The sequence below is a fragment of the Lissotriton helveticus genome, chromosome 4_1, assembly GCF_964261635.1.
Source record: "Lissotriton helveticus chromosome 4_1, aLisHel1.1, whole genome shotgun sequence".
In the NCBI taxonomy this organism is placed as follows: domain Eukaryota; kingdom Metazoa; phylum Chordata; class Amphibia; order Caudata; family Salamandridae; genus Lissotriton; species Lissotriton helveticus.
The window spans coordinates 2139680758-2139752846 of record NC_136063.1 but is presented as its reverse complement, the minus strand read 5'-3'; positions in this window follow the sequence as shown (position 1 = coordinate 2139752846).

The window sequence follows — 72089 nt, the reverse complement described above, 5'->3', positions numbered from 1 at the left end:
AACTTCTACTGAATCAAAATGTGTACTCCTGGCTTATAACCAATGTTTCCTGTAATTCTTTCCTCCCCAAGCCATTCTTATCTCCTTCTTGCACCTTTTCTTATCCATGTGTACTGCCTCTCAATCTCCCTCATTTGTCCTTATCTCCTTCCTCCCTTTTTAGGGCTCGCCTGGCGTTGGAGCGCGAGTTCTATAGCCGCCTTGCTCCCTGTCAAGGGAGTAGCAGCTGTGAACGAGCCCGACACAGAGCTGGGAACGAGCCGACCCAGGTCTGTGAACGAGCTTCAAGGTTGAGCAGCTTGTGCACGTTTGTTGGACGTCGGGCGCTGCAAGCCCGCCAGACCAATTATCCCAGCATGAAACTCTACTTCCTGAGGCTATCCCAGCAGGAGTCTCCACTTCCTCAGGCGCTGCAACAATTATCACAGCATGAGACCCACTTATCACAGCATGTCAACAGGCGCCCCAGGCTGCTGGAGCACTCAACTATAATTAATGTGCAGTTGAGTGCTCCAGCAGCGTGGGGCGGCTCTCTGCATGCTGTGATAATTATCACTTTGGGGCCTCATGCTGTGATAATTACGGCGGCATGCTCTATTTGCAGCACTGAACATTTTCAAAGAAGGCGAAGTAGTGACATTCATTGAGACACTCACCCTCACACACCTCCTCACCCTCACACACCTCCTCACCCTCACACCCTCACCTTCACACCCCCTCACACACACCCTCACATACCCTTACCAGCACAGCAAAACACAACACAGCACAGCAAAACACAACACAGCACAGCACAGCAAAACACAACACAGCAAAACACAACACAGCACAGCACAGCAAAACACAACACAGCACAGCACAGCAAAACACAGCACAGCACAGCAAAACACAACACAGCACAGCACAGCAAAACACAACACAGCACAGCAAAACACAGCACAGCACAACAAAACACAACACAGCACAACAGAGCAAAACACAACACAGCACAGCACAGCAACACACAGCACAGCAAAACACAACACAGCACAGCAAAACACAACACAGCACAGCACAACGCAGCACAGCACAGCACAGCAAAACACAGCACAACACAGCACAGCAAAACACAACACAACACAGCACAGCAAAACACAGCACAGGACAGCACAGCAAAGCACAGCACAGCAAAACACAGCACAGCACAACACAACACAGCACAGCAAAACACAACACAACACAGCACAGCACAGCAAAACACAGCACAGGACAGCACAGCAAAGCACAGCAAAACACAGCACAGCAAAACACAGCACAACACAGCACAGCACAACACAACACAGCACAGCACAACACAACACAGCACAGCACAACATAACACAGCACAGCAAAACACAGCACAACACAGCAAAACACAGCACAGCACAGCACAACACAGCACAGCAAAGCACAGCACAGCAAAACACAACACAACACAACACAGCACAGCAAAGCACAGCACAGCAAAACACAACACAACACAGCACAGCAAAACACAACACAGCACAGCAAAGCACAGCACAGCAAAACACAGCACAGCACAACACAGCACAGCAAAACACAACACAACCCTCACGCCCTCACCCCCTCACCCCTCACACACCTCATCACCCTCACACACCTCCTCACCCTCACACCCCCTCACACACACCCTCACATACCCTTACCAGCACAGCAAAACACAACACAGCACAGCACAGCAAAACACAACACAGCACAGTACAGCAAAACACAACACAGCACAGCACAGCAAAACACAACACAACACAGCACAGCAAAACACAGCACAGCACAGGTCAGCACAGCAAAGCACAGCACAGCAAAACACAGCACAACACAGCACAGCAAAACACAACACAACACAGCACAGCACATCAAAACACAGCACAGGACAGCACAGCAAAGCACAGCACAGCAAAACACAGCACAGCAAAACACAGCACAGCAAAACACAGCACAGCACAACACAGCACAGCACAGCACAGCACAGCACAACACAGCACAGCACAACACAGCACAGCAAAACACAGCACAGCACAGCACAACACAGCAAAACACAGCAAAACACAGCACAGCACAGCAAAGCACAGCACAGCAAAACACAACACAGCACAGCAAAACACAACACAGCACAGCAAAGCACAGCACAGCACAGCAAAACACAGCACAGCACAGCAAAACACAGCACAGCAAAACACAACACAACACAACCCTCACGCCCTCACCCCCTCACCCCTCACACACCTAATCACCCTCACACACCTCCTCACCCTCACACCCTCACCTTCACACCCCCTCACACACACCCTCACATACCCTTACCAGCACAGCAAAACACAACACAACACAGCACAGCAAAACACAACACAGCACAGTACAGCAAAACACAACACAGCACATCACAGCAAAACACAACACAACACAGCACAGCACAGCAAAACACAACACAGCACAGCACAGCAAAACACAGCACAGCAAAACACAACACAGCACAACACAGCACAGCACAGCAAAACACAGCACAGCAAAGCACAGCACAACACAACACAGCACAGCAAAACACAACACAGCACAGCAAAACACAACACAACACAACACAGCACAGCACAGCACAGCACAGCACAGCACAGCAAAACACAGCACAGCACAACACAACACAGCACAGCACAACACAGCACAGCACAACACAGCACAGCACAACACAACACAGCACAGCAAAACACAGCACAGCACAGCACAACACAGCAAAACACAGCAAAACAGCACAGCAAAGCACAGCACAGCAAAACACAGCACAGCATAGCAACACACAGCACAGCAACACACAGCACAGCAACACACAGCACAGCAAAACACAGCACAGCAAAACACAGCACAGCAAAACACAGCACAGCACAGCAAAACACCGCACAGCACAGCAAAACACAGCAAAACACAGCAAAACACAGCACAGCAAAACACAGCACAGCAAAACACAGCACAGCAAAGTAAAGCACAGCAAAACACAGCACAGCAAAACACAGCACAGCAAAGCACAGCACAGTAAAACACAGCACAGCAAAACACAGCACAGCACAGCAAAACACAGCACAGCAAAACACAGCACAGCAAAACACAGCACAGCAAAACACAGCACAGCAAAACACAGCACAGCAAAACACAGCACAGCAAAACACAGCACAGCACAGCAAAACACAGCACAGCAAAACACAGCACAGCACAGCAAAACACAGCACAGCACAGCACAACCAAGCACAGCACAACCAAGCACAGCACAACCAAGCCCAGCCCAACCAAGCACAGCCCAACCAAGCACAGCCCAACCAAGCACAGCCCAACCAAGCACAGCCCAACCAAGCACAGCACAACCAAGCACAGCACAACCAAGCACAGCACAACCAAGCACAGCATAACCAAGCACAGCATAACCAAGCATAGCGTAATAAAGCACAACAAAAAATAGCATAACAACACAGCAAAACACAGCAAAACACAGCACAGCAAAGCACAGCACAGCACAGCAAAACACAGCACAGCATAGCAACACACAGCACAGCAAAACACAGCACAGCACAGCAAAACACAGCACAGCAAAACACAGCACAGCACAGCAAAACACCGCACAGCACAGCAAAACACAGCAAAACACAGCACAGCAAAACACAGCAAAACACAGCACAGCAAAGCAAAGCACAGCAAAACACAGCACAGCAAAACACAGCACAGCAAAGCACAGCACAGTAAAACACAGCACAGCAAAACACAGCACCGCAAAACACAGCACAGCAAAACACAGCACAGCAAAACACAGCACAGCAAAACACAGCACAGCAAAACACAGCACAGCATGGCAAAACACAGCACAGCACAGCAAAACACAGCACAGCACAGCAAAACACAGCACAGCACAGCACAACCAAGCACAGCACAACCAAGCACAGCCCAACCAAGCACAGCACAACCAAGCACAGCATAACCAAGCACAGCATAACCAAGCACAGCATAACCAAGCATAGCGTAATAAAGCACAACAAAAAATAGCATAACAAAAAATAGCATAACACAACAAAACATAGCATAGCAAAACAAAGCATAGCAAAACACAACACAACATAGCATAGCATAACAAAGCATAGCATAACAAACACAACAAAACATAGCATAGCATAACAAAACATTGCATAACAAAACACAACATAGCATAGCATAACAAAACACAACATAGCATAGCATAACAAAACACAACATAGCATAGCATAACAAAACACAACATAGCATAGGATAACAAAACAAAGCATAGGATAGCAAAACAAAACATAGCCTAACAAAACATGGCATAACAAAACATGGCATAACAAAACATGGCATAACAAAACATAGCATAGCAAAACATATAATAGCATAGCAAAACATAGCATATCAAACACAACAAAACATAGCATAGCAAAACAAAGCATAGCATAGCAAAAGATAGCATAGCATAACAAAGCATAACAAAGCATAGCATAGCATAACAAAACAGCATAGCATAACATAACAAAACATAGCATAACATAGCATAGCATAGCATAACAAAACACAACATAGCATAGCATAACACAACATAGCATAGGATAGCAAAACTAAACCGAGCATAGCATAACAAAACAAAGCATAGGATAGCAAAACAAAACATAGCCTAACAAAACATGGCATAACACAACATGGCATAACAAAACATAGCATAGCAAAACATATAATAGCATAGCAAAACATAGCATATCAAACACAACAAAACATAGCATAGCAAAACAAAGCATAGCATAGCAAAACAGAGCATAGCATAACAAAGCATAACAAAGCATAGCATAACAAAACATAGCATAACAAAACATAGCATAACAAAACATAGCATAACAAAACATAGCATAGCAAAACAAAGCATAGCATAGCAAAACACAACACAACACAACATAGCATAACAAAGAATAGCATAACAAACACAACAAAGCATTGCATAGCATAACAAAACAAAGCATAGGATAGCAAAAAAACATAGCATAGCATAACAAAGCATAGAATAGCAAAACAAAACATTGCATAGCATAACAAAACATAACATAAGAAAACATAGCATAGCATAACAAAACAAAACATATCATAGCCTAGCAAAACATAGCATACCAAACACAACAAAACATAGCATAACAAAACATAGAAAAACAAAGCATAACACACACAAGCACACACACACAACCACACACACACAACCACGCACACATAACCACAACCACACACACAACCACAACCACACACAACCACACACACAACTATCTATCTATCTATCGCCCTCACTCTATCTGTCTATCGATCTATCGCCCTCACTCTATCTGTCTATCTATCGCCCTCACTCTATCTATCGGCCTCAGTCTATCTATCTAATCGCCCTCACTCTATCTGTCTATCTATCGGCCTCACTCTATCTAATCGCCCTCACTCTATCTATCTATCGCCTTCACTCTATCTTATCGCCCTCACTCTATCACCCTCACGCTATCTATCGCCCTCACTCTATCTATCGCCCTCACTCTATCTATCGCCCTCACGCTATCTATCGCCCTCACTCTATCTATCGCCCTCACTCTATCTATCTATCGCCCTAACTCTATCTATCTATCTATCGCCCTCACTCTATCTATCTATCAATCTATCTATCGCCCTCACTCTATCTATCTATCGCCCTCACGCTATCTATCTATCGCCCTCACTCTATCTATCGCCCTCACTCTATCTATCTTTCTATCGATCTATCGCCCTCATTCTATCTACTTATTTAGATACTGATCGCCATCACTCTATCTATCTGTCTAGCTATCTATCGCCCTCACTCCTATCTATCTATCTACCTATCTATCTCGCTCACTCAATCTCTCTATCGCCCTCCCTCTATCTATCTATCCCACTCACTCTATCTATCTATCCCACTCACTCTATCTATCGCATCACCACAGCATCACTAAGGGGCACAACAACATCACTATGCGCTACCACACCAACATCACTATGCGCTACCACAGGATCATTGAATGCCACAGCATCACTAGTCGCCACCACAACATCTCTCAGCCCCACCACAGCATCAATCTGTGCAACCATTTACCAACAACTGGGTCAAATATGATCTCTCAATGTTTCAAGCTTTATTACAAATGTCACAAAAAGAGGTTAGTATTTCACTTCTGTTCTTGGATTTTCGTCACAATAAAATACACTGAACATATTCTTCAGAAAAGTTATTTACAAAAGTTTAAGCTATTGCCATTATAAATTACAATAACTTTTATTTAAGTATTAACCCCTTCAGTGCTAATGACAAGGGTAACTCGTCATGGAGTTTCCATTGATTTAAATGGAAATTACATTGAAGCGGCGCAAGATGCCTAGCATCCAAGTGGTTAATTATTAAAAAAATTCAAAGCCATTGTTATTTGTAATATCAATACATCTAAGTCACGTGAATACAACACATATTGCATTACAAATGCTATAGGTGTCACAAGGTTCGAGGCATGTGGGCTGCTAAATTCATATCTTAGCATTAGATCGCCGCCTAGTGTTGGGCTCGGATGATCGCACATTGTTGTCCTGGAAGAGTCTTCGAAGTATCCTGAGATAGGTGGCTCCTCCCCTGGACTACAGTGCGCATGGGCATCGGCTCCATCCCCAGATTGTTTTTTTCCGCCATTGGGTTCGGATGTGGTCTCGACGTCTTACTGTCGGAACCAAGAAAAACTAACTTTTAGCGGCCAAAAGGCCTCGATTTTCTTGCGTCGGTATTGTCTGCGCACGGTCTCGAGTCTTCCGTCTCTTGGAGCCGGAATAAGCGGAGTTTTCTTCGCTCTCGGAACTTTGAGGCCTTCTCATCGCGACACGACTGCAAAACTTTTCGGACATGGAGCGGAGCCCGTTTAAGTACTGCCCGCTCTGTGGGTCCAAGTACCCACACATCGATCTACACCCCGTGTGTAACAAATGCCTTTCGCCTGACCACGATGACGGCAAGTGCAAGTTGTGTGCACAGTTCCGCTCAAAGAAGACTCTCAAGCTTCGGCGCGCGGTGCGCATGGAAGCTAAACAAGGGGCCCCGGATCCGGAGAACATCTTCGGCGACCAGGACGAAGAGGACCAGGGTCATCATCTCCAAATCTCCCCACCCGAGACGGAGGTCGAGGCGGATCCGAGAGACGACGACGGAGTCGCGGGTCAAGGCCTTGAATACGTCGACGAGGTAGGAGACGACGATGAGATTTATGGGGCCGCGGCAGACAGCTCGGGGGACGAGCTCTGCCCCGAAGGTTACGAGGATATCGACCGGGACACGGGATCGCCTGTCGGCCTTACCCAAGACCCGTTGCCGCAAGCCACAGCCCCGCCTTCGGGCCCGGCCACGGACTTACTTGCTGAGCAGACTGTTTCGAAACCGAAACCGAAACCATCGGGATCGACAACACCTAAAATGGCCGACCCGAAAACGAAACCGAAACTTAAGGACTCGAGTGTCCCTAAGATGGCTGCCGTGCCGGTGAAAACGACGGTGCCCGCTACCCCATCGACTCCGTCGACCTCCGGTCCGCAGAAGTCGAAGAAGTCCGTCGATTCCGATGCTGCAAAATCGAAACCGACGCCAGAGGAGGGGTCCTCCAAAAAGGATGGTCGGCACGGGTCAGCGGCTACTACGCCGTCCAAGCCCGCCAAAGTCGGCTCCAAGGAGGCTACGCAGGCACACGGAAAGAAGTCTGCGCCCCGAACACAGGAATCGGAGGCGGTAAAGACAGGAGCCGCGCCCAAAGTGCACAAGGCCCACAAGGACGTCGGATCCGAGGGAAAGATCAGACCATCCTCGTCGGCGCCGAAACAAACTGTGAGTGAGCCGTCCCTCATAGCCGAATCACTGCAAAGAATCAGGGAGAAGGCCTTTGCCCCGTCGGCTCCGATACCATCGCCGCAGCCGCAAAAGGACACTCCAGCGAAGCCTTCTGGGAAACTTCTCTTTATTTTGCCGCCGAAGGAGGCGCCGAAAGCATTTTCAACCAAATCGGCACCGAAACAGGTGATTTCTTCACCGACTGGCCCGCTTCCACGTCGGGTACTCGAATCAGAGGACGATTCAGCGCGTTTCATCGACGCTGACACAGGCAAACTGACCCTCTATAAGAGGAAAATCACTTCGGAGCCGGTGGACTCCTATGTCATCCCACTAAAGAAGAAGAGGGTGCCCCTTGACGCCTCAGGCCTCACGGAACCAATCCAGCCTCCTCCGAGACGGAGCCCTACTCCCTCCCCAGAACACTCTGCGGGTGAGGGGTATGATGAAGACGAGCAGTACAATTTCCCTATCAATGAACCTGATGCACAACCGGATTCATATGATGACACGGGTGACCAGAACACCCTGAGTGGGGGGCAGGACCCGCAGCTTTTTAATGCACGTGCATCCCCGACTGAGGATTCAGCAGGTTTTCATGCACTACTCGAAAGGGCGGCAGCCAATCATGATGTGGACATGCATGCCGACCCGGTTGAGGAAGACTTCCTTTTCGACACTTTTTCAGTCTCTGAAAGGACAGTAAAGACACTGCCTATGCTTAAAGGAGTCCTCAAGCATGCTGGGGACATATTTAAGGAGCCTACTAGAGCGAGAGTGGTCAACCCTCGCATTGAAAAAAAGTACAGACCTGCGCCTGCGGACCCCGCATACATCCGGGGACAATTGCCACTGGACTCTCTTGTGGTCGCCAATGCCAGGAAACGTGCCAACTCCCAGACAACGGGTGAAGCTCCTCCCCCGGATAAGGAGTCCAAAGTGCTAGAGGCAGGGGGCAAAAGAGTAGCTGCACAGGCATCAAACTTTTGGCGCATCGCCAATACACAGGCACTCTTGGCGCGTTACGATAGGGCGCACTACGACACCCTAGAACAGATTGTACAACACCTGCCTCCACAGTTCCAAGAAGCCACCCACCTGCTCATTGAGGAAGGAAAGCTAATCTCAAACGCAGCCATCAAGTGTGCACTTGACGCTGCGGACACAGCTGCTAGAGCTATCAACACTAGCGTTATGCTGAGACGACAAGCGTGGCTCCGCATCTCAGGGTTTAAACCGGATATTCAGACAACAATCCTTAATCAGCCAGTCGATCCTGATAGTCTGTTTGGTCCAGATGTTGACACCACCCTAGAGAAAATAAAGAAGGACACAGAAACTGCTAAGTCCATGGGGGCCCTGCAGTCACAACAGTTTCGTGGCAGCAATTTTCGTCGCTCAGGTGCACGTGGAGTCACCAGAGGACAAATGGGTCAACAATCCCAGTTCTCTAAAGGTGGGGCACAATCCTCGTTCACAAAACAGAACAAGGGAGGTTACAGAAATAACAGCAACAGAGGTCGCGGCAGAGGAAACAACAGCTCCCGCTCCTCTGCTCCAGCCAAACAGTGACTCTCTGTCACTGCCCCCCGACCACCTAACACCTGTCGGGGGGAGACTACAGCAGTTCCTGCCCGTCTGGAGAAACATCACCACAGACAGGTGGGTGCGACAACTAGTCCAGTATGGTTATTGCCTAGAGTTGAGGTCCACTCCACCCAACATCCCGCCAAGGCAAAGGCCTATGTCCGCAGAGCACTTGCTCTCATTGCAGCAGGAAGTAGTGGTGATGCTGCAAAAGGGAGCAATCGAGCTCGTGCCGGTGGGAGAGGAAGGCACAGGGGTTTATTCCCTGTACTTCCTTATTCCAAAGAAGGACGGATCTCTCAGACCCATTCTAGATCTACGTCCCCTCAACCTGTACATACTATCAGAACATTTCCACATGCTTACACTGCAACAGATTCTTCCATTGCTAAACCAGGGAGATTTCTTAGCAACCTTAGATCTCAAGGATGCTTATTTCCACATTCCACTACACCCGTCACACAGGAAATACCTCAGGTTCACTATTCAAGGCAGGCACTACCAATTCAAGGTCCTACCCTTCGGAGTCACCACAGCCCCGAGGGTGTTCACCAAGTGTCTGGCGACAGTAGCGGCGCACCTCAGGAGGCAGAACATCCATGTCTACCCCTACCTAGATGACTGGCTCGTGCAAGCCAAGTCAGAGCAACAGTGCGCCGCAGACATGTCGACTACAATTCACCTTCTTCACGATCTGGGTTTCTCCCTGAACTACCCAAAATCGCATCTTCAGCCGGCACATGTCCGGCAGTTCCTAGGTGCGACGATCAACACCCTGACGGCCATGGCTCAGCCAAACCAAGTCAGGATAGACAGCATGCAGGCTCTGATCCAAAGGTTCAGGCCACAACACTCGCTTCCAGCGAGAGTGTTCATGCAGTTGATAGGCATGATGGCCTCCTGCATCTTCATAGTCCCTCACGCACGGCTACATATGCGCCCGCTCCAGGAGTGCTTAGCGAATCAGTGGACACAGGCTCGTGGGCAATTGACAGACCTAGTGTTGGTTACCAGTCGGGCATACGACTCTCTGCATTGGTGGACTCCACACAACCTTTGCAAGGGCCGACTGTTCCAAGAGCCTGTGCCGCAGATTGTCCTGACAACGGACGCATCTCTCCAGGGATGGGGAGCTCATGTGCTCACTTACACAGTGCAGGGACTATGGACGACGCAGCAACAGAAGATGCACATCAACTATCTGGAACTGATGGCAATCTTCATGGCGCTCAAGTCCTTCATTGTACATCTGTGCAACAAAGTCGTGCTAGTCCGGACGGACAACATGACCGCGATGTACTACATTCAAAAGCAGGGAGGCACCCACTCGCCACAGCTGTCTCATCTGGCTCAGAGCATGTGGAAGTGGGCCATTCAGAGGAACATTTTCCTCATGGCAGAACACCTCCCAGGAAAGGACAATCAGATGGCGGATCTGCTCAGCAGGTACAGCCATCAAATGCACGAGTGGGAGTTACACCCATCTGTCCTCCACCCGTACTTCCAGCAGTGGGGTCATCCGGAAATAGACCTGTTTGCCACAAAAGAGAACGCAAAATGCCAACACTTTGCCGCCAGGTTCCCTCACCCACAGTCGCAGGGGAATGCGATATGGATGAACTGGTCAGGCAAATTTGCGTACGCTTTTCCGCCAGCCCCTCTAATACCGCTGGTCGCAAGAAAGCTAAGGCAGCACGAGATGACTCTCATCCTAGTTGCTCCAACGTGGGCGCGCCAGGCCTGGTACACCACGTTCCTCGAACTCTCAGTGGTGCCGCATCAAAGACTGCGCCTCACGCCCAGTCTTTTGACGCAGAACCATGGAGAAATTCAGCATCCAGATCCGCAACAGCTCAACCTGGCGATCTGGCTCCTGAAGTCCTAGAGTTTGGATACCTTAACCTACCTCCGGAATGCATGACCATCATCAAGGAGGCGAGGAAACCAACTACTAGAGCGTGCTATGCTGCAAAGTGGAAGCGTTTTGTCATTTACTGTACAGCCAATGACATCAACCCGCTAGATGCATCTATCCCCAACATCATCTGCTATCTGTTGCATCTTTACAAGTGCAATCTAGCGTACACTTCCATCCGGATACATCTATCCGCCATAGCGGCTTATCTCCAGAATAGGCAGCACCTCTCTGTCTTCAGAGTGCCCGCCATTAAAGCCTTCCTTGAAGGTCTGAAACGAGTCATTCCCCCAAGAACACCGCCAGCTCCGGTGTGGAACCTCAATGTCGTTCTCACCAGACTGATGGGACCACCATTTGAGCCACTGCACTCGTGTGAACTCCAGTTCCTTACGTGGAAAGTAGCTTTCCTTGTAGCTATTACGTCTCTGAGGCGTGTCAGTGAGCTGCAGGCGCTCACAATCCAAGAGCCATTCATTCAAATTCATCCAAATAGGGTAGTGCTACGCACTAACCCCAAATTACTTCCGAAGGTGGTGTCTCAGTTTCATCTAAACCAAACTATTGACTTACCAGCATTCTTTCAAAACCCGCAAACGGTGGCGGAAAGAATGCTCCATACCTTAGATGTACGGAGGGCGTTGATGTACTACATAGACAGAACACAACCCTTTAGAAAAACAAAACAACTCTTTGTTGCCTTCGCACCACATTACAAAGGCAACCCGATTTCCAAAGCAGGGATAGCCAGATGGATTGTTAAGTGCATCCAGATATGTTATCAAAAGGCCAAGCGCACTTTAACAATACCCCCCAGAGCGCACTCCACACGCAAACTGGGGGCGTCCATGGCTTTCCTAGGGAACATTCCTTTAGAGGATATTTGCAGAGCAGCCACGTGGGTTACACCACATACCTTTACAAAACACTACTGTGTTGATGTGCATTCCAAGCAGCAAGCTGCTGTAGGACAGGCTGTTCTGAAGACACTTTTTCAGGTTTCTGCAGCTGGCACGGGCAACCGCCGCTGATGGAGGGACTGCTATGTATTCTATGCTAAGATATGAATTTAGCAGCCCACATGCCTCGAACTGAATATGCTACTTACCAGTATGCATCTGTTCTTGGCATGTAGGGCTGCTAACATTCATATCGCCCGCCCTCCTCCCCGGTGCCTGTCGCAGCTGCAGATATACTATTGTATTTATTCATTAGCATGGACATCCTTTACACTTTTCACTCCATCTTCTGCCACAATGGCGAAAAACAATCTGGGGATGGAGCCGATGTCCATGCGCACTGTAGTCCAGGGGAGGAGCCACCTATCTCAGGATACTTCGAAGACTCTTCCAGGACAACAATGTGCGATCATCCGAGCCCAACACTAGGCGGCGATCTAATGCTAAGATATGAATGTTAGCAGCCCTACATGCCAAGAACAGATGCATACTGGTAAGTAGCATATTCATTATAACTATTGGCATTGTAAATGACAAAGCTATTATTTTTGCTATTTTCAAAACCAACACATATATAACAAATGTGTCATTTACAATACCAATAGCTCAAACTTTCCTAATGCGAGACCTTATGCATTGCAAATGCTTGTTTTAGTTTTTTCTTCTCTCTTTGCTCCTCTTTAGCCTCCTCACTTTTCTTTCTCTTTTTCTGCTCTGCTCCACTTCTCCCTCAGCCTGTCTCCTCTCTTCAATTTAAGTCCTCCCCTTCGCTCTCCCACATATTCTCTCTAACCTCCCTGTTCTCTCTCATTCAATCTTGTGCAATCTATATCTTGAATATGCTTCTCTCTCACCCACCTCATTCTTCTTCCTGTCACCGACCTCCTTGTTTGTCACCTCTTGGTCTACCTATCCCCTTTTAGTTGTGTTGCTGTCCTTGTCATCCTTATTACTGCCCCTACAATTTGCCTTTCCTTTCTACATTTAACTCCCCTTTCTTTCTTTTTGTCTCTGTTCTGCTTATTCACTTGATCCCGTTTCTTTCTCACTTCCATAGCTTATCCTCTCCATATATTCCACACATGCCTCCTTTTCTCTCTACACTCACACTTCCCCTCTCCTTCACACTCCCAAACCTTCTTTCATGTCCATCTTTCTAATATTTTTCTCCTTTTATATCCAGTTACTTTTCTTTCTTTTTAATCCCCATACTTATCTTTTCTCCTTTTCCCTTCGCTCCCATCTTTCTTACCATTCTGTCTTTACTATCTCCTTGTTCCTTTTCTAACGCTATCTCTCCTCTTCCTTTACTCTCTCTACTTCATATTCCAATCTCACCTCTCCATTCTTTCCCTCCTTAATATCTTATCTCCACATTTGACCTCCTTCTTCCAACCTCATTCCATCCACCTCTATTTAATCTCAGCCTTCTGTTTATGTTTATTTCTGCCTCATCCACCAACTTCTACCCTATCTCCTTGTCCTCTTTCCTACCATATGACAAGCTCCTGCACGACCCATTGAATTAATGTTTGGCAACTGCTCCTCTGTTTTGAGTTTTACCCATGCCTGACTAGGACTGGTTTCATTCTTTGTTTGAATGACTTTTCCCCAACCCCTCCCAGAAGCAGAGATCATCTCTGCCTCCTGCTTTTACACAGTACAGCCACATTTGCTCTGCATTTGATCATTTAGTAGCCGTGCATTAGCTTGCAGTAAGAACACAAAGCAGCCTAATAATATTGACAAGATCCCGTTTAGGGATTCTGGTCCTACATTGACTAACACTTTGCACTAAGTTTGCATCACAAAAGTGACACCAACCCAGCACATAGTGTTGTGGTGGGATTTACTTTCCACCGCAAATCATGATTTGTGTGGGAAAGTTGTCCCCATTTAACGCAATGTAACAGTATACCCTACCTTGCACCTCTTTACATAAAGGGAGCGTACCATGGGTGGTACATGGGCATTCGCATGCAACCGCCCATGGGTTTTGTGGTAAATCCCTATCTACTAACATTTACAGACAGTGATATGAGCCAAAAAACTATGTCTCCTCGAAGCAGTCAGTAACAGTGGAGCAAAGTTTGAAACGTCTCCATATTTTTCAAACTTTGTATGTGCGTTGCACTGTACTAGACACATACAGTAGGACAAGTCTTAAAGGATACTTTTAGTACTAGAAGGATCCCCTTCAAGTACAAAGCATATGCTTGACAGAACCCTCACACCCTTGTACTAAGGTAAGGGCCACTGAAATTAGGCAAGGCTGTGGTCTTTACCACGTAACTATGGGTTTGCCACATGTGCCACATAATCCATCATCTACTGTATAATCTGCTGATTTAAAACCCCAAAAAATATTTCTAGCTCAAATGGATCAAAAGTTACAAAAAGTGACTAACTGTATTGCTGCAAAGTGGAAAACCCTCCGTAAAGGTTAACTGGTGACCTTTCTGTTGCTAATTGTTGTATTTGGATGTTAAATTAGAACTAAAGAGGTGCAACATTTGCCCAGACAGTGTTAGCATGTGTGAAAATGCTAAAATAATATAGTAATACTATCACAAAATGTGTATTGAGCTGCATATTTGACCTTTTCTTGCTGCATAATTCTACCCTAATGTATAATTTGGTCCTCTCCTGCCACATAATTCCAGTGGCCCTGACTATAGTGGAAAGTACAGGTGGGCAAGCCAACAATTTAAGTCAGACAATTGAGCCAAGGGCTGGCTCTAGCTCTTAAGAGCCTGTGTGGAAGCTGAGCTTTGAAAATGTGTGGCATGTCAATCATGCAGCACAGATCATGTAAAAATATGGTAAGGGGTTTTCAAAGTTCAAAATGTAAAAAATTGATTAGTTTCACCTTAGTCAGGGCCACTGGAAATATTCGATTATGCAGCCAAGGCTTTTTTCTCATAATTATGGATTTGCCGTACTTGCCAAATAATCCATCATCTGTTGCATAATCTGCTGATTGTGACAAACAAATTGTTTTTAGGGCAAACGGATCAAAACTTGCTACATGTTTTCACACGCAATGGAAGGCCCTTCGCTAATGATAACTAGTCATCGCTCAGTTACTTATTTCTGCATTTGGTTAATTGGTAGTAATGAGGTGAAATCTGTGCACAGAGTTTTATCATGTGTACAAATGACAAAACAATGAAGCAATACAATCAAAAAATGTACTGCATTATGCAACATAATTCGTTTTTTTGCCACATAATGTAGTCAACCCTGCCGCATAATTTGGTGTTCCCTTCCAGTATAATTCCTGTCCCCCTGACCTTGTTACATCAGATTGTATGCAAAGGAATTATTAAAAGTGAGTTTTTAAAATGAACTCTGAAAATTCCTGAAAGTTTATATTATTTGCAGTTTTATGTAGCAAAAACAGAAAATATTGTAGCACTTTACCTGAGCATTGAGACTGGAAACTGTCTTCCCAGGTCCAAAGTCAGCATCTCTGGCAGTGATTCCACATACTCACCCTATCAGTACAAAGTGAAACACCATGTTTATTTCACACTGCCTGCTGTCGGCCTCATAAAACACTCTGAACTTAAATCAAAGAAACAGCCCCCAGTTGTCATTGATGCATGTGTTGGGCCTCCTGGTGCGTCTGCCAGGAAAAGAGAAAAGGGGAGTTTTCACACCTCAATTTTATCTCTATGAAGCCTGGGAACAACAATCGCACTCCCTGAGAGAGTTTGAGCGTTTGAAGTAGCAATTCTGTGTGCGTGCACACATGCAGCCTACAAGGAGCATAGCTCCTAACATGTGGGTGGAGCCAAAGCCCCTCCACTTGTGAATCTCACATAATTGTATGGTGACAGCTGCTCTATCGAGCCAGACTATAAAAAGGTACAATAAGAAGAGCAGAGAGAGAGAGTCAGCTTTTGGTCAGCGGCCTTCAAGTACTATATTTCAGATCTTTGTCAAGGTTTGCCATTGCTTAGCTGGACTTTCTATTAAAGTAAAGACATGTTGCGTATTGTTACACTATCACATTTATGTTCCTCTGCAGTTGGTTATTGATTCAGATAGTCCTTTTGCTAGATCAATGCTCTTTGATGTATTTACTGACACAAGGACGTTTTAATTTCTGTTTTCTGGCTTTTTATTCAGGAAATGCTTGGTGTTTGCAAGCCCTAGCTTATTATGAAGACACAGTGCTATTTAATAATCACCCTTGCACGCTCAATTGTTAATCTTTACTGTCATAATAAAATGTTTTTGGATTTACTATGATTATGGTTCTAAAGTAAACACAAGGAGATGATGGACCGAGTGCTGAAACTTTTCAGACACTCACCCCCAGCCACAGATCAGGGTTAAATCCATCAGCGACCGCTGAGCCTGCTCCAGGCGAGGTCGCCCCCACACACCGCTGCTCCTGCCCGCTGACTGCCTGTGCTCTGCTGCCTTCGTTTTGCCTTCTGTGTTAATCCTTTCCCCCATCTGCTGCCTTCGTTTTGCCTTCTGTGTTAATCCTTTCCCCCATCTGCTGCCTTCGTTTTGCCTTCTGTGTTAATCCTTTCCCCCATCTGCTGCCTTCGTTTTGCCTTCTGTGTTAATCCTTTCCCCCATCTGCTGCCTTCGTTTTGCCTTCTGTGTTAATCCTTTCCCCCCCATTTGCTGCCCTCCCCCTACCTGTGTGCTGTTCTCTTTCAGCCGGACGACCCAGCCACCGCTGAGCCGCCCGCGGACCTCCTTCCCGCCACAGACCTCCGGCGACTCCGCCCCCCTCCTGCCCATTGGCCGCCCCGCTCCCGCCCGCCAGCTGACCCGCCCTCCCGGCTCCTTACTTATGACACCCCCTGAGCGACCGCGCAGCGGACGCGCGCAGCGGGAGCACCGAATGAGCGCCGAAGGTAAGCCCGTCTGCGCCCGTCCGCGCCTGGACCGCGACCAGCGCCAGACCCCCTGGCCCCCGCAGCGGCCACCCCACCCTTTGGACTTACGACGCACCCAAACTCAACGCACTCAACGCCGGCAGGATCCCCGGCTGCTACCGAGCCACTCCGAGACGCACTCACAGACCCTTCAGCTGCCACTCCTGCAAATTCGCCTGCATCCGGACCTTCACTGCACCAGCACCCCCCAAACCGAGCTCCAGCAGCAACCACCTGCAGTGCATCCTGCTCAACACTTGCTCCGTCCACAGACACGCCGTCCAACTCTGGAACCTGATCGACTCTACATCCCCAGACGTCGCCTTCCTCACGGAAACCTGGATGAACGCCTCCTCAGCGCCCGACATCGCCATCGCCATCCCGGACGGATACAAGATCACCCGGAGGGACCGCGTCAACCAGACTGGAGGAGGCATCGCCATCGTCCACAAGAACTCCATCCGCATCACGACCAACACCGACGACATCCTCACTGCCGCCGAACACCTGCACTTCCAGATCCACACCGACCCCAAGACCACCCTCAGAGGCACCCTCATCTACAGACCCCCGGGACCACGCACACAATTCAGCGGAGACATCGCCGACTTCATAAGCCCGCACACCCTCCCCTCCGCTGACTACATCCTCCTCGGGGACCTCAACTTTCACCTGGAGAACAACAACGACCGCAACACCACCACCCTGCTGGACAACCTCGACAACCTCGGTCTCAAGCAGCTGGTGACCTCCCCCACCCACTACGCCAGACACACACTCGACCCCATCTTCTTATCCAGCAAGCACATCACCTTCAGCCACGCCACCAGACTCCACTGGACGGACCACAGCTGCGTACACTTCAGCTTCGAAAAGAACACGATCCACCACCACCAGCAACAGGTCGCACGCAGAAACTGGAACAAGATCACAGCCGACCAGCTCGCCGCAGCCCTGAGCCAAGGCCCCCCCGCCAGCTCTGCGGACCCCAGCCATGCCGCCAACAACCTCACGAAGTGGATCAGCAACTGCGCAGACGACCTAGCCCCACTGAGGACCCCGCCCAGCAATCCCGGCAGTAAGAAAGCACCTTGGTTCACCGACGAACTCAAGAGCTCCAAGAAGAACTGCCGTACCCTCGAGCGAGCCTGGCGCAGAGACCCTACACCAGACAACATGACCACCCTCAACCTCGCAACCCGAAAACACCACCAACTGATCCAGACCACCAAGAAAACCGCATTCAAGGAACGACTGGACAACAACGCACACAATAGCAAGGAACTCTTCAACATCGTCAAAGAGCTCTCCAATCCCAACGCCGGAAACAACGACATCACCCCATCGCAAGATCTCTGCAACTCCCTCGCCTCCTACTTCCACAACAAGATCGCTGACATACACAACAGCTTCAACACACAACCGACGCACCCTATGACCGCACCAATGACCCACACCACCACCCTCCGCGCCTGGACCCCGATCACCACCGAAGACACCATCCGCACTATGAACTCCATCCACTCCGGATCCCCAACCGACCCCTGCCCTCACCACGTCTTCAACAAGGCCGACGCTGTCATCGCACCCCACCTGCGGGACATCATCAACACCTCCTTCAACACCGCTACCTTCCCAGAGAGCTGGAAACACTCCAAACTCAGCGCTCTACTGAAGAAACCATCAGCGGACCCCACCGATCTCAAAAACTACCGCCACATCTCGCTCCTCCCGTTCCCGGCCAAAGTCATCGAGAAGACCGTCAACAAGCAGCTGGTCGCCTTCCTCGAGACGAACGGATCCCTCGACCTCTCGCAGTCCGGCTTTCGGGCCAACCACAGCACCGAGACCGCCCTCATCGCAGCCACCGATGAGATCCGAGCCCTGCTCGACAACGGGGAAACTGCGGCCCTCATCCTCCTGGACCTCTACGCGGCCTTCGACACTGTCTGCCACCGCACCCTAGTGCAGCGCCTCAGCAACGTTGGAATCCAAGAGAAGGCACTTGAATGGATCATCTCCTTCCTCGCCGGAAGGACACAGAGAGTCCGCCTCCCCCCGTTCAGATCAGAAGCCACCGAAGTCATCTGCGGCGTTCCTCAAGGCTCCTCGCTCAGCCCCACCCTCTTCAACGTCTACATGAGCCCCCTCGCGACCATCGCACGCCAACACAACCTCAACATCATCTCATACGCCGACGACACCCAGCTGATCCTCTCCCTCACCAACGACCCCGCCACCGCCAGAGCCAACCTACACGAAGGGATGACGCCTGAAACTGAACTCAGACAAGACAGAAGTCCTCATCCTGGGCTCTTCACCCTCCGCCTGGGACGACTCCTGGTGGCCCACCGCCCTGAGCAGCGCACCCAAACCCACAGACCACGCACGCAACCTGGGCTTTATCCTGGACTCCTCCCTCTCCATGACCAGACAAGTCAACGCCGTCTCCTCGGCGTGCTTCAACATCCTGCGAATGCTACGGAAGATCTTCCGGTGGATCCCCACCAAGACCAGGAAGACGGTCACCCAAGCCCTCGTCACCAGCCGACTGGACTACGGCAACTCCCTCTACGCTGGAACCACCGCCAAACTCCAGAGGAGACTCCAGCGGATCCAGAACGCCTCAGCAAGACTTATCCTCGACATCCCCCAACACAGCCACATCTCCGGACACCTGAGAGACCTGCACTGGCTCCCGGTCAACAAAAGAATCACCTTCCGTCTCCTCACCCACGCACACAAGGCCCTACACAACCAAGGCCCAAGATACCTCAACAGCCGCCTCAACTTTTACACTCCCACACGCCAGCTTCGATCAACCAACCACGCCCTCGCAGCCGTCCCCCGCATCCGAAGAGCCACCACAGGAGGAAGGTCCTTCTCCTACCTGGCCGCCAAGACCTGGAACCCCCTCCCGACCCACCTCCGCCTGACCCAAGACCACCTCGCCTTCAGGAAGCAGCTCAAGACCTGGCTGTTCGAGCAGTAGCGGACCCCCCTTCCCCAAGCGCCTTGAGACCCTCCGGGTGAGTAGTGCGCTATATAAATGCTCGATTGATTGATTGATTGAACCCACTTCGCCACCCCAGTTCAGACACAGATATATGCAAATCAGTCTTGACCCTGTGCCTCATGGGAACAGTCCAGCCCGAACTGCCAAGCCATGTTTTCCCTGGACCGGAAACAAGCATCCTGGGACCAGTTTTGGGTTAACAGCCCTCATCAGCCAAGCTAGCTTGAATCCAGTGTCAAAGTGAGCAAGGAACCCACGTCTCGGCATACCCTGGCAACTTAGGGCAAACAAAGCAAACACAAAGATATGATGGACAGAGCGCTGAAACTTTTCAGACACTCACCCCCAGTCACAGATCTGGGCTGACTCCATCATCGTTCTTTAGCCCGAAATGCCAAGCCATGTCTTCCCTGGACCAGAAACAAGCATCCTGGGACTGGTTCCGGGCTAACAGCCTTCATCAGCCAGGCTAGCTTGAATCCAGTGGCAAAGTGAGCAAGGGACCCACGTCTGGGCATACCCTGCCAACTTAGGGCGAACAAACCAAACACAAAGAGATGATGGACGGAATGCTGAAACTTTTCAGGCACTCGCCCCCAGTCAAAGATCTGGGTTGAATCCATCATCATTCTTTAGCTAACAGTGTCCCGTCCATTATCTCCTTGTGTTTGCTTTGTTCCTAAAGTAGACGTGCATGCACAAGTAGCAATATAAATGTTGTCACTTTGTCAATTGCATCTACTATGCAATATTTTGCAGTGTATTCCATTTATTTTCATAACTAACAACAGAAACCTGGGCTTGACAACTCAGTCTGCCAGTTTGGCATTTGCCTGATAGGCTGGAATCTAAGAAGCTGGATTCAGAGCAGGGAGGGCTGCCAGGAGCCAACTATGCCCCATTCTGGTTGCAGTGTCTTCTAGTATAGGAATGGTTTGAACACCTTGGCTAGGGAGGATTTTGGTTTCCAGTCCAGCCATTCCAAACATCATCTTCTGATGACTTTTTAGATGTTGGCTGCCCTCGCAAAATCTCTTGCATTAGAAAAAAATATTAAAAGGAGCTTAGAAACCACCCATTACTTACCTTTACTAACCATTCACTGGAATCAGTGTAGCTCTAATTTCCATGCTTCTGATTGGCCAGCACACTGTCTGCTTTCACTTTTAATGTCTTCATACCTGCTTTGCCTGTCTATGTTGTGGAGATTAACCCAATTACAGCTTTGGGTCACTGGCCAGTGACCTTCCACTGGCTACCCACTTCAGAAGGTACTTTTTTTAATTAGCTATCTAGCACTCTATACAAGCACATCTGCAGGCCATCTCTCTCCTCCTCGTTCTCTTCCCACACCGTTGCCTAGCACCCTCCCCCACTCTCTCTTTTGTTTGTTTATTTCATTTTGAATGTTCTTTGTGCAAGGTTTTTTTTTACTTTTTGGGAACATTGCCCTTACAAAAATGGTGTACCTACAAGTGTGCGTGTGCACTGTTCGCATTGACCAAAATAGTCCACTTCAGTGTCAAAGGCTGAAATCTCTCATTTACTAGTTGTAATACAGCTACATTTTAATGCCTTTGAAAGCACTGAATTGCTCTCCAAAGAGCTGTCTGCAGCACTCTCCAGCTTGAGTGCCTGCATGCACGTCATATGCTGCTTACTTTCCCAGTCATTCCTTGCTTGCTCTCTACACATAAACAGTGTTCCGATATTATACCAAAAGTAGTCTGCTAGTCTTGAGTACTCTGCGGCTGTCCTCGGCCCCGCAGGGGGCCACCTCAGAGAGCGGCCCCCTTAGATCCATTTAGCAAATTCCCCACCACCACTCACTTCTGCGGGACTCCAGGAGGAGTCCCCTTACAGGGTGTGCCAGACATGTCATGTCCGGAGCGCCGTGGGGTGGGGAGGGTATTTAGGCCTCCCCCCTCCATTTTGGGTCATCTTTGTTGCCTGGCAAGGGTCACAGCTGGTTAGCAGGTATGTGGGTATTTGTGATCGAGCTTTAGTTAAGCAAGCCTGGTAGTTGGCGTAAGTGGTCACTCCATATGGCTGCTGTGACTGCAATAGTGTGCGCCATGCGAACATTCTTGTTCGTCATGGTTTATTAATCGCAAAGGTCTGTGCACATGTCGGGTCAAACCCATCAAAGTAGGTGCACTCTGCTCCCAGGGAAGGTTACAGGCTGCTTCGTCCGCATAGCCAGAGTATATAGGCTGGTTGTGGAAGCGGTCTTCTTAGCAAGTGTGCTGCTGTTCCATAAATTGGTGAAACAGGCGTTAGGAGCACAGAATGCTAGAAGGGATGCAACTACAGGTTACAGGAAGTGGGAGCCACATCAGCTTGCAGTGTTTAAGAGAGAGCTCCCTCCTGGTAAGCCTTCACCGTCTTGCAGGTCATGTGAGGCACTGGTACATTCCCAGAGAAGGATAACCTGCTCCATGCGCAAGTTCGCTGAGCAAGGGGCTTTGGCTTCAGCAGGCATGGGCTATTCCGGGCGAACACCAAATGTTATTTTGACAAAGTTGGGGTGCACCTGGCATAGGTGGGCATGAATCTGTTCTTACTGGACATAAATGAGGCCCGGGTAATTGCAGGGGCAAGCGAGAATACAGCTTATTGGTGGGGGGCTCTTTAGGTGACGGGGGCTGCCTCCAGAGCTGTGGTGGAGTTACAGGGCGATCTGGAAGCAGCTTGGGTACAGAAGGATACCTCTGCAAGAGCACAATAATGGTGCCAGAGCCAATACCCAGGAGCGTCAGGGGAGGGTCCTGGAACAATGACGTCGGCGCCCCGTTAGTCCTTCGGGCGGATGTGGGCCTGAACAACCGGGGCCTTGCCTTGCTACGCTCCGCCCTGAAAGGGGCGTGAGTCATAAGGGACAAATGTGTCACGTGATCCAGTAAGGGGATCACCCCTATAAGGGTAGCGCTGATTGGGTTTTCCACAGTGCTTGGCTCATCAGGCGGGCAGGGCAGCATAGGTTGGTACAGCTGCCTGCCCTTGGATCGCCCGTAAGATAACCCACCGTATTTGCATACTTTTGTATGGAATAAACCTGCCGCAATATTTTCTCCAAACCAAAGTTGTATTGTGTATTTATTTCATGTATGCCTATTCAGCTGTGGTGTGGGTGGGGTCTTGTGCCTACAATGGAACTATGCAGCTGCCCGCGGCCCCCGCAGGGGGCCACCTCAGAGGGCGTCCCCCTTAGATCCATTTGGGCACTTCCCCACCCAAACTCACTACTGCGGGACTGCAGGAGGAGTCCCCTAACAATGCGCGCCCGACATGTCATATCCGGCGCGCCGTGGTGTGTAGGGTATTTAGGCCTTCCCCCTCCATTTTGGGTCCTCTTTGTTGCCTGGCACGCCGTCTACCACCCTACCGCGTACCCGGCATGGGACAGGCAGGCGAACTGCAGAGGACGTTGTATTGTTTTCTTTGTCGTTGCAGGCGGAGTTACAGGGCGATCTGGAAGCAGCTTGGGTACAGAAGGATACCTTTGCAAGAGCACAATTATGGTGCCAGAGCCAAATCCCAGGAGCCTCAGGGGAGGGTCCTGGAACAATGACGTCGGCGCCCCATTAGTCCTTCGGGAGGTTGTGGTCCTAAACAACCGGGGGCTTGCCTTGCTACGCTTCGCCCTGAAAGGGGAGTGAGTAATAAGGGACCAATGTGTCACATGATCCAGTAAGGGAATCACCTCTATAAGGGTAGCACTGATTGGGTTTTCCACAGTGCTTGGCTCATCAGGCGGGCAGGGCAGCATAGGTTGGTACAGCTGCCTGCCCTTGGATTGCCCGTAAGATAACCCACCGTATTTGCATACTTTTGTATGGAACAAACCTGCAGCAATATTTTCTCCAAACAAAAGTTGTATTGTGTATTTATTTCATGTATGCCTATTCGGCTGTGGTGTGTGTGGGGTCTTGTGCCTATAATGGAACTAATGGAATACCACACTGCATTTCGTTTATGTTCTAACATTATGAAGATAATTTCAATAAAGCGCTCGCCAAAATTTTGCAAATACAGTGCAATTAATTATTTTGCATAGTGGAAACAACAGGAATGAATTTAAACAAAACTGTATTTTCTCCAAAGCAGGAAATTTTTTCCTTCAAAGATTGATTATAAAAATGAATACTTCCTTGTGTTAACATTATTTGTCTACCTGTGATCGTGCATCATTGTTTTGCTCTACAATGTTTAAAAGAATTTCAAGATGGCTGCCGCTTATTTTCACAGGAGTGTAGAGCATTGAGGTTGACCCTCCAGGACTTTGTGTCCTCATTTGATTGTTTTGTCCTATTCTTATCTCTAGTATAATGGCCTGTTCGTCAATGGTTGGTTTCTACAGCAATCCTCTTGTGACTAATGGCAGTTGAAAGCAATGTATTATTGCCCCGATTACTTATCGGCAATCTCTTAGTCCTACCCATCCTCACCCCAGTCCTTAATCAAGTGGTTAGTTACCCAATCCCAGGACAGGAAACAAAACAGGAAATGCTACTAAGCCACACACCCCTCCACTTGGGAAGCTATGTAGCAGTAAGGTCTTCAGCCTTCATGTTGTTGTTGGGCAGTAATCGTGCACACTACGCTTCCAAGATTGTGCGGGGCACCATACTTATTGCAAGAGGCACAGTATGCATATTTGTTCTTTGTGTTAATTGACGCTGTTGTCTTGTGTAAAAAGCCTCATTGCAGATCTACCAGGATTCATTGGACAATCCTCAAGTTTAAAAGTGTTAAACCCTGTTCCAATCATTAATACATAATTGTGTCACAGTGCTCTGCTATTTATACTGCAAGTTCAAGTTCAAGTTCGAAAATTTGTATAGCGCACTACTCACCCAGAGGGTCTCAAGGCTCTTGGGGGTAGGAAGGGGGGGTACTTTACTTATCGAATATCCAAGTTTTTAGTTGCTATCTGAAGGAGAGATGGTTCTGTGTAAGGCGGAGGTGGGTGGGGAGAGAATTCCAGGTCTTGGCTGCTAAGTAGGAGAAGGATCTTCCCCCATGGTGGATCTATGGATGCGCGGAATTGCGGCGAAGGCTTGATTGGACGAACGTAGTTGGCGGGTGGGGGTGTAAAAGGACAGTCGTGTGTTGAGGCATTCGGGTCCTAGGTCGTAGAGGGCTTTGTGTGCGTGGGTGAGGAGACGGAATGTTATTCTCTTGTTGACGGGGAGCCAGTGGAGGTCTTTCAGGTGACCGGAAATGTGAGCTTGACGGGGGATGTCAAGTATGAGTCTGGCTGAGGCGTTTTGGATGCGTTGGAGTTTTTTCTGTAGTTTGGCTGTGGTTCCGGCGTAAAGGGTATTTCCGTAATCCAGTCGGCTTGTGACCAGTGGGTGGGTGACCGTCTTTCTTGTTTCGGTGGGGATCCAGCGGAAGATTTTTTTGAGCATACGTAGGATGTTGAAGCATGATGATGAGCAGGCGTTGACTTGTCTGGTCATCGAGAAGGAGGAGTCCAGGATGAAGCCTAGGTTACGTGCGTGGTCCGTATGTATGGGTGTGTTTCCCAGGGCCAGTGGCCACCATGAGTCGTCCCAGGCAGCGGGGATGAACCTAGGATGAGGACTTCCGTTTTGTCCGAGTTCAGTTTTAAACGGCTGTTCTTCATCCACTCAGCTACTTCTTTCATTCCTTCGTGTAAGTTTGTTTTGGCGGTGTTTGGGTCTTTGGTGAGGGAGAGGATCAGCTGATTGTCGTCTGCGTAGGAGATGATGTTGAGGTTGTGTTGGCATGCGATGGCTGCGAGGGGACTCATGTATATGTTGAAGAGGGTGGGACTGAGTGATGATCCTTGTGGTACTCCGCAGATGACTTCGGTGGCCTCTGATCTAAAAGGGGGAGGCGGACTCTCTGGGTTCTTCCGGCGAGGAACGAGATGATACAGTCCAATGCTTTTCCTTGTATTCCGACTTTGCTAAGGCGTTGTATGAGGGTGCTATGACAGAGTCTGTCGAAGGCTGCGGAGAGGTCGAGTAGGATGAGGGCAGCTGTTTCTCCGTTGTCCAGTAGGGTTCGAATGTCGTCTGTTGCTGCGATGAGGGCGGTTTCGGTGCTGTGATTGGCTCGGAAGCCAGACTGTGAGGGGTCAAGGGATTTGTTGGTTTCGAGGAAGGCGGCGAGCTGATTGTTGACGGCTTTCTCAATGACTTTGGCAGGGAATGGGAGGAGCGAGATGGGGCGGTAGTTCTTAAGTTCAGTGGGGTCTGCTGTGGGTTTCTTTAGAAGGGCGCTGAGTTCGGCATGTTTCCAGCTTTCCGGGAAGGTAGCGGAGTTGAAGGAGCAGTTGATGACGTCACGGAGATGGGGTGCGATGATGGAGTCTGCTTTGTTGAAAATGTGGTGGGGGCATGGGTCGGTTGGCGATCCCGAGTGGATGGAGTTCATCAGGCGGATGGCGTCTTCAGTGGTGATTGGGTTCCAGTCGCAAAGGATGTTAGAGGGCGGTTTTGGTTCGGAAGTGGGTGGAGTGGACTCGTCTTCGGATTGGTTTCCAAAGCTGTTATGTATGTCGGCGATTTTGTTGTGGAAGAATGATGCTAGGGAGTCGCAGAGGTCTTGGGAGGGGGTGATGTCGTTGGTGCCGGCGGTGGGGTTGGTAAATTCTTTGACGATGTTGAATAGTTCCTTGCTGTTTTGGGCGTCGTTGTCAAGACGATCCTTGAATGCTGATTTCTTGGTGGATTGGATCAGTTGGTGGTGTTTGCGGGTGGCGTTCTTGGAGGTGGTCAGGTTGTCAGTGGTTGGGTTTTTTCTCCAGGCTTTTTCGAGGGTGCGACAGAACTTTTTGGATTTCTTAAGGTCATCGTTGAACCAGGGGGCTTTTTTGCTACCTTGCTTGGTTTGATGGTTTTTCAAGGGTGCTAGTTCGTCGGCGCTGTGGGTGATCCATTGTGTGAGGTTGGTGGCAGCTTGGTTTAGGTCCGATGATTTGGTGGGAGGGTTTTGGTGAAGCGATGTGAAGAGCTGGTCGGTGGTAATTTTGTTCCAGTTTCTTCAGGAAATAGGTTGTGGGGGGTTGTGGGTCGTGGTCTTTTTGTAGTTGAAGTGAACACAGCTGTGGTCAGTCCAGTGGAGAGCTGTGGTGTGGTTGAAGGAGATGTGCTTGCTGGAGGTAAAGATTGGGTCGAGCGTGTGTCCGGCATGGTGGGTGGGGGTATTGACAAGTTGTTCGAGTCCGAGGTTGGCCAGGTTGGCCAGAAGGGTGGTGGTATTACTGTAGTTTTTCTTTTCCAGGTGGAAGTTGAGGTCTCCCAGTAGAATGTAGTCCTCGGAGGGGAGGGTGTGTGGGCTGATGAAGTCGGTGATGTCTTCGCTGAATTGTGTGCGGGGTCCTGGTGGTCTGTAGATGAGGGTGCCTCTGAGTGTGGTCTTGGGGTCGGTGTGGATCTGGAAGTGAAGGTGTTAGACGGTTGCGAGGTAATCATCGGAACTGGTCGTGATGCGGATGGTGTTCTTATGGACGATGGCGATGCCTCCTCCTGTTTGGTTGGTGCGGTCCTTTCGGATGATCTTGTAGCCGTCCGGGATGGCTATGGCGATGTCGGGCACTGATGAGGCGTTCATCCAGGTTTCTGTAAGGAAGGCGACATCCGGCGATGTAGTGTCGAGAAGGTTCCAGAGTTCAATGGCATGTCTGTGGACCGAGCGGGTGTTGAGCAGGATGCACTTTAGGTGGTTAGTGTCGGTGCTCTGTTTGGAGTTTGTGGGTTTGGTGTGGGTCTTGATGCAGTCGAACTTGCAGGAGTGGCAGGTGAAGGGTCCATGGGTGTGTCCTGGGGCGGCTTGGTGGCAGTTTGGTGGGCGGCTGGGGTTAAGGGCTGAGAGGGTTGCTGCGTCGTACGTTATGCGGGCGGAGTGGATTTTGCGGGGGACAGGGGGTCTGGCGCGGGGCGTGGTCCAGGCACGGACAGGCGTAGACGGGCTTACCTTTGGCCACCTTCGGCGCGCATAGGGCGCGATCGCTGCGCGCAAAAACATCTGTCATAAGTGGAGAGTGGAGGGGGGTGGGGCGAGGGAGGAGCAGCTGGGAGGCGGGAGCAAGTGGAGAGCCGGGCTGGGAGGCACAATAACAAACAACAAAATGGCAGCAAGCCATAAACAAAACAGGACGAGATTGAGGCACGTTCTTAATTAAGCGCTATGAAATGGGCAGCACAGTAAGGCAACAATTCTCAGAGCAGGCAAAGCGAGTGGCACAGCAAATAACGATGGTACAGTAAATAACAAATCACGGTCTGATACTAAAGCGCTACGATGATTTAATATTCAGCAGTGCGAGCAAGTCTGGCAATAAGCGCTACTATGACACAAACAAATTATAGCAGTGTGAGCAATGCGTGCAATGCGTGGCAATCAGAGCGCTATGATACCAGGTGCGGATGAGCAGCGAGGGGAGCGACCGTTTTTGAGAGGCTCAGGACGGTCAAGTTAGCCCCTTCCCTTGCCCTTTGCTGCTTTCATTTGCCCCCTCCCTCTGTTGCTTACCCATTGCTGTTTTCACTGCCTTTCCAATTCCACCGCATAGTAAATAAAGTGCATACAATCGCCCCAGCCTATCTGCATCTAACCTTAGCCTGCTCATTCCCACGCCAGAACTAATATAACTCACCAACAGACTATGCAGGACTAAGCCCAATGCCTGCTCGGAAGTCTATAATAGTAGCCTTGCTACCTGGGGTCCGATTGCTAAGGTAGCTGAACTTTATTAACTTTGGAAGGAAAATTGTGGACAGATTAAGTGGTTTGTGAATGCACAGTGGCGGCTCCTCCGCTATGGTAGAGGAGCGTTGCCCCACTGAACAAAAGGAAAACTAAAATGATAATTACTATTGTTATTATCATTTTAGTTTTCTTTTACAGTCAGTGGTTCTCGGGCAGGGTGGGGCTGGGCACAGCATGGGGAGGAGTGCTTTGCTCTCCTTAGTTGGGCATGACTGCTTGACATGCCCTCACGGGCCGGCCAAACAGTCATGCACACTTTGCATCTTCCCCGCCAGGCTGCATTACGCAACCTGGTGAGGAACATGCACAGACTCCCATTCCCCAGCTGAGCGCCGATCCAATATGCTCAGACCAATCACAACACTGCATTGCAGCGTTGTGATTGGCTCAAGGGAACCTGGGAGCCGGGTGCTTCTTGCTGCTGGCCTGGACTGCAGGAAGAAGAAAGAGGATGGAGAACAGAGGAGAGGTGGTGGCCAACTGTTACAGGTAAGTGATTTAAAAAAACAATTCTTCGTCGTCGCCCATTGTCTCCCGCCCTACCACTCGAATCCGGTAGCAGCCGCTACTGTGAATGCAGCGCTGTAATGACTTCCCCGTTTAAGGTGGTGGCCACTCACATATTTGTCCCATGATGGAGACTACAAAGTTACTATTTGTGCTCTTGTATAAATGGACAAGTTAATTGGTGGCGTGCCTCCTCGACAGAACACAGACCAAGTAGAGAGTCGTATGTGCTTGGACGTGGCACCTTGTGCCAGTCTCTGCTGGACGTGGACACATTCATTTATGTATTAATATATTTAGTACGGGGAACCCAAAATTAGCCACAGTAACCCCAGATGCACTGCAGAGGAGAAACCTATTGATTTGCCAATATTTGTTAAAACACTCTTCTTTAAGGGTGCAGCTTAGCTCTTCAAATGCAGTCTATTCGGGAACTGGGCTGCACTGCCAGCTTCCTTATTGGTGTAACTCTATATATTCCTTCATTTTAACATTTTCTTTCTTGGACAGCTATGGGCAATACACAGTCGCCCATGTATTACCAATCACTTCCCCCAAATAAAGATCAGACCTATTAGCTTTGCCACTGTTTGTTAACTTTGATTTTCAGGTGGTAGCAGGGTCGTTCATTATATGATCTTTGACGCTTTATATGTGAATGTAAAGTCGTGCTGGAACATTCTCTAAGATGAATCTCTACATACTTCAAAACAATATTTTTTACATCTGGCTTTTCCAAAATTATGTACTGTTTCAGTAAAACACAGCACCATGCAACATTAAGCAAATAGCTGTAAGGCCAGGGGCTACATGTTACCATGTGTAATATAAAAGGTAAGCACTGAAATAGCCCCGTAGATTTACATTGCTTGGCTTTCCTCTTGTGCTCAAATTAAGCCGACATGACATGGCTCAACAGCTGCCGGAGTCTGCTTTGGATGAATGAGTGCACGGCAGGGGTAGGCCACAGTGATGCAAGAGTGAATGCATATTTCTGGATGATGTAAAGCTCCTTAAGCGCTTTTACATTTGCAATGCCAAATCCAACAAAGCCAGCTGATATAGAGATGCTCATGTGCATTTAATGCTTTATTAACATGACTACACTTGACAAATGTGCAGATGAGCCTGGTTTGTGCTTGTCATGTACGTGTCATCTACTGTTCTGCCTCGCCCCTTTCCCACAGTCACCATGCAAACAATGGGATGAACTTCTTCTGTTGGAATGTAGTCCACCTGGACAGGGTGGTATGTCTGGAAGTGGGTTTGGGTAGGTTCTGGTCTTAGTGAACTAATGCATCCACTGCAGGGGGCGTGTGCTCGACCTTAAACTCCTGCTGGGTGAACTCAGCCTTTCATCCTTCTGAGGTCGATAAATGAGTATCATTGAGTTGGGCATCAATACACATCAATTATTCAGTGCCAAGATACCCTTGGGTAAACATGCGCATTACAAATACACATGTTATGGTATGGCACAGGTGTATATTAAGGTGTCTAGGTGCTTGGTGCGCAGGGTTCGCCACACAATCGCTCCTGTGGGTAAACGTGAAAGGCCCAGTAAGAGATTGGGACTTCTGTGCGGATTAGGAAATGTGATGGTGAGTTGCCTCCAGTGGATTTTGCACATGGGTTTCCACGTTGGTGTGGGATATGTGGTTGGGATGTATGTCTCACCATCATTTAGTCACATTGTGCAACGCCTGCATTAACCTGCAGGGAGGCAATGTATGCACAAAACACACTTTGCATGTAGGAACCATCAAACACATTGGATACACTAATAACTGTATGTATTCCTCCTAGAAGAGGATACAAAAGGCATCCCTCAGGAATTTAATCCTAACCCCATACAGTTTAAATTAATTTGTGCAAGTGTTTTGGCCCTTTGGAAAATGAGGAGCTCCTACAAGATGTGGACTTCACAGTCTCTGGCACTTTTTCAAATATCTCTGGACAATCCTTGATGATCTCATTGGACCACATGATCAGACAAGCCAATGACAGACAGGCAGAAAGCCCACGTTTCTCTGTTCATGCTCAACAATTTCATGAGGCCTCTTTATCTGAGGACCCACCAAGAAGTCAGAGGACCACAGGTGGATGTGGCTAAGATCCAATGTCATTGCTTATAATTATGCTGGAACACATGACTTGTCCTCCATCACCTATGAGCAAGCAGATCTTTGGACTTCCTGCTCTGAGCTGCTAAGTCCAGGAATAATTTTCCTAGATGAGGAAGTAGTGAGCAACCTGGTCCTGCCCAATGCTGGAGACACAACATCAGCTTCAGAGAATGTGGTTTTGGCACACTACGTTTGACCATTCTTGTTCAAACAAGGCCATCAGTTCACTGTTTGGATGGTATTAGTTAAAGAATCGAGCACAGGCCATATGCTGTTCTGACTTCTGATCGCACCCCAGTCCACCATTGCTTCTTGTCTATGTCAAACAATATAGTAACTTGGCCGTGCACAGCTTAACGTATACCAATGTTTATGCGTAAATCGTGCTCCTTTGGTTACTCCCTGCAAGGAGTATGTAAATCAATGTAGTTGCACTGGCACCATCAGGTGGAATATAATTTCTTAAACACAATTCCGGCATATGTAAACACAATTTGAATGAAAAATATATATATGTGGACTGCATAAACATGAAATGGAGAAATCTATGATTATTCGTGGAAATAAATACAAGTATGAATAAAATACTTCTGAACATTATAAAACAAAAACGTTGTTGAAAACCTTATTCATTTGGAACATAGCTGAAGACTTCAGCACATTATTATCAGTGCCCTAGGAGACACTCGCACCTGATGGTGCCAGTGCAACTACATTTCTTGTCTATGTCTTCATTTCCAATTTTTCCTGCAACGTCTTTCTAGGTGTTTGCTCCTTAAATATATGTTTACTAATAAAGTGCAAACATTCACCCTCCAAGAAGGCCTCATAGTGCTGTACGTGAATGTGAAGGTACTCCAGCCAATTAAGTAACATGGACTAGATGTAAAATAGCCAGGTTTTCATCTTCCTTATGAATATTAGGAAATTATACTCCTCGCTTAACTCGGTAGTCAGGAGGCTCCGCAGTTCAGTTTTCTAAAGGTTAGAGGATCTGCTTCCCTATTTCACCCACCTAACTTTAGGAATGGACAAAACCAACCTACATGTTGAACACAAATTGTGAGGGGGGCATATTTCCAGATTTCATCATCGAAAGATCAAAAAAAAATTGGGTTAACCCCGTCATTGCTAGGCCTCCCCCCCCGTGTTAAGCTTTTTTTTAATTATTTAGGGTAGTTTGCGCTTAGGCCCCTGTAACTTTATGCCCACTTAAGGTATCCACATCAAATTTGCACCCGTTTTTCCAATACCCTGAGGATTCTGATTCTAAAGGTACACAGGGTTTGTAGATTCCCCTGGGGGGACCCAGAAATTATCCAAAATGCAGCTACATTTTGTTTTGTTTTTTAAAAATTGGAAAAGATTGCTGCAGAATAAAGCATCTGTTTTTTCCACTCCAAATGGCATCAACAAAGGGTTTGTGGTGCTAAATTCACCATCTTCCCAGCTTTCAGGCACAGGCAGACTTTTACCAGAAAACCAACACTTTGTATACAGCTTTTGCATTTTCCTGGGACATAACCTATATTTCCTATTTTTTGTGCTTTCAACCTCCTTACAGTTAGCGGTAGAAATGGGTGTGAAACAAATAATGGATCCCAGAGAGCTATACATTTATGAAAACTACACAAAATCCTGAATTCAGTGAGGGGTCATTTGTGTAGATCCTTCAAGATTTTTTTTATAGAAACTAACAGTTGAAAATAGAAAATATTGGGGGAGTGGCTTGGACGGCAATGCGGCAGCTTGTCTAAATCCGGAACTCCCTGAGAGAAGCCAAACAAAACAACCCTTCATGAGGACCCAAAAGACCGTGAAAATGACCAAGCGCATGTCGGAAGATGCCGAGCACTGAACGAGCGAAGAGAGAAAATCCAGCGAGGAAGCGGTGATAAAATAGGGGACACAACAACAACTCCAACGGCAGAGACTCGACGAGCCCAAGATGGCGACCACCAACTGAACAGGGAGGTCTCAGAGCCACCAGAGTCATCAAAGGCTGAAAAGAAGCACCCAAAAAGGGACTAGAACAGTGCTAAAGCAACCAACAACAAGCGGACCCACCACACTTCCTAAAACCGTGAGCAAGCACTACGTGTACCTCAGGAGGGGACCGAGCCCAAACGCAATATCGAAACCGATACCACCATGTGGGCCACCATCTTGGATTAGGCGGGGCCCCAAAGTAAACAATCATATCAGGAAGAGGCGCATCGTGGGAGGCACGGGGTATACAAATGGTGCAAGGTCCGCACGCTCCTTCGGAGGAAGACGCAGGAAACAAATCCCAACCGAGCACCCTAAGACCAAGACTACGACTCCTCACTGGCGGAGGTCAGTCACAGACACAGAGGAACCGAGGAACACAATGGCTTGAAGGCAAAGGCGGCAAGGCGCTCACACTAGTGAATGCACCAGCGAACAGCGCTCTGCCCGCAAACTAGTGCATATCAACAAAGCCAACACAGCAGCCAGTGCGAGGTCCACGCACACGAGCAAGATACCGAAAACGAAACCAACCGTGGGGGCCGCCATTTTGAAATCAGAACCGAGGAACACAACAGCTTGAAGGCAAGGGCGGCACGGTGCTCACACTAGTGAATGTACCAGTGAACAGCTCTCTGCCCGCAAACTAGCGCATATCAAAGGAGCCAACACAGCGACCAGGGCGAGGTCCACGCACACCGAGCAAGTTACCGAAAATGAAACCAACTGCGGGGGCCGCTATTTTGACATCAGAACCGAGGAACACAATGGCTTGAAGGCAAGGGCGGTGAGGCACTCACACTGGTGAGGGCACCAGTGAACAGCGCTCTGCCCGCAAACTAGTGCATATCAACAAAGCCAACACAGCGACCAATGCAAGGTCCACGCACACCGAGCAAGATACCGAAAACAAAACCAACCGCTGGGGCCGCCATATTGAAATCAGAGCCGAGGAACACAACGGCTTGAAGGCAAGGGCGGTGAGGCGCTCACACTGGTGAGTGCACCAGCGAACAGCGCTCTGCCCGCAAACTAGTGCATATCAACAAAGTCAACACAGCGACCAGTGCGAGGTCCGCGCACACCGAGCAAGTTACCTAAAACGAAACCAACCGCGGGCCGCCATTTTGAAATCACCAGCACTACCAGGGGGAGGAACAAAATACAGGAAAGATCGGGCAGCACTGGTGGAGTCACGTGTGTACCAACGAGCGAAGTACCGATAATCGGCATACCAAAAATAAAAGCCTGAATTCTGGCAAAACCCGGGGGGGAGGAGAAGGGGTTACAGAGCACCAATTAAACCCCTAGAAAGACCAAAAAGGAGTAGAGACACATATGAGCAACACCAGGGGGAACAACCAATTCGACAAAAGAGATCAAGGGTCACACACCCCTCCATCCCCAGCTACTAAAGTCACTGTGCAAGAAATCAACAGCGCAAAAGCAAAAAGCAACGCAAGGGCATAGGCAAAGAGGGCACAATCGGGGGTAAACACCTGCCACAGAGCAATATCTTAGGACACTAGGTGCGACGCAACAAATGGACACAAATGGACACATAGGTGAGAGAGTGGTACCAAAAACAGTGGCGAACATAAGGGCACCAGATCCACCCCCGAAAGTAAAAGTAAAAGGGATGTCGCTATATGAGCTCAGAAACGCGGCAAGAAAAGCAAAAAGCCCCGCTAGCCCTGTAAACACAGCCCAAGAACAGAACATAGCGGAACCCAAAGGGACAAGAGCAACTGCCAAAGACCAAGGCAGTCACGCTACGGGACAAAAAGAGGACAAAAGATTCCAACTAATTCAAGCAAAAAGGGACCTTCTCACAATGGCAGGCCAACAATCAAAGAAAAACAGAGGAGACTCCTCCACAGACTCCCCCATAAAACAAAGAGCAGATCTAAACGCCACGCTGCACATGATACTGAAAAAAGTAGCCGAAATGCACGTCCTGGCCAAGTCCACCAAACACACCACGGACGCCATTCAGCTGGAGCTGGCAGCGGCCAGGGCAGACAACCACGTGGCGAACAACAGGATCACAGCGGTAGAACAGAGAGACAACGACATAAAAGACGCGGCCCAAAACAGAAACAAAATCATCGTCGCCCTGTCTAAATCCACAGCGATGGTGCTAAAACTCACAACGGAATTGGACGACCGCAACAGAAAAGGCCACATAAGGATCCTAGGGGTGCCAGAAGGAGAAGAAGATAAGGCCGACTCATGTATGGCCCTCATCGAAGACCTGATTCCCAAAATCACTAATGTTAAACTGGACCAGCCCTTTGAACTAGACAAGGCATACAGAGTACCAGCGTTCAAATCACCAAACAGACCGCGCCCGCGACCGATTATATGCAAGCCCCTTCGATCACACCATACGGAAGCCATCTTCATGATAGCACGGAGGAACAAAGTCAAGCCTTGGAATGGCCACAAAATAGTCCTAACCCAAGACTACTCAAAGAGAACAGTGGACATAAGAAAAGGCTTCTTGGCCCAACGAGACAAACTAAGAAAAGAAAATATCCCATTCTCCTTTGTGGGACCAACTAGATTCAAAATAACCAACAAGGGGAGATCAATAGTCTTTGAGGAGCCCAGCGAACTGTACAGATACCTGCAAGACCCGATACAACAAGAAATGGAAACATCACTCCCAGGGTCAAGCAAGAGAAGGGCCTCACCAGAACTAAGAGTGAAGGAAGTCGACGACCGCAGCGAACAAAGGAAATGAAAATGCCAATGTAGTCCCTCAACCACATCTACCTCAGAAGAACCAGACGACCCAGAACTCTTCGCCAGCACATCGAAGCTACCTCAGACATGCGCCTTTATATCCTTGGCACATAGAACTGACTATCTAAATCTTGTGTCATAGGGGGTATTCATGTAAGCGAACATTTGAACACTTAATTGCCAGTACTAAAGGTCAGCTTTAAAAATAACGCTAACAGACCGGATTGATAAGATAGTGTAACTAATGACAATCTCTCAGGGAGGCGGGGATCAGGGGATCTTGCTGTCGCATGCTCAGCGTACAAAGTGAAGGGAGGGGGAGGGGGAGGAGAAGGGGGAGGGGGAGGGGGAGGAGCGGGGGGAGAGTAGAGGGGGGCAGAGGATGTTTGTCTTGTCTGTCATTGTTGTCTAGTTAGTTCCGTTTGTCCAGTCTTCTATCAAGTAAATCCTATGTATCTTGGCTACTCTACAAACACCACTACACTTTTCCCTTTTCCTTTCTACAGCCTATGCACCAGCTACCTACACAATCCCAGGTTCATAACGAGGCAGGCCCAAGGAGCGATAGTCCAGGTTAAAGAGAGGCTACACGCAGCCCACACAGGAAGGCGGAGAAGTAACAACCTGCGCACGCAGCCTAACCCATGACACACAACAACCCCCCTCTCTAGCATCTGACCTCAAGATAGTCTCCCTAAATGTCAAGGGCCTCAACCACCCAGTCAAGAGAAAGAAAATCCTAGATTACTTAGCCAAAACCAAAGGGGACATCATACTGCTACAGGAAACCAAACTATCTTTAGAAGACACGTCCAGAATCAAAGCAAAATGGATAGGAGAGGTCGCTTGCTCACCAGCAACAGGGAAAAAAAGGAGTCATCACACTCACAAATAAGAAGGCCAGAATAACAATAATAGACCAAGAGCAAGACACAGAGGGCAGGATACTAATAACACAGTTGAAAAGAGACAGAGAGACAATTCAGGTAGTGAACCTATATGCCCCAAACACAGACGACACCGCATACTGGGAGGATGTGACCAGGAGACTGGAAAAGTGCCCTTCATGTGATATGACAGTGGTGGCAGGGGACTTCAATCTAGCACTCGACTTCACCCTAGACAGACAATCACATACACACAGCCAACCGCCGGCTTCACACATCACCATAAAAAATATATGCAAAAGATTCGACCTCAGAGACCCCTGGAGACTCCAACACCCAGACACAAGAGACGACACATTTTACTCCAACCCACACAATTCCTACAGTAGGATCGACTCTATACTAATATCGGGTACCCACACCCACCTAATAGACCACACAGAGATAGCAGCTACGACAGTCTCAGATCACTCCTGCATAAGTTTGCATCTGACAGGCCGGCGCAATGATTACATCACACGCAGATGGAGGTTTAACAGCACAGCTATTACCAAACAGGAAGACAAGGACAGAGTAGAGCAAGCCATAAACGAGTACATACAGCACAACAACACGCCAGACATAGACCCATTAACGCTGTGGGACACCCTAAAAGCCACAGTGAGAGGCACCCTAATCAAAATCATGGCCAAGCGCAACAAGATAGCGAGAGAGCTCCTAGACGGGCTAGAAGCAGACATCAAAAGGCTAGAGGGAACCCATAGCAAGGACACAAGCAATGTAATCGCTCTAACCGAACTCACCAAAAATAAATACGAATACAATAGAATTCTGAGTGAAAGAGCGGGCCTATGGATCAACAAATACCAACAGATAAATCTATGTGAGGCCAACAAAGAAGGGAAATCCCTCGCAGCTTACCTGAAATACAGACAAAGACAGCATTGCCTGCCCTCCATCACTGATGGAAACAACATCACGCACACAAAACTCAAAGACATCCTGCACACATTCTGCGAGTTTTACCAAAACCTATATAGGAAGGACAACACAATAGACCAGGAGAGGATCACCGAGTACCTAAACCGCCTAAACCTACCCAAGATAACCAATGCCGAGGCAACCGCATTAGGTAGAGACAGAAGCGCACCAGAAATTGAGATGGCGATCAAGTCTCTCAAAGACAATAAGGCCCCTGGCCTTGACGGCTACAAAGCCTCCTTATACAAAGCCTTCAGGCCCCACCTACTCCCAACAATGAAAAAAGTCTTCAACCCCTGCGAAGGGGTGGGAAGAGTTACAAACAATATGAGGGAGGCAAACATTATAGTTATCCCTAAGGAAGGCAAAGACCTGCAACGTCCAAATAATTATAGGCCCATCTCCCTTATCAACTTGGACTGCAAGATTTATGTCAAAGTCCTTGCCGTGAGACTCTACGTGGTACTCCCAAAACTAATAGGGCACACACAAGTAGGCTTCATGAAGACTCGCATCTCACACGACAACACAAGACTCCTATGCCATGTCCTAGAACAGGCAGCCACACTCACCAGCCCTGCGGTAGACATCCCCCTAGACGCTGAGAAGGCATTCGACAGAGTGTCCTGTCACTTCCAAGAGCAGTGTTTTCGGTCTTACAACCTGGGAACCGAATTCACCCGGAAAGTTTTGGCACTATATGCGGACCCAAGGGCGCAAATAGCAATCAACGGGAAGTTTCAGAACAGTTCAATCTACAACGTGGGACAAGACAGGGCTGCCCCCTGTCCCCAGCACTTTTCTTACTGGCTCTCGAGCCTCTAATCAGGGACATCTTAGCCAATGAGGAAGTTAAGGGTGTCAACATAAATGGGACTACCGCAAAACTAGCCGCATATGCAGATGACATATTCATTACCACAGAAGACCCCATTTCATCCATTCCAGCCCTCATGGACACCATAGGTACATACTCTACCCACTCAGGGTACAAACTCAACAGAGAAAATCACACTGCATGCCACTTAACATCCACACTGCAAGAGAGGTGGTTGACAACTCAGGACTCGCGTGGCAGCCAAAGTTCATCAAATAACCATAGAAAAGATTATAAAAGCTGGTCCCCCAAGAGACCTGGTCCCCCAAGTTCGTATCCTGGTGGGGGAGATTAGACACGATTAAGATGATGATCACCCCGGTGATCAACTACCTCACAGGAATGATCCTACTCATACTAACAGAGGACTTCCACCGCAAAACAGACAAGCTACTAAACAAATTTCTCTCGCAAGATAAAAAACCTAGAATAAGCCTAAAAAAACTGAGATTAAGTAAGAACTTGGGGGGCCTTAATTTGACTGATTACAGAACTTTCCAGACTGCTGCAATAGCAAAGCAGTGTATATACTGGGTCACAACCAACCCAATGTACACGCCAACATGGTTAAAAATAGAGAAACTAAATGTGAGACTAGAAGGATTCTAGTCCCATCCCTTGTATGGCACACACATTCACGAAGTTACTTTCATGGAAGAAAGGCTACTTCTATGCAATGTTCGTATTCATTACTTTGAATTTATTTTGGTTTTCATTTTTTAAACGTATTCCATTAGTTTCTTAACTTTCAGAAAACTCAGGCTCGGGCTTGTTTATATTCCACATTTCCAATGCATTTCGAGCATTTGATATGCTCTTCATCAGGGAAATAGACACTAAAAATAATAATATATACAGGCTGTTATTAATAGTAATCGAATTAACTGTTTGCATCACGTTCAGCAATTAGGCAATAAAGCATTTCAACGAAAATAGTCACACTACATAAACATATTTAACTGTTGTAAAAGAATTGATGCAGGGATACATTTCGTTCATATTGTTTACATGCATGGATGCACAATGATTCAAATCGCAATATAGGTTAAAGACACATTGGTTCTCTTACATGCCCTTCGTAGTGCGGTGTTTTTGGAATCTGCAATGAAACGGGAAAAACAAGGGAGGGGTCGTCAATGCCTGTGGGCAATGTGATGGTTCGTGAGGTTGGTGTGGACTTAAACGACAGGGAACACTGACCTGTTTCAAGACGGGTAGGTGAAAGCTATCCGGGGATCTGCTCTGCGAAACGCCGGCGGCGCAATGGTTTCCCGCGTTTCTGCCGTTCAATATCTTAGGTGTCACGTGGTTTGGCCCGTGGATAGAGGTAGAAAGCAGACTATGCCAGTTGGGATTAGGTCTGACTTCCACATGGAAGTGTGCTTCACAAAGCCGGGTATTCTGAGGGTTGACTAATGAAGCTGGGAATTAAATAGTTCCATAGTGGGCTTTGAAGGGGTATAAGGAAAATAAATGTAAAAAAAGGGAAATAGTGAATTTGAGAATATCGTAAAAGTTGGACGATGTGGGAATAGAACCGGGTGTGTGTGGCTTAGTGTGTTGCTGATGCTACTATGTTCACTGTTGTGGACCTAGTGTTAAAACGATTACTTAAGGGTACATAGTGTCAAAATGGGGATATGCACAATAACTACAAGGTCAATACAAAGAGCAAATTAATCATAAATAACATGCAAACTCAATCCTTTCATTAATCCCCATGGGATTTTAAGTAGACAGTCTGTGGATCCAGTAATTCTCACGTTGAAGGAGGAATTTATTATTGTCTCTCCCTTCTTGTTTTTGTATTGTCTCAAGTACTATATATTTCATTTGAGAAACGTTGTGTTGCTTTTCAGTGAAATGGGCGGACAGTGCTGACTTCATATTCTTAAGTCTGATGTTAGACTTATGTTCTGTGAGGCGTGTCTTAATGCGGCGCTCAGTTTTGCCTACATACATTTTACCGCAAGGGCACTTTATCCCATATATCAAATTGTTGGTGTCGCATGTTGCATTCACTCTAAGCTTGATAGAATTACCTTGACTTGGATGGTTCACCGTATTACCCTTAATGATGTTATTGCAATGTCCGCAATTTAAGCAGGGCTTAGTACCTGCATACGTTGTATGTTCTTTGGGTTTGCTTTGCAGTATTTCTCCCAAGTTTTTCGCTCTCGTGTATGCAAATAAAGGTGGTTGACCAAAGGAGTTTCCAAAGTCCGGTTCAAGGTTGAGGATCGCCCAATGTTTCATTATGGTTCGTTTGAACTGTCTGCTGCTGGTCGAATATTTTGAGACCACTACTATCCGTGTTTGTTCAGGTTTGCTTGTCGGTGTTAGCAGTTTCCATCTGTCTGACTCCTCTATTCTTTTTTTGGTTGCTTGTACCAGGGATGTCGGATAGCCTCTTTTTCTAAATTTATCAGACATTTCATCGAGTCTAGTTTTAAGGATGGTTTCATCTGACGCGATTCTCTTTACTCTTGCCATCTGGGAATATGGTAAGTTGTTAATCAAGTTTGGTTCGTGGAAGCTGGAGTGTAACAACATGTTATTCCTGTCTGTGGGTTTAACATACAGGTCTGTGATGAATCCGTTTGGTGTTGTTGTTATTTTAACATCCAAGAAATTAACTGTGGTATCCGAAATGTTCCATGTAAGTTGGACTCTTTGATCTATGGAATTGAATTTCGTGAGCGCCATGGTCAGTGTCTCTTCCGTGTCCGTCCATACGATGAAAAAATCATCTATATAGCGTAGTATCATTCTCAAATGGTTGGTCCATCCAGGGTCTTTCAAGATGTGTTGGGTTTCATACCAATGCATAAAGATATTGGCATACACAGGTGCCGCCGAATTGCCCATTGCCATCCCGGTGAGTTGTTGGTACCACTCATCATCAACTTTAAAATAACTGTGGTAAAGCGTGAAATACATAAGTTCCATGAGGAACAGCTGGAAATCTTGGTCCAAAGTTGTGTTCAGTAGAGCTGATTCCATCGCTTCAATCCCCATATCATGGGGTATGCTGGTGTATAGGCTACAGACATCTGCAGTGCATAAGATCACTTTCTCTGTTTCATTTAGTGTGATTTGTTGTAATTTCAACAAGAATTGCGATGTGTCTTTGATGTACGTTGTCGTAGATTGTACTGATGATTGAAGATATTTATCAATCAGTTGTCCAATTGGTTGATGTATACTTCCTCTAGTAGACAACATGCAATAACATCATTAAGGGTAATACGGTGAACCATCCAAGTCAAGGTAATTCTATCAAGCTTAGAGTGAATGCAACATGCGACACCAACAATTTGATATATGGGATAAAGTGCCCTTGCGGTAAAATGTATGTAGGCAAAACTGAGCGCCGCATTAAGACACGCCTCACAGAACATAAGTCTAACATCAGACTTAAGAATATGAAGTCAGCACTGTCCGCCCATTTCACTGAAAAGCAACACAACGTTTCTCAAATGAAATATATAGTACTTGAGACAATACAAAAACAAGAAGGGAGAGACAATAATAAATTCCTCCTTCAACGTGAGAATTACTGGATCCACAGACTGTCTACTTAAAATCCCATGGGGATTAATGAAAGGATTGAGTTTGCATGTTATTTATGATTAATTTGCTCTTTGTATTGACCTTGTAGTTATTGTGCATATCCCCATTTTGACACTATGTACCCTTAAGTAATCGTTTTAACACTAGGTCCACAACAGTGAACATAGTAGCATCAGCAACACACTAAGCCACACACACCCGGTTCTATTCCCACATCGTCCAACTTTTACGATATTCTCAAATTCACTATTTCCCTTTTTTTACATTTATTTTCCTTATACCCCTTCAAAGCCCACTATGGAACTATTTAATTCCCAGCTTCATTAGTCAACCCTCAGAATACCCGGCTTTGTGAAGCACACTTCCATGTGGAAGTCAGACCTAATCCCAACTGGCATAGTCTGCTTTCTACCTCTATCCACGGGCCAAACCACGTGACACCTAAGATATTGAACGGCAGAAACGCGGGAAACCATTGCGCCGCCGGCGTTTCGCAGAGCAGATCCCCGGATAGCTTTCACCTACCCGTCTTGAAACAGGTCAGTGTTCCCTGTCGTTTAAGTCCACACCAACCTCACGAACCATCACATTGCCCACAGGCATTGACGACCCCTCCCTTGTTTTTCCCGTTTCATTGCAGATTCCAAAAACACCGCACTACGAAGGGCATGTAAGAGAACCAATGTGTCTTTAACCTATATTGCGATTTGAATCATTGTGCATCCATGCATGTAAACAATATGAACGAAATGTATCCCTGCATCAATTCTTTTACAACAGTTAAATATGTTTATGTAGTGTGACTATTTTCGTTGAAATGCTTTATTGCCTAATTGCTGAACGTGATGCAAACAGTTAATTCGATTACTATTAATAACAGCCTGTATATATTATTATTTTTAGTGTCTATTTCCCTGATGAAGAGCATATCAAATGCTCGAAATGCATTGGAAATGTGGAATATAAACAAGCCCGAGCCTGAGTTTTCTGAAAGTTAAGAAACTAATGGAATACGTTTAAAAAATGAAAACCAAAATAAATTCAAAGTAATGAATACGAACATTGCATAGAAGTAGCCTTTCTTCCATGAAAGTAACTTCGTGAATGTGTGTGCCATACAAGGGATGGGACTAGAATCCTTCTAGTCTCACATTTAGTTATCATAGTTTTGACGTCGCAGGACTCTCGACGCCTCCTTGTTGTGCACCACCAATTGAACAAAATAAAGACTATTTATTAAGCAACATCACAGCAGTGCATCTATCCCAAACAAGTAAAAATAGAGAAAGCCATACTTAACAACCGTGACCCACTATCACTTCTCACCTCATACAAAAAAGCACAAAACGCGAGCCTTATACTCAAGAACACCAAACTTGCCCTCCACAGAGTGGATAGGGTACTAAAGCATAGTATCAAAAATTCGCAGTGAGAATCTCTGTGGGAAAACTCCAGGATAAAATACAAAGGAAAAACCCTAAAGCTAGACGCTTGGACAAAATTAGGACTCTCTTTTCCTGCCCAGCTGGAAGAGGGGGGTACACCCCTTACATTCAGCACTCTACAAGCCAGACACAACCTTGCGAACATAGAACTTTACAATTACCTCAAAATCAGAAAGGCCTTAACCAAATCAATCCTAACCAAGCAGACTCCATCAATTTTCCAATACTTCTGAACATTGTGGGCCATCAGATCTCCCACATCTATAAACTTCTCCGACCCAACACGTTCTCACTTAACAACAAAACAACCAAATTCTGGGAGACAGGCCTAGATGCTGCACTAAATGAGCAACAAAGCCAACGCCCTATGGTCAGCCTCCTCTAAGAATATGGTAACTCCGATCCGTGCCCAGACAAAATTCTGGCTATTACACAAACTCCACTAGACCCCGGCCCGCCTTGCGGCCATGGGCCTAAGAGAACATGACCGCTGCTGGAACTGTGACTTAGAAAAGGGCGACATGGCTCACCTCATATTCCACTGCACAAAAGTCAAGAAATACTGGAACAAAGTCTTCTCTTTCATAAACAATACCCTAGGATGCACTCTTAAAGAAGAGTTCTCCTCTCTCACGACCGCATTCATAACAGCTGACCTAGACTCGCAACATGACATAGAACTGCTAGACCTCTTATTAACAGCAGCAACAAAAATAGTACTCACCAACTGGAAGGATACCTCCAAGGCCACATTCAAGGGTTGGCCGAACTGGGTGACGTTCTTGAGAGGGTCTGACATCACAACCCTTCGCTACACACCAGGGAGAATGCCCAACAAGGGACTGTGGTCCGCCTTAGACAGATTCTTGAACCCATTCGACCCACCGTGAGTAGTAAGCCATAAACCACTAGCTCCCACACCACCCCACCCTCTTACCCTCTTCCTCTCTGTACCTCTTAATCAACCACTATGAATCAGAGAGTAGCCCAGGGGTCAGGGGCCAGATGTATTCCACGAACCAAGCCGACCAGCCACACCTAGCAGGCACCCCCCCCTAACGCTCAACATCGTACGAGACTTGGTATATGTTATATGTTATATGTCACACAATGTCGATAACAGGGATACCAAGCCAATGTAACCCAGGCTATCAATATCATACCCTGTACAGACAATGAGACACGCATATCTGTAACGTATTAAATGTCTGTAAAAATCCCAATAAAAATATTGTTAAAAAAAAAAAGAAAATAGGAAATATTGAAATTGAGTTGAAAAAACTAGCCATATGTGCCAACGTTTTAACCTGTACTTCTTTTTGTAGTATGACAGATTTTTTAAAGCAATATACCATTACATCCGCTGGACCATTACATTTGTGGGGATATACAGGACTTGTAGGTTCACCAAGAACCCGAGGAACCCAGAGCCAATAACTGAGCTGCGTCTTGCAATGGTTATTCACTGTATACCTGGTATATAGCAATTCTTTTGGTAAAATATAAAGAGTGAAAAATAGGTACCAAGGAAACCAATATATTTCTGAAATGGGAACAAAACATAGAGTTTATAAGAAGTTTTTATTTGCACAACTCCGATATTGTGGGTACCCGTACAAGCATTTGAATTGGAGGTCATTTTTCAAAATGCCTTCTTTTTTTACAAATTGTCTTACATTTGGAAGGCAGAAATGCAAATAAAGTCAATTGATGATAACACTCGTTCTACTATTTTGTGTTCCCCTAAGTCTCTTGAAAAAAACACTTCTTTACTTGTGTGGGTAGGTTTAGTGTCCGCGACAGGAAACGGCCCAAAACGCAATGTGGACATATTAAATTCTTCAGGTGAAAAAGGACCCTTTTTTCACAATATGCCTAGTTGTGGATTGTGAACCCTAGTTCAGCCGACACCTAGGGAAACCTCGCAAACCTATAAATTTTTGAAAACTAGATACCCAGGGAAATCCAGGATGGGGTGACTTGTGTGGCTCTCTCAAGGTTCTGTTACCCAGAATGCCTTGCAAACTTCAAACTTTCTTAACAAAACAGATTTTCCTCACACTTCTTTGATGGAAAGTTCTGGAATCTGCACGGATCCACATACTTCCACCTATCCCCCATTTCCCAAGGTCTCCCGATAAAAATTGTACCTTACTTATGGGGGTAGGTCTAGTGCCCGTGACAGGATATGGGCCAAAACGCAACGTGAACTCACCAAATTTTTACTGTGAAAACTGACTGTTTTTTTGCCAAATGCCTAGCTGTGGATTTTGAACCCTAGCTCTACCTGCACATTGGGAGAACTAGCAAACCTATAGATTTATGAAAACTAGACACCCAGGGAAATCCAGGATGGGGTGACATATGTGGCTCTCACCAGGTTCTGTTACCCAGATCCCTTGTAAACCTAAAATTTTGTAAAAAAAACAACAACAAAAACATTTTCCTCACACTTCTGTGATGGAAGGTTTTGGAATCTGCTTGGATCCACAATCTTCTAACTACACCCCATTTCCCAAAGTCTCCCAATAAAAATGGTACCTCACTTGTGGGGGTAGACCTAGGGCCTGCGACAGGAAACGGGCCAAAAAGCAACGTGGACACACCACATTTTTACAGTGAAAACTGACCCTTTTTTTGCAAAGTGCCTAGCTGTGGATTTTAAACCCTAGCTCTGCCGGCGCCTAGGGGAACCTAGCAAATCTATACATTTTTGAAAACTAGACACCCAGGGGAATCCGTGATGGGGTGACTTGTGTGGTTCTCAGCAGGTTCTGTTACCCAGAATCCCTTGCAAATCTCAAACTTTGTAAAACAAACATATTTTCCTCATATTTCTGTGATGGAAACTTCTCAAATCTGCGTGGACCCACAAACTTCCACCTACCCCGCATTTCCCAAAGTCTCCCAATAAAAATGGTACCTTGCTTGTGTGGGTAGGCCTAGTACCCGCGACAGGAAACAGCCCACAACACAACGTGGACACATCACATTTTTCCAGTGAAAACTGACCCTTTTTTGGCAAATTGCAAGGCTTTGGATTTTGAGCCCTAGCTCAGCCGGCAACTAAGAAAACCTTGCAAATCTATACATTTTTAAAAACTTGACAGCCAGGGGAATCCAGGATAGGGTGACTTGTGTGGCTTCTACCAGGTTCTGTTACCCAGAATCCCTTGCAAATCTCAAACTTTCTCAAATTAAACCCACATTTTCCTTCTGGAATCTGCTTGAAGCCACAAACTTCCACCTACCCTGCATTCCCCAAAGTCTCCAGTAAAAATGGTACCTTACTTGTGTGGGTAGGCCTAGTGCCCATGACGGGAAACGGTCCAAAAGGCAACATGGACACACCACATTTTTACGGTGAAAACACTCTTTTTTTGCAAAGTGCCTCACTGTGGATTTTGAACCCTAGCTCTGGCGCACCTAGGGAAATCTAGCAAACCTATATATTTTTTAAAACTAGACACCCAAGAGAATCCGGTATGGGATGACTTGTGTGACTCTCACCAGGTTCTGTTACCCAAACTTTGTAAGAAAAAAAAATTTCCCTCGCATTTCTGTGATGGAAAGTTCTCAAATCTGCGTGGATCCACAAACTTCCACCTACTCTGCATTCCCCAAAGCCTCCCAATAAAAATGGTACCTTACTTGTGTGGGTGGGGGCCAACTGCCTGTGGCAGGGAAGGGCCCAAAACGTATTGTGGAGACATAAAAATTACCTATCACAAAATGCTCAGCGGCCATCTAGGGAAACCTACCACACCCTCATATTTCTGAATACTACACAACCGGGAGAGTATGTCTTGCGTGGACCTCCCATTGATTTCCTACCCAGAATCCCCTGCAAACCTCAAATGTAGCTGAAAAAAACAATTTTTTCTCAAATTTCTTTGTGGGAAAGTTGTGGGATCACCAGGCTGCCACAAATTTCCTACCATCCAGTGTTCCCTAGGTCTCCCGATAAAAATGATACCTCACTCGTGGGGTTGGCTAAGTACCCACGACAGGCAAGGGTCCAAAATGTATTGTGGAGACATCAAAATTACCTATCACAAAAAGACCTTGTTTTGCAAGGGCGGCACCTGGGTTTTTGGCCTAGGATTGGCGGCCGTCTAGGGAAACCTACCAAACCCATACATTTCTGAAAACTAGATAGCCTAGGGAGTCCAGGGAGGGATGGTTTGCATGGATCCCCCAACATTTTCCTACCCAGAATCCCACGCAAACATTTCGGCTCATTTCAGTTTTGGTTTAACTGAAATGACGTCAGCGCACCATGCACGCTGATCGTCATTTCAGGAAGACCAACTAAACAGAGTGGGGAGCTGGGGAACTCTTCCAAAGCTCCAGAGGCTGTTTAGCGGGGAAGGGAATCCCACTGGTGCCCGCACCCAAGGATTCCCTGTGACATGGCATCGTACGCGCGGGTGTAGTCGGACGCATATGTGCACGTTTGCGTCGGATGGCTCCCGCGCGTCCGACGCATGGACGGGGTTAAGGATTCAATGAATAATGTAAGCTGCTTTACAAGAAACGCACTTCCTCACTGACCACCCACCAGTGCAGCTCCTTAATCCTGGCTTACAAGTGATCGCATCAAGCCAAAAAGGACTCTTGTTCCTTGCATTTTGAATATGTTGTAACTTGGAAATAGATTGAGCAGAGAACCCGAAATTAGCTGAGTTACAAAAGTACATTCATGAATAGACAAAAGCATTCAGAACCGTGGCTCAAATGAGGGAGTATGTGCCACAAACGTGAACGAAGGAAAGCTACAAATAACTCAAAATTTAAGGAGGAAGAAAGAGGTTGGAGTCCGTAAAGGCCCCAAGATTTTGGCAGGAGAGGGCCAGAGTGCCATTGAGGGAGTCATGGTCAAGGGTGCAACTAATTCAGAGAGTTTTATGTCAGGAGAATCGAAGCTTTTGGGGTGGGACATATATATTTATGGAAATAGACATTCATCCACCAGTATGCCATGTTCAGTTCAAGAGGGAGCGACAGGGCCCTCAAATCCCCTTTGCCTTGGATGTTAAGGAAGATGTGTGTGCCATTTACATACATGTACAGTGGACATCTGATTGCTTACAACAGATGAAAGGAGTGAGATAAAGACTGAATAGGAAGGAGCATCGCTCTGAAACACCTCAGGGTAGGTTGGACACTGCTTTGGATCCTGACAAGAAGGAAGACAGAAAAAACACTTGAGTTCTTTCAGAAAGTAAGGAAAATAGAGTTGCAGAAATTAAAGAGATCCTGATCACATGAAAATCAAAGAGAAGCTCACCACATGAGCCACGGTGTCAAATGGCACTGAAAGATCCAATCGGATCAGGGTACCAACACCACCAACATCAAAAATAGAGCATACATCATCAAACACACAGCCTCTGTTTCCACATGGGGGTGAAAACCAGCTTGCAAAGGATGGAGAGGCAGGCATGATTTAGCAAAACTCTGCAATGTGTCATAATTTACTTACCCAGCAAGTAAATTGGGAGGAATAGGGGAGGTATTGGGCAACATTCAAATAAGTCCTTACAATTGTATTTTATTTCAACAGATGAACAATTGTTGACTTTAACTGACTTGGCACATGGCCTACAGTCATTATGCTATTAATGACTCCTATCAGAGTGGGGCCAACTAGAATTCCTATAGAAAACAACAATGCACATCAATTGACACTAGAAAAGAATTTCTGCAGAATCATCATACCTTTTCCACATTTGAGATTCAAGGCTCTACTTGGATAATCCAACTAATTTGCTATAATTTTGCTTTGTTCTCAACAGTTAAACTGTGGAGCAATTTTATGCAGCCAATACAGATATTTATACAGTCAAAAGGTGATTTACTGCAGAACAAGTTTTAGGTTGGAATTAGAAACATGACTTGCAAACACGGAATTTATAATGTTTAGAGCATGGCGGGGCAGAGGACCCCCCGCCCCCAATACAAGGAGGGGAGTGTATGTTCTTTTTGCTCTTACTGTTCCATTAGGGCCACAACACTCTTTTGAGTAGCTGTTTGCTTTATAAATCCTGCTTAATACAACATAACATAACATATATGCCCAGTGGTATGGAAGAGCCCTATTATATATTGAATAAGATTAAAGCAACTATAAAAGGACAACTTCTAATACCAGAATTGATCTTTGCCCAAAAATTACAAGAAGTAATTCATCAAGTACTAAAAACTCATGAAAAATAAAGACTATTTTAACATCAAATCATCCACCCAAATAAAAAGGGCTACCTGGCAGGTTTGATTCTCATGAAGGATGACTACCACCCTGTTTCCTCTTCTCGAAGATCAGTTTGAAATTTAGGGGTATTAAATCAGCAATCGGAGTTAAAAAAAATCATCATCCTCACTAGTCTCAGTGAGACAAAGCTACTAAAGATGTTGGCCATCAAAAATGCATTGATTAAAAGACTGATTTTTGTTTTGGTACCAAGCATTCATTGAGCAGACCCACAATGAGATGAAAAGGAAGTGCATTGATGTACTCAGTCTGAAGTCAAAAGTCAAATTTTTTCAATAAAACAGATACGTGCAGTATCTAAAGAGAGTTTTTATTTAAAATCTTATAAGAGAAATTTCAAGACAAGAGGAACTCACGAAAATAAATAGAGCAAATTAGATTGCTGTGGCTTGGTCTGCTGTGGCAATCTTTTGCAGATTTGAGTTACAGTCAGTTGCATTTCCTGATTTTCATCTTTTTCTGTAGAAAAGCAGATCTCTGTAGGACCTAACAACTGCCAAGCGAGTACACCTCAGGATTGAGACTCCCTCATAGGAGATTTGAGAGCATCCCTGCTAGATCATCATAATACGAAGACAAGATTAAAGAACAATGGGCATGGGAGGCCCCAATTCAGGTACAATAAAACAATTGTCTCCATGCGAATAGTGCCATGCGTGTGCACAAATGCAACCCCAAAGCTATGACAATTGAGGCAGTCATAAAATTATGCAAATTACACACAAAAACTATTTGGGAGCAAAAGGACGCCTTAGACGAAAAAGAGTGGGAAACAATAGTCTTACTGCTAAAGGGACAAAGAACAGGCCTGCTTCTGGGATTACATGAACAAATTAAAAAGCACCAAATGCTCAAGGGACAACTGTGTCTTGGAAGGAGCCCGGACAAGCTACGTGGAGGAACTATACACAGATCAACCTTCATCCCTTAAGCAAGTAGTTATATGGGGGGGGCTGATGACTCAAACCAGAGCTCCTTCCTGGGAGCAATTTCCACAGAGTGGATCCGCAGAACAGTAGAGATAAGGAAGACAATGGTGCACCTGGCCCCAACAACCTTCCAGCCAGTATATTAAAATACCCCCGAATGCATGGTCAAGGCTGCTAACTCCTTTCTTTAGAAAGGAATACTTAGCAGGCCAAATCCCAGATGCGTGGCTGGGATCTCCATTGTGCCCCATACCAAAAAAGGGGACCAAACAAATCCATCAAACTACCGCCTCATAGCACTCCTGGATTTAGAGGCAGAAGCCTTTGCTCGAGCCCTACTGAACCATCAGGAATCTTGGGCTAGCAAACATGAAGTCCTGTCTTTTTTTCGGACAAGTTTCCGAATGCCGCATTTAGAGTCCATAACATCACAGCGCTTGCATATTTGAGCCACCGAGCAGCACAGAAAAATCAGCTACCACTCTTCTGCTGAATTATAGTACAGCATTCAAGAAAGTTGACAGGGCTAAACTATGGAGAAAACTGGAAGCGTGGGGTGTGCCTTCAAGGTTAATAAGAGCAATAGTCTCACTATATACTGGGACAGAGTAAAAACGGGTGCTAACCAGGGCCAGACTGGCCATAGCGGGCAGCGGGCAATCCCCCGGTGCGCCACACGGGTGGGGGCCGGTGCATAGCTGCAAAATCGGCCGTGTAACAAACTCGGCTGAAAACTGGCCCCGGCAAAGAGCTCAGCAGCACCTCCAACCCCCCCCGAGTGGGGAGTGGGGGCCGGCCGAGCACTTTGCCAGGGCCGGTTGTGGTTCCCAGTCCGGCCCTGGTGCTAACACTGTCACCTCCCAAATTTTTGACTTATCAGGGCCTAAAACAAGGATGTGGTCTGACCCTCTCTCCTGTTCAATCTATATACAGCGGACCTGGGAACAGCAATGGAAGGCGGAAGTCTTGTTCCTTCCAAGTTGGGCTCAATCAAACTCCACATCATCTAATATGCTGATGATGCGATCACACTAAAGCAGCGATGCAGAGGGCCCTGAATTCCCTAAACGTCTATAGCGAGAGAAAACATCTTAGGGCAAATCAGGGAATGACTAAAGCTGAAATCTTTGGGAGAAATAAGAACAAGAAACATCTAACCTGGCATATAGGGAGCAAGACCATTGAAGCAGCCAGGAAATACAATTATCTGGGAGTCTGCTCCTCAGAAAACTCCAAACACAACACCCATTTAACCTCCCTGAAGAAGAAATGGGTCACAATAATGTATGGCATCAACCAACTGAACAGGAATCTAAGTATCACTTCAGCCACGTCCATACTCAGGGTCATGAACACAACCCTTCTTTCGGCTCTGCTGTATGGTCATCTGGCTTGGAGCTCATTCAATGCACAGGGCTCAGAAAAATATTCCAGCAACCAGGTTACACCCGACGGTCATGACTCAGACTGGAATCTGACTTGGCAAATCAAGTATTAGCTTACAAAGCTGCCATACTGAAATCCTACATCAGGGTCCCGAAGGCACCCGCCAACTCGCTAAAAGCCCACTTGATAGTCATTTTCGGGACCCAGGGCAACCCCTACTACCAGAATCTGCAGGATGCTGTCATGTCCTTTCAAATTGAACAGACTGTGCTAAAGAACGGGGAACTCTCCTATACAGCCTGTAAAAAGGCTTTTAACAGGCATGTGAAGAGAACCTCGAGAATCCAGGACTTATCCTCCCTAAAGAACTTGGGGGCATATTAACAGGGCTTTATCTCTGCTTTTTTGGCTTTAAAAATCGCATGTTATCACCCTTTTTCACTACGCTTCCCTTTGCATCTCTAATGAGATTCAAAGTGGGCGTTCCAGAGCAAAATAAGAGGAGAAATGTCGCTAAGCGACATTTCTCCTATTATCAAGCTTCACGCTAACCCTGTTAGAGACAAAAAAAGCAGCACTAACCACGGTTAACGCTGCTTTTTTACATCTACTAATTTTCAGACTTAGCCATGTAACCCAATGGGAGGTGGATTACATGGCTGAGTCCACCATGGGCTATCAACAAGGATATCCCTATCCTTGTGGTTTTATCGCTGCATTACCAGCGATAACCTCCCAAAATGCCGCTATCGCTGGATTTTTTTATCGCCTAGGCGGTTAGCGTTGTTACTAATGCGATAACCAGGCAATATTATCCAGTGATAACGGGCATTAAAAAGATTAACTCTAAGTGCCCTTAGCGTTCATTTTCCCTGTTCCTTGTTAATATGCCCCCCGGTCACCCTACTCCACCTGAACATCTCTTCCCTGGAGGGCAAGCCTCAACCATATCTCTAGAAAAAATACACAAAAGGACTCACAGAGCAATTCTGTCCATGAGACTCTTGGGCTTACCAGTAATAGAATTTAATCCATCATGGGCCCACCAGGGTAGGTGTGGAGCTTGCAGACTCTGCGTCTATAAACACGAATCATGGCTGCATCTCCTGTGCTGCTGTCCCAAGCTAGACTATCCTAGAAGGAGACTGGGGGAGCCGATCTTTTTAGCTCAAGGCATTTGCACCTTTCAAGAAGCATCTGCGCTTCTCTTTTCTCTAGCTAGTCCATGTGTTGTAGACAGGTGTGGGAAGTTTGTAGGCGAACTCACAGCTGTGAGTCACTAACGCGCAAGATCCCAAGTCGGTCCAAAAACTCATAACTGACTATTATACTCTTCAAGTCTGAACTGTCCCATCAGGATGGTCAAGGGAGAGTTAGCCTGTTTGAGGGGGCCAGTAGAAATGTGTAAAATAGTTTATCCCTTGGACTGATCATCAAACCCAATCATGCAATTTCGCACACTACTTTGCATACCTTCTATACTGGAGAAATCTCTCTCTTAACTACACATCCATACCCATTGCAAATGTGACTCCAAACATGTATTATAGAATTGTCAAAAATGTATTACTTCATTAATGAAGATTATTAAAAACTGTCATAAAACACAATGTATTACACAAAAGATAAATCAAGACTTATTAAAAACATGTATTGCACAGAAAGAGACAAATTGGCGTGAATCAATGCGAAAACATCAAGTACATTAATCCGTTAGAATCTTGAGCACCACGTCAAGCCAATATCAGTAAATGACATTGCATAAGTTAATCGGATTTAATAACAACAAATGCGTCGACGTGTTTCGGTGTGTTACTTGTTTTTTGCACCACCTTTCTCAAGACAAAAAACTTTCTCTTTTCTTGTCCAATGTTAAAAAAAATCAAATACATTTAAAAAACCATAAAAAACACATATCAATATATTATCCCCACAAAATTTAAATCATGCACATTTTTGACAAAACACAAATGACCTTTTTGTATATATTAGTCCTACCCATCCTTATTCCTGGATGGTTTGTGTCTTTTTTAATCTAAGCCCCATACTTGGAACTCACATTTGCAATATAGAACATTCATTCCCTCATATTGATTAAGTTATCCACAAAGAGCATACATTCACAGAACCTTAGCCAACTATCATATAATGTATCCCAGTCCTCATTTTAACAACATACACCCCATCGAGGATTGTCTCACAACCTTTATTCTAATGCTGCACACTAAAGGCGATAGATATATACGTTCCCCTTATTCTAAAACTATTGGAAAGGAGTGATAAACATATACACTCCATTAATGTTGGATCCCAAAGTTCTAAATATAGTGTCCAATATACCTTTTACGGTTTATTTCTGGTGATTTGTCGCGATCCCCTTGCCGAGTAGAATTAAATCGGCCCTTGATCCTCCGTTTGCCAAGGTCTATGTGGATCAAATCGCCACTTACCCCCCTATGGAAAGAGGACATCCAGTTTAAGACAATGTTTCAGCTCCCCTTATGATCTAAAGCACAAGACTATTTGGGTTCATGATGTCTTTTATATCGTACCTGGGATGTTGTAATTTCAGCCCTCTCAATGGGTGTGCGAAGCTCTGTTTTGGGGACCCTGTTAGATCATGCTTCAAAGTGCCGTATTTGTCATCAAGGTCGAATTTTATCGTAAGGAGTTGATTCCTATCAAATATAATGAATCACAAAATAAGCAAAACTAACTTTCCAGGGTGGTCATCTTAGTACTGATTTTGGCCGCGCAACTCAAAGTACTCAAATGCCTAACTTTTTCAAAACAAAACAGGCGCTTGTAAGTAATTAAAATCACCAAGCTGCTCCAAATGCTCGAGTGTTTGATCACCCCCGTCTGCCTTCACCTTGATTCCTATCAAATATAATAAATCACCCAGTAAGGCCAGTAGAAATGCCCATGGTTAGTTATGATTAAAACTATCTACCGCTGTCGCTGTTAGAGGTGATATGATAAGTAAGATCAACAGCATTACTATCACACCATGTCGATATGGCCATTAACGGCACCCCACAAATATGGTCATGCAACCTCTACATGTATGCTACAATACATCTTGCTAAATATACCCAATGTGTCTGAGATGTTAGGGCATGATTTATTTTAGGGACATTTGCTCAAAGCACTTTACTCAATAACACATTACATTAGACTCCCTTAAGCACAGACATGTTGGGATACATTTTACAGTACAAATGTTTGCACAGGTGCTTTACCCTAAATAATACTTTCTACTGCTTTTACCTTTTAAATTACAAAGCAGTCTGCACAAACGTGGGAGAACGCACCCAGACACCCCTAGCAGTGAGGGCAGGGTGCAGGGCCCAAAGGGACACAAAAGTAGTGAGTATTGTATTGACGCAAGGAAGCTGAGCATATAGAAAACTAGGAACAGTAGTTACTGTCTGATCACAATGTATTTGAGATCATACAAAGTAATACCGCCCAGTTAATGAATTATTTTAAGTAATATATATTCATTTCAATTATCTTGTTAGCGTTCTTGCTATTATGTCTGTTTCAATCTCGGATTTTACACTATATTCTATTTTATTATATGGATATATTTATACTGTTATGGTCTTTATTGACTAAAACAATAAACTACTACTACTCCTAAAAAAGAGTTATAGTCACTGTTAGAAGGTATTAATCAAGTAACCATTGAAAATCAGTAAGAAAGAAGAGACGTGCCCAGTAGCACACAAGCAAGGACAGGTGGATTCAAAGTGGGTGAAAAATGACAAACTAAGTATGGGTGCAAAATCTGTTCCGCTCGCGGAATTTGCGGATTTTCGGCAATTTCGCGATCCGCGAATCTCGTGAAATTGCCGAAAAACCACAAATCCGCTTGCGGGCGGATTTACATTCTGGCAGGATGCTCCTGTCACCTAAATTAAACCTCCACAGGAAGCACTTACAGAGTTAAGGCAGGTAATGTCGTCGGCAAGCTGCCAGAGTTGAAGTTGCTTACTTGTTGCAACTATTCTCTGACCCTGTCCTGACCCTAAACAGCCGGGTGCCCGAGGCAGGGTCAGAGAATAGTTACAACTAAGTCATGCCCGAGTTGAAGCTCAAATTCAGTAACGCATTCATCAGCCCCAAAATAATCGTGAGCTTTGTCGAGGCTGGGCAGGTGTGCTTTCTCCCCATATCTACAGTCGAAAATTAGCTATGATGCTGGAGAGAGGCCTTTGCATCCTTGACTTTCACGAGCGCAATCCCCGTGCAGTTCCTATGACCAGGTGCTTCTTTCTCCTCATCTGCTGCTCTGATCGGTCTCTGACCTTTTATACACACAATAGGCATGTGAACTCGCATAGAAGGCCCGCCCGTTTGGCCCCGCCCACACACTCGCAGTGTGCATCGTCGTCCTGCCATTTACCCACTATGATGGACAGCTCAATCAAGGGACCCCTGCACCCTTCCGAAGGGCGATGACATAGTAACACACACATGGTCACCGGAGACTACTCTTTTGGCACTTTACGCAGCTGTAGTGTAGGAAAATCACTATACATTTACCCAACGAGGTAGCACTTACTGATTAGCCAGTAGAAAGTACTCCAGTTGAGTAGAGGTATCGCACAAAACGGTGGCGTCTTCTTGGATAAATATGAAGGGCAGGGTTCATTCTGGCACAATGCTCCTGTCACAAAAATTAAACCTCAACAGGAAGCACTTACAGATATAAATAAAGCAGGTGCCAGAGTTGAAGCTCAAATTCAGTAACGCATTCATCAGCCCAAAAACAATCGTGAGCTTTGTCGAGGCTGGGCATGTGTGCTTTCTCCCCATATCTACCGTCGAAAATTAGCTGTGATGCTGGATAGAGGCCTTTGCATCCTTGACTTTCACTAGCGCAATCCCGTGCAGCTCCTGTAACCAGGAGCTTCTTTCTCCTCATCTGCTGCTCTGATCGGTCTCTGACCTGTTATACACACAAGAGGCATGTGAACTCGCATAGATGGCCCGCCTGTTTGGCCCCGCCCACACACTAGCGGTATGCACCGTCTTCCCGCCATTTACCCACTATGATGGACAGCTCACTCAAGGGACCCCAGCGCCCTTCGGTGCGATGGCATAGTAACACACACATGGTCACTGGAGACAAGTCTTCTGGCACTTTACGCAGCTGTAGTGTAGGAAAAGCACTATACATTTACCCAACGAGGTAGCACTTACCGATTAGCCAGTAGAAAGTACTCCCGTAATATATTTTAAAAAATCCTCGAGTTCGCGGATTTTTCCGCCAGTCCGCTGATTTTTTTGCAATTTCACGTGAATCCGCGGACCGCAGATCCGCAAAATTCGCTTATAGTTATTACAAACTGATCAAGTAAAAGAGTTCAAACAAGATCCAGAGTAAAGAAGTGAATGATCAAGCACCACGTCTAAATACAAGGGGGCTCATTTATGAGCCCTTGCGTCACTTTTGCACCACTGGTGCATCACTTTTTGTGATGCACCAGCAGTGTAAAAAATGCGCCTTGTTGCGCCATATTTACAAAATGACGCATCTAGGTAGATGTGTCACTTTGTAAACCCCTGCGCTACATTATACCTGCGCCAGGTATAATGTATGCAGGGGGGTGTTCCCACGCAAGAAAGGGTCATAGAAGTGACGCAGTGAAATCTACCAGATTTCACTGTGTCACTTCTAGGACTCAAATGCATCAAAATCTTACAACTGCCTCACAGCAGGCATAAGACTGACGCAAGCCCTTTCACATGGGGCTTGCCCCATGTGAAAGGACACATTGCAGGAGTTGCGTCACTTTTGTGGCACACTCCAGCAATGCGTCACTTTTGCGCCATACAGATACGTCAGAAATACTGGCGTATCTGTAACTCCTTGCGGCATGATGTGTCATACAGTAAATATGACGCATCAATCATGTCGCAAGAAGGGCGCACTGAGAAGTGACGCACCGCTGCTTTCACGCAGCGATGAGTCACTTCTCATAAATGAGGCCCCCGGAGATTACAACATAATACGAAACAAAACAAAAATGTGACAGGGTCCCATATAGAAATGTTGGCACATGAGACCACATCACCCGTGTTTCTGAAAAACATTTAAAGCGTATCTTTTTCATCTGTACTTTTGAGCTGCACTGTTATTTGTATTTTTATTCACAGAAACTCAATAAACAAATTTACAAAAAATAAAACGAATCTTTTTCAGTCTTAGTTCACTCTTCCCTACCTTATGGGGAATTGCTCATTTTATAATATTTAAACTAAACTAAAGTAAAAACATTTTTCTAGAGGATCAAGAAAAGTTGCATGTTACCACTCCTGGCAAAGTAATTATATTATATTTGATATTTGTCATGTGCATCAAAATGGAGAAAATCAGCATTTTCTGCATTTCCTGATTTTTCACCGTTTTCTGAACCCTATTTTTGTCTGTATCAGAATGCTGTGCCCTGTGACTCTGTCATTCAGTGCCACAGTGCATGTGCGCTGGCCCTAACGTGGTACTAGGAAATCGGTCTAATTAAACTTTCCTGTAAGGCATTATCAGATGGCACCAAGGCCGTACTGGCTGTAGCTTGCACCGGGTGTTTCCCAAGTGGGTCGCCAGGGTGGGCCGGTTTTGGGCCCCTGGGGCCAGTTTTGTAACCGTGGGCTGGCAATATCGGCCCCCTGTAACAAAATCGGCGGAAACCGGTCCTAGCAAACTGCTCAAGGGCACCACCCGCCCCAAATCCCATCAGGGGGCCAGCGGAGCAGTTTGCCAGGGCGGGTTTTGGTTTCCAGTCCGGCCCTAGATGGCACAGTCATTACACCAGCGGTGTCATATGCGGGCTGCAGAGTGTATTTATACCACCTACATATATAGCAAAAATACATGGCTGCCGGGAGTATCACTGTCACCCCTGAAGTCAACCTTGCATGCCAACTTGGCAGGGTGACTAATATATGAATGGGTGGCACATTATCTATTGCAATATGTGCCATCATGATGACTGAAGGACTGACAGCTGTATTAGCTAAGTAGGTTAGGCTAGATTTTTCTGAAACAAGCCTGAGTGTGATTAAATTATGTATTTCACATTTCTGTGGGAACATGCTAGAAAACGAATTTGCAGAATCTGATTTAAGGCTGAAATTTGATTTATGAGAACTTTAACGGAAATGTTGTTTGGGCTGCCTTAGGTGTACTGCCTTTGCCATTTACCACCCCATCAGATGCCAATGATATTCCAAGCTGATGTCTGTCTGTCAGATATTAGCCATCTTGGAGGGGTGCAGCACAGTTGGCAGAACAAAGAAAAACATGTTATTGTGTTGTTTTCTTGCCTTTAAAAATGTTGGTACTGCTCAAGGTCAACTCACATTTCTCTGGGGCATTGCCTGCTTCTTGTGCCATAGCTACCAGGGATTGAACAGAGTTTCTCTGAGACTTGTGTTGAGTCCTAACCTGAGTGTGCTTATGAAGTTGATAAGTTTCCCCCCTTCCCACATAACAACCACTTTCTGACACCGGAGCAATGTTGTATCGCCTGCTGGTGATGGCAAAGGTACTGCTGGTGGTACCGCCTGCTCTGTGGTTGTTTTGGCTCTGAACATACTCAAACATCACACACTACAAGTTAAATCTGACGGATTTGGAGGAGGTTTATGTGGCAAAAAGAATTTCCCGTAGTGGAGTGTTAGGGTGTTATCGTACATAGAGCATATGATCCTAAACAGAACAATATGTGTACTGTAGAAGAGGAAACACTCAACTCTTTGAAAAGAGTAAGATGAAAGACTTAGTTTACTGATAGGATTTCAAAGAGGATCTTCTCGTGGCTTTAGAGAAAGAGGAAAGAATTACCCCTCTCTTCTGTACCTAAGCCCTTATTCCAGTAAAACCTCTGATAGGTTTACAAGAAATCAGGCAGATTAATTTCCTTCAGATATGAAATTCGAACCTTTCTTAAATGGCAGGAGTTGTTGACAAGCTGGTATGAAAACATGATCACATTTTCATCACCTCTCTTCAGAGGCTTTGCTTGGAGATTGTGGCACTGTCTGGGCACCATCTGTGCGGTCTGATGCAAACAGTGCATGTGTGTGTGGTGTGATAAGTGTGCCAGCAACTCAAACACACACCACCACCTCTTCCTCTGGCCTCTTGTAAATGTGGATTGTAAGTTTATTGAGCAGTGACTGTGCGCTCAATTGACACAAGATCGTGGGATACACAGTATTAATCCATGGCCTTAACTCCATTTCCAAAAATGAAAATTGGAAGCGGTGCATTGGGCACGATGCAGTGGGAATACAGATGCTTATGATGTGCAGCTATCATGTTGAAAACTGATGTGGGTTCATCTAGTACGTGGGTCCCCAACCTTTTCTGTAATAAGAGCTACTAATGTTCAATGAAAATCGTTCCAAGCTAATAATATGTTTAGTGTTGTAATAGTGAGCGTGTCAGACAACATTGCATTAGTATATGCAAGATAACTAGCAATGATCACCTCAGTTTATCAAGCATGGTTGCCAGCAGAAATATAAACACATTTTTGTCAAAGTGTAATGCCTCTATATAGATAATATATAAGAATCATAACTGCAATTTCCCTGGCACCAAGTAAATAATATTAGTAATAAGTCACACCAACTTCGCATGATTTATCACTGAAATATTAGCTTTAAATATATTGTAGAAATCCAGTCTTTTTCTAAAGCCATCAGGTTTTGAGTTCTGAAAATGCACAAGTTTTCATTATAAATTAACACTTTTCAATCTTGGTATACATATATTAATTAAAGCAAGCAAAAGCTTCTAATTTATTATAGTGGAGTGGTGTGGCTCACTGGTTAGAGGCGGCAGACCCGTAAGCAGAGGACGGCCCGGGACCAGGGTTCGATTCCCGACGCGGCAGGGTCGTGGACCAGGGTCAGCGGGCTCGATAATTCTCGCCTCGGTGCCTACTCCAGTCAGGGACCACACTCGGCAACTCTGGGCATTAGCTTGCCTCATCTTCACAACGGCCCCCCAGACCGCCGGGGATGCTTGGTCGCACCTTAGAGATACCCATTAGGGACCATCTCTCAGGGTGAGCCAGGACGGGTTCCCCAGCGGTCGAAGCGCGGAGATACTCCTCCGGGAGTTGATTCTAGCGCTATATAAACCCACAATTAAATTAAATTAAATTAAATTATGCTGGGCTGCACACAGGAGAGATACTTGTAGGAAGTTGTAGAGTTACCAATAGCTCACGAGCTACTGTTTATAGAAGCCTCCCTCATGGATGAAAGAAGTCAAGAGGTTTGGAGACCCCTTATTGGTCCACAGCTCGTGAGTTAACTGCTGGAGTGCCTCAGGGCTCTGCACTCAGCCCTACTCGCCAACTTCGCTCGTCCAATCACGCCCTCGCCGCTATTCCGCGCATCCACAGGTCCACCATGGGGGGAAGACCCTTTTCCTACTTAGCGGCCAAAACCTGGAATGCTCTCCCCACCCACCTCCGCCTTACACAGAACCACCTCTCCTTCAGAAAACAACTTAAAACCTGGATATTCGATAAGTAAAGTACCCCCCCTCCTCCCACAAGCGCCTTGAGACCCTCTGGGTGAGTAACGCGCTATACAAATTTCTGAACTTGAACTTGAACTCTGTTTAATGTATATCTCATGCATTTATCTATGATATCCGAGGCCTTATTTGCTTAGGTAATCTCATATGCTGATGATAACCAGCTTCTTTTTTCCTGTGCAAAGGGTGAAGACCTCGCTGGTAAAGTTGTCAAGAACTACCACTGTAATGTGTTTCACTGGCTATCCATCAATCAATTAAAATGTAATTCTGATAAAACTGAGATTGTGTTTTTTTGGCCTTCATCACCAGAATTATGGAGGACCTTCTGGCTGAAGGATGCCCCCTTCCCTGGCCCACAACAAGTTACTGTAAAGAACTTAGGAATTACATTTGATAAGGCCCTTTCTTTTCAAACATAAATCCAGTCACTGGTTTGTTCCTGCCTCGAGCTGTTATACACACTGAAAAAATTCCTTCACTTACTGTCTGACGAAGCTAAGAGAATGGTGATCCAAGCATTCATAACTTTCAGATTGGATTACAGAAACACATTATACTTCGGTCTCCCGGAGTTCCTTCTTGGCAGACTTCAGGTGGTGCCGAATTCGGCGGCCCGCATCCTCCTCAATCTTCCCCCGAGAACATGTCTTTGCAGTTGAAAGCACTTCATTGGTTTCCTATTAAAGAAACAATCCTTTTTAAATCCTTGGTTCTTGTTCATAAAGCCCTGCATGCTACTGCAGGCGGTTATCTGAGAAAGATGATTCGTGATTATGCTCCTGTCAGAAACCTATGCTCTTCCTCCGAGCGATTGGCTAGAGTTCCTAAAATTTGCCAGGCCAGAACTGGCAGCAGGTCCTTCTCTTATCTTAATTGTTCATCTGGAATAAACACTCACTGGAGCCTTGCCCCACAACTGAACTTTCCACCTTTAAGAACAAAGTAAAAATATAGCTCTTTCAACAAGCTTAATAGAACAATCAGGGGTATATTCACAAGAAGGTGTGATAACTACCGCAAGAGTAGCGTAATGCAACTTTCAACATCGCAGCCCATCGCGGAAAAATAAGCCTGTGCCAAATTCACAACAAGGGGGTAGATTGCAATAGACATCAGATAACATGGCAAATGTCAGCATGAAAATTAACGGCATGCCGCCAAAATCCGATAAGCGAACACAAAAAAAATGCGATGAGGCCAAACGCAATACAAAAAGTAGTGAAAGACAGCCACAGGCCTGCAAATCCCACGTGTTTGGCGGGACAATGCTCCATAAAAACCACAGAAAAAAATCACCAGAAACAAGCCAAAGCACATAGCAACATGGATGTACCCTGTCCCAGCGCAGAGGCCAACTCGAACCCCACAACCCCCACAGACTACCAGCAAGGAACAACAGGGTCAGGGAAGGCCAAGGAGAAGAGGGAGAGGAAGACGGGCTGCAGACCGCAGGAAAACAATACCGGGGTCATGGAGGTGACGGAACACTACCAGCAACTGACCTGCTAGAAGACCACCTGGATTGCAGTCGGAGTGCCGTGGAGGCCAACCCAGGAGGCCAGTAGGTGCAGGCATGACGTGACTACCTAAACCAGGCACCAACCCGCTGCCAATAGGAAGGCAGCAACGGCAACAGGAGGTGGCAGTCCAGCGCCCCCAGAGGAGTGGAAGGAAACCCAGGCCACTATCAGTGTAGAGACGGTGCAAGGCGTAGGAAGTACGGACATAGATCGAGAGGACCTGACACAACATCAACAGGGAGTGCCACGAACAGGGACTGTTTGGACAGGGGGAGATGGGCACAATGGCATACATGCACAATGAGGCGTAGCACACTACACACCCACAAACACCCAGGACCTTGTCCCACATCCTCTTGGTACACCGCAGCACACACATATAGCATGAACAGCACACCCACATTGACGACAACGTGGAACAATGTGCACAGCCGACACTGCTGAACAGAGGCCATAACTGGCTCTACACAGCACAGAACCACGCCCAGGGACGCACAAATAGCAGTCACACACCCATATTGGCTGTGTGTATGATGGCCCTGGCCACTCCCCTTATGAATTGAGTGGGTGATGACAAAGCTACATGTCCAAGCTCCAACCCGCTGCCTGCGGTGACATGTCTGCATCCGATGGACACAGCACAATGTAATGTCGTAGGACCCAGGGCCCACATGCATACTACAAGACCACAGGGACACACGCCGATATCATGTTGAACTGGCTACGGGCACATGCGCCCGGCCCCTTTATTGGCAGGGCCACTTGTACAGTCATGCCTGTGCTGGATTTGTGTGGGGTGAGTGTAAGCTATTCTGCACGGAATGTCTGGTGCTGGCAACCACTTGAACATTGGTCACCAGTGCAACGGAAACAGAAAACACATGCAATACAGAGTCAACTGCTGAGCAACATGGAGTGAGCAGGAAGAAAGTCCAGAGGACAGCCAACATGCAAACAGTAGTGTCCGTGAGTTTCAGTGCACTGGGCTTTGTACACTGGAGATGAGCGCGCTCATGTGAAGAAAAAGTCTCGGATTGTGCCCCTTCGATATATTACTGATGAAGATGCAGTGGTGTGTGTGTGAGACCTGCATCATCTTGCCCATCAATGTCTCAGGGCCTCCACACTGTTTGAGGTGACATACCCGCGCAACCGCTCCATAGCACAAAACACAATCAGCAACGGACAATGACCTGCAATGCACTGAGTCACTGGCACCTGGAGTGCTGAGCAGGGTATCAGGCCGATGATGGCATCCACAACAGATCTAAGCAACTCCGTAAGTCTGTCAGGACCACCAATTTAACTCTGGCAGATGGCGTCTGAAGGTAGTCCTTGCAGTGGTCCTGGAGGTGGTGGTTTGTGGTGATGCGACGTCCCAGCCGGCCTGGACTCACTTTGCTGTGTGAGCCCTGGTGGGACGCATTTTGGCCTGGAGGCTGCGTACAGCACAAGACCACAGGGAAATGGCGTTGATGACCCTAAGGCCTATGCTTGAAGTGCCATCCAATGTCCCCAGAGAAGTGGTCCCGGATCTGACCAGTTTGGAGTTAGTGGCACCGGAAGCACAGCGGCCAGCACAGGCACCCAGCCATGGGACGGTGACTTGCGGTGCAGTCAGAAAAGCCATGCAACCTGAGCGGGTCACCATCAATGACCGAGGTGTATGTTTCAGAGTGTTTCGGTGGACAGTGGTAGGTGTCTTCCAGGGCAAGACGACGAAAGGTTTGATTTTATCAGTAAGCAGCAAATGGAGGAGTGGAATGCGACAGCCTCGTGGCCACCACCATTTCAGTATCAGCTACATGAGGATGAAAACTGCTCCCTAGTCCATAGGCTCAGACGTCACCACAGTTCAACCAGAAATTGTCCATGAATGTCGGGGAAAGACTTAGTGGCACCGAGGCTGAGTGGGGATGCAGTCTGCGATGATGCCGGTACACTGATATGAACTCTGCCATTGCTAAATCATGACTCTGTGACCTACTGGAACGCAGTGTAGGCCGGAGGCAGAGGTCAGCAGTGGCCCACAGCTCAGCCATGTGTTGTTGGCTTGCGATGCACATAGTTAGTGACACCAGGGCAGTTGTTGTTAGTGTACGAACACCTCAATAACGATGATCCTTTTCTCTCCGCCAAGATGCAAGGCATCATCCTTGCGTCAAATGAAATGTTATCTGCCTTTGCATACTCGATGTTCAGTTCAAAATCTGTGGCCTATTCGAGCGCATACTAGGCCTTGAGCAGTATAGGCCGGAGGGAGCAGTCAGCACCGGCTATTCACCGAGTGTTGCTGGCATAGGTTGGTGGCCCCACCGACCTGCGTAATTCAGGTTTAGTGGCACCACGTGTTCGGTTACCTCAGTGACTGCTTTCGTCTGGACTAAGCCACATCGTCTCTCTCTCTTCTCCGTGCGACCACTGGTGTGGACTCTGCCATTTTTGAATCGCGACTAGGTGCTGGAAGTGAGACCTACTAGTCCACAGGGTAGTCCTGGTCCCTTATCCACGTGTCAACGGCTGGATTTGAACGGGGTTTGTGGCAGCATGTGTCGCCGGATGGTGTTGAACAGGGTTTGTGGCAGCACGTGTCGCAAGATGTGCATATGAAACTTTGCCTCACTGATCGAAGGTGGTATGGTGCTGTGGCCACTGGCCAGGATTTGGGTTCACTGCCATTCATTAGCCAGGACAAGCTTTCACATATGGGACCCACTGGGCCACAGAGGATTCCAGTAGAATATATAAACAAGAAAGGAGTAATGTGGGCCAATGTCGGGGGGACAGCGGAAGTCTGAAAGGCTGTCCGTGTCGTGGGCCTCGGGCTTGGAGGTTACACTGGCACGTGTTGGGCCCTTCTTGACACATGCCGGTGTCTGCTGCTGATCAGTGTGGCCTGGCTGCGCAGGGTCGGCCCTGACAGGTTCGTGCTCCAGCGGGCCGGGGTACGGCAGGCGTACAGGATCTTAGGCTACTCCGCTAACGAGGACGGCATCGGCCTTGTTGCGGGGTGGGAGGCACCGCCCTGGTAGGGATGTTGTGCTTTCCAGAAGACGACCACACTTAGGGCTACGTGCTTTTTATTCACACCCCTACGCTGGCCTGGCATACGCCAGCCCATCCCACTCTGCTCACGCTTAGGGGGGGGCGTAACAGGCAACATTTCCGCAAGGACACCCACTGGCTGGGGTGACATGGTTGCGTCCACTGTCCACTACACTCCATACACCAAAGGTGTATGTCACCGTGGAAAGGGGTGTGTTCTGCATACTGCGGTCTGTCCAGCACTGCACCGCAACTCTTGGCATTGTGTACTTTCCCAATCATGGTTCTACTGCATCCTTCACACATGCCTGCTTGCCTCCTCTCCCCACATTTGTCTATTGTGTGGCTGAGTTGCCATGACATTTATTGGTCATGTGTACGGCTTGCCCAGGTTAGCATTGTAAGTTGTTCAATGGTGTCTGGTGGGAAGGCATGTTGTTGTGCATGTTGGTTGTGAACTTGTGAGGTGTCCATTGCCAGATTTGTGGATTGCATGGTTGTGGAGTTGAGGTGAGTGGGGTGGTAATTGGGAACTTGCCAAGGACCTGTGCATTTCTCTGGGTGCCATCCTGTGAACGCTGGTTGCTGATGGAATGTCGGAAGGCAAAGGGATCATGCACACTGGCTTTGTATTTGGATGAGACATTGGTGAAGTTCCCACAGTGTTCTGATGTTGTCTGAACATAGATGTGTGATGTGTGCTTCCTGTTGCTCTGATTGTGTGCTGTGTCACCAGGAGGCACAGGTGGGACATGTGTGCAGTGGATTGCCCCCAATATGTGCGGGCATCCAGCTATGGCGTATGGTCCTTGCTTGGTCTCCAGCAGTTCATGCACATTGTATTGGCCGTACGGGCCTGGGGTGCCAGGGTGATGTCCATGACAGGTGTGGGAGACTTGGATATGGTCGACTGTGAGACTCTGCTGACTCTGGTGGGTGTTGGTTGGGGTGTACCAGGGGCCAACAGGTGCAGCAAGGCCAGCAGCTTGGTGTGGGGAGGGATCTTGGTTGTCCACTATAATGGTGGTGCCGTTGACCTGTTGGGTGATGACGGCCATTTTGCGTAGGTTGGTTGTCCCTTTCAGCCTGTGGTGGACAGTGACATTGTCAGGAGTTGTGCCTGTGAGGCAGGTTAGTTTCCTGTGGGGCCACTGTCTTTGTCTGCACTGCCTCTGTAGGTGTGCCGGGTGGGTGTTGTGGCCCTCTTGGGTGTCCGAGCTGCATGATCAGTAGCTTGATGGCTTCTGTTTGTCTTCAGGCGTGGCTCTGGGCTGGGCTCCCTTTTGTGGTGCAGGCTGTGGTCCGACTTTACACCAGGTCAGAGCAGGTGTAAATTTCCTGCTGCTAACGTGCCTTATTTTGTGTTTTGTGTTCTTATCACCGATCTGGCTGGTCGTTGTGAATGTTGAGGTGTGGTGTTGTCGCGGCTTTTGGCACGGGAACGCATACTCTGCATCTCATTAGCGATAGTTGCGGTGGTCCTCTGTGGCGATGTTTTTTGCGGCTGCTATCATGGGAAAACTGGTGCTGTGGGCTGTTAGAACCTGCTTGTGAATGGTCGGGTTCATTTATCACGACTTTGGCTGCAATAAAATGTCGATAATTCAGTGATAGCTCCTTGTGAATATGCCCCTCAGTGTCATGAAGGTAGCCTTGATTTCAGTGAAGGGACACTCTTTGAAATAGCTGTGCATTATATAAATCTTGCATCATCATCAATAGCAACCACCACGTTGATCATAAAAAGAATGTTTTAAGCATTTGAATGACTTACAGACCAACAGTTTCAAAGAGGCCCTTCTCCTTTATGACATTGTCCAATATTTAAACAGAAATGGAAAGTTTTATTAATCAATGCTGAACTTTTAAATATAGTTATAGACTGCAGAAATAGCATGCCGACAAACGTTACCTACTTATTTATGTGATAACATTAAAATGTAGTAATATGTTTTTTTTAAGGATTAATTAAAACAATAAAATATAAGATGTCTGAACAGTTATTTTTTATCAACAAAGTGTCAGTGTATTCGCAATTAATGAAACCGCTGTCAAGAAAGTAAATGCTGAGCCTTTAACATACAGAAAAAAGGGTAAAATATTGTTAAATGCTACCTTTATTCAATTGAAGCACATGGGGATATTTAGATAATGGGTCTCCAACCAGTAGCTCGTGAGCTACTGTTGCTCTTGAGCTAACTCTGAGTAGCTCTGTGTGCAGCCCAGCTTATTAAAGTAGAAAGATTTTGCTTGGTTGAAATAATATACATATAAAGAAATTGAAATTACAATGCACTAATGATATTAGTAGCTGTTAATGTGTTTTATCGAACATAAGTAGCTCTCAATACAGAAAAGGTCGGAGACCCCTGATTTAGATAAACTCTGGAATAGCTGCAAAAGTTTGTTTGAAAACATCAATACACTTAGGGTTAGATATACACATTTTTTGACTAGTGATTTCCTAATAGCGATTTCCTGTGAATCGCAATTAGGAAATAGCTATTTCTAATGGGCGAAACTCTTTTGATTGTCATTAGCGATTCCTAGTGGTTCGGAAATGGACCTACCTCATGAATAATAATTAGGCAGTTTGCAATTCGCGAACCATTAGGAATCGCAGCCATTACAGGGATTGTGGTATGCTGGGATCAGCAGACCACCATGTCTGTGATTGCTGTTAAATAAAATAATCTTTTTTTCTTAAACGCAGCCGGCTTTCCTTAGCCGCATGCGTGCGGTGCAGATTTCCGCGCTGCGCTGCAGTTCGCAAAAACCCACGGTTCATGACGAGCTCAGCTCGTCATGAGTGTACGAGAGGTGTACCTCATGACCAGCTGAGCTCGTCATGAGCGTTGAAGGGGTTAAAGGAAAATGGGACGCATTTAAAAACAACAAAATTAAACTTGGAAATTTAATTTTGTATTCAGCACCACTGCCTGCTCTTAAAAAATATTTTATCAACCATTCCTAAAGGGGAAGAGGTCCCGTGAGGACAAGTTGTGAATGTTTTGCAACCATATTTCTGTCGTAAAACATTTAAGCAAACCATTCCAATTTGGTATAAGGAAGGGATTCTCTCAACATTCTCACTCCAAATGCCAAAACGCAAAACCCAAATTGCGATTCGGTAACAAGTTACTGAATTGCAATTTGGGATCTGTACATTCCAAAAAGCATTTTTCTAGTTGAAAACGGTCCAATTCTCTGAATCGAGCCATTTGTGACCTCAGAACTGCCACGGGCATGTAGCCCCTAGTGTCTTGCACAACAATTGTTGGTCCTTGCTATTTTGGAAAACAGAGAACGGTGAATGAAAGAGTGAAAATCTGTGATGTTAAATATGTGTTGGAGCCAGATTCTCACAGGACATTCACACGCATGTGCATGAGCGGCTCCCATTTATAGGAACAGGTTAGACAAATTCCCAGTATTTTGGAAAATTACTTTCAGCTTCTCCACCAAAGACAATAGCAACAAGTACTGGCAACGTGAAATGGTTATTATTAAGGTAAGTGTTTGCCAACAAGCCTCGGGACCACTCTGGACAGTTATCTAACAATGAATGACCAGATCCCATCAGTATCTGCCACCTGTTTCAGCATCCTTAGGATGGCCAAGAAAGTTTTTTAATGGCTTACTTTGAGCCCAGACAAGTCTTTCACTCAGGTCCTTATAACTAGCCTCCTTGACTATGGCAACACCGTATACATAGGTCTCCCTACTTATTTCTCTAATAGATTTTTGTAGTAATGATTCTCGTCACCAAAACTAATAGGAACACAATTTTGTGATATCTTAACTAACCATAGAATGGCATGGCCTTGATGGTCAGTACACACAAGCAATTGAAAACCATGTACCCGCTGTAGCCTATGGCTACAGCAGGCTAACCCAAAGGCCACTCATACTCTGTATTACTACTCATGGACATTAATGGAGGTCTAGAACTCTTGTTGGTCCTTTTCCTCACATATGTCTACCCATTGATAATCTGTGTATGGTTTCATCGCCAAACAGATTGTCGCTATATTATTTGAGGAGGTGCTTGATCAGGTCAAACATCTCAGTTGTTAAATTAAACTCTCTCTTGAAGCCCTCAAGTCAAAGATAACACATGGGGTCTTTAGGGTAGCATTGTAATTCCTGCAATTGGGAAAAATCATTGTAGGGAAAAGATTTTTTGCAGGGAAACATTAACCAACATCAAGTGGGGAATCTGCGTATCTGTCTTTTAGATTGATGCAGAGACTTCCAAACCTTAACTTGGCTACCTATGCCCATGTCCCACCTGAGCCTCTTCGTTTGTGTAAGCAATAGCAGGTTTCCAGGTGCACCTGGAGGCCATTCTAGGGCTTTTCGTTGTGGACAGTGATCCGTTTGTGGCTTGACACTGATGCTATGATCCACGCTGTGCTAAAAAAGAGACAATTACATGAACGTATGTTCCAACACGCCTTTCCTCCAAGCGGAAAAATCAAAATACTGAGAATAGGGCAAGTGCCAGCAAGAGGTCAGGTGTGCTGAAACGTCTCTTTAGATAAAATATATGCTTGTTTGATCAAGTTACCTTCACTTCCGGGTAGTAAGTGTTTAAAGGGTCAGGGCAAATAATTCAAAGTCTTGAGGCTCAAGTTATTCTTTTTTTTAAAGCACATGAAGCAACACTAAAGAAGGTTGAGACACAGGTGTGCAATAAAAGAGTATTGATCACATCCACCCTAGCCCAATCCGTAGAGCTGACAATGTGACAGTCGCCTAGGTGCATCTCGGAAAGGGACAGGCAGCCGATACAGGGAGGCTGCACTGAAGCACCGCACAGTGATGACCAGGCACGGAAGAAGACTTACTACAATTCTTACCCTTAGCAAACAAACATGAATCATTTTCAATTGAAAACAGGTAATGCATGTAAATGAGATACAGTTATATACAACTCCAATAAACTACTGAACTGGATAGAAAGACACAAGAACAGATTTCTTGGTGGGTCCAGGCAGTCACTGTATCCAAAACGCCTTGCTTTGATTGTTTGAGAGTTCTGCATTACTATCCATTTTTTCTTACCCTATGTTTTATGGGGAAAGTAGTTCTTCCTGTTACCTGACTGGCTGCAATAATACAAATATTACGTTTGGAAGCATCATATGAGCCTCTAGCCTTGCCAGAAAATTCTGATCTCACTGCTAA